Source organism: Natator depressus, chromosome 8 (genome assembly GCF_965152275.1).
Source record: "Natator depressus isolate rNatDep1 chromosome 8, rNatDep2.hap1, whole genome shotgun sequence".
In the NCBI taxonomy this organism is placed as follows: Eukaryota; Metazoa; Chordata; order Testudines; family Cheloniidae; genus Natator; species Natator depressus.
Genome location: NC_134241.1, coordinates 61,774,746 through 61,846,834, shown reverse-complemented (window position 1 = coordinate 61,846,834; position 72,089 = coordinate 61,774,746).

Here is a 72,089-nt window from a genome sequence, read left to right as displayed (position 1 = left end):
GCAAGAACATGGAAGCAACCACACTTTTGCCCTACAAGGTGCATTACACCAGCTTCAAATACTGTACCTACAAGAGCTGCAGATGTGGCAGTGAACTTCTGAATTACCTAATGTGGCCAAAGACACAATGACATTTAAGCATGTAATACACAATGCTTCAACTCCCTCCCTTCCTTCAAATGTCTCTTTAATACTCACTTCCACCACGATGCCTACAGAACATGATAACTTGTGATGAATGCCTATTATGCCAAATATAAATAACAAACATCTTGCTGTTATCCTGTGCTCCGCCCAATCTGTTTATACCCATCTGTCGTCTTTTGTCATATACCTAGTTTGCAAGGTTTCTGGAAGCAGGGACCATCTTTTCATTGTGTGTACACATTGCCTTGCATTTCCCAACTGGGGCCTCTAGGTGCTACTGCAATAATAAATAAATAAATAAATAAATAAATAAATAAATATTACGGCATTGGGCCCAAAATCACCATCTCATAAAAGATTAACAACCTAATCCTACAAAATGCTGAGCACTTCTTGGAGAAAATGCTCAGTGCCCTCACTTCCCATTGTCTTTGGTCAATGAATGTGTCTGAAATTTGCATCTATATAAACAGAAATGTGAAGATGAGAAAAAAAAGACAAAAAACTCCATCCTTTCCAAATATTATTGATTATACATATAAGGATCTCATCACATGCATTTAGGATTTAGGCAAGTGGGAGTTGAAGAGCAATGTTTTACATTCTTCTCAACATTAATAGTCTATGTTCAGCAAAGTTTTGTCAGAAACATCAAAAAATAAACAGATCTTAGAATTGGTGTTAAATACAGGAAAAGAAAATAAGACCATAGGGTTCCCTTTAGTGCTATAGATGCCACTAACAGTCATGAATGAACATTGCTATTGGTTTATACATTTCTTGAGTAGGCTGTATCATGAATTTGCATCTGTGTCAAAAATGTAATGATGAAATGTGATAGAATACGAAAATGACAGTTTACTGGTGTTTGTGAACTTGAAACAAGGTGGGGTTCCTATAACTTGTACTTAATCCATGACATTGAGCCACGGTATATCTTTTGTGAAATGAATTCAAGCCTTTCCATTTAATACAATGGGATTTGTATTAGAGCCACTCTAACCAGTTTGATACATTTTTATGTAATTGTTTCTGTTGTCAAGTATTTATCATCTCTAAAGTTGACCTCTGAGTAGTATTGGGTATTAACAGGAAGTGACTTAACTGAAGCAAACACCTTAGTTTTGTAAGTTATTCTTATACATACCCTATTATATAACACTTTCTTGCTGCACCCCTCCCCCGCCTTTTGTTTTTGTTTTTGTTTTTTATTTTTTGCCATACTGGCCATTCTACTTCTGTCATGATGGAAAACAGAAAATCTCCTTTTATAATGCCGTGCTATCACATCATCTCATTAGCCAAACAAAATTGTCAGGCTGACTTGGCCAGGAATGAGCATAACAGAAATGAGTTTTCCCCACGTCTGTGCAATACTTCCACTGTGTCTGCACAGATCCTGTGGATCACTCCCAGACAGTTAGACGCAGTAAGCATTTGGGCACTACCATTCACAGCAAATCTCTTTTTCAGCATTGATTGCATTCACCAATGGGAAATGAACACAGTGCTTGGATTATTTGTGAAGCCAAATCCTCAGCAATGTTTGTTGGCTAACAGTAGAATGACATCATGGACAGCAGCCAATCCACAGGACAGGTCAAGTGCAATGAACTTTTAGTTATCAGCCTGTCTATGGTCACTACATCAGTCTTCATAATGTATAGATATTGTGGCTGAGATTTTCAAAGGAGGGTATGAAGATTAAGACACCCAAATACACTGAAATTCAATAGATGCTAGACAACTAATTCTCCTGGGGCCTTTTGAAAATCCTAGCCCATGAGTTGAAGAAAGCAGGTAAACGGTCAGGGCTGCAGGAGAGAGACATTTTTTAATCACAGTAGGAATGACCACAGGGAGAGTTACCATCAGAGGGTGCATACACAATAGACATTAGCTAAATAGAATCAGTCCACACAGTTCGTCTGTGCACTGAGTGGTCATTTCCAAGAATTTTTGACATTGGCAACTGACTGATTTTTTGTCCCATAGATTCATAGATATTAAGGTCAGAAGGGACCTTTATGATCATCTAGTCTGACCTCCTGCACAATGCAGGCCACAGAACCTCACCCACCCACTCCTGCAATAAACCTCTCACCTATGTCTGAGCTATTGAGGTCCTCAAACCATGGTTTAAAGACTTCAAGGAGAAGAGAATCCTCCAGCAAGTGCCCCGTGCCCCATGCTACAGAGGAAGGCAAAAAACCTCTTCCAATCCGCCCTGGAGGAAAATTCCTTCCAGACCCCAAATATGGCGATCAGCTGAACCCCGAGCATATGGGCAAGATTCACCAGCCAGATATCCAGGAAAGAATTCTCTGTAGTAACTCAGATCCCACCCCATCTAACATCCCATCACAGGCCATTGGGCCTATTTACCATGAATAGTTAAAGATCAATTAATTGCCAAAATCATATTATCCCATCATACCATCTCCTCCATAAACTTATTGAGTTTAATCTTGAAGCCAGATAGGTCTTTTGCCCCCACTGCTTCCCTGGGAAGGCTTTTCCAGAACTTCACTCCTCTGATGGTTAGAAACCTTCATCTAATTTCAAGTCTAAACTTCCCAATGACCAGTTTATATCCATTAGTTCTTGTGTCCACATTGGTACTGTCCCATGTCTGGTACAGAGAGCTCATTTTCATTCTATAGGAATGACAGAAGATCAATAAAGCCACAAATCTTGGGATTGTATATTATGTTCCTTCAGAACTAGAAATATTGATAACCTGTATGAGAGTTGGCTGCTGTATTGTTAGGTGTAAAATATTACAAATATCACAGAACATACACTAACTTAGTTATTTACATTGAAAATGGAGTGAAGTTAGATTAATTTAATAAGAAATAAGTTGTAGAAACTTTTAGACAGATTTTTAGTCACCTAATGGATTAAAATGAACAGGAAATGGGAATACAAATACTTTAGGCAGTTTAAGAAATAAAGCAGATATGTTTTTACACTAAAATCGATAACATTGCTACAATAAATCATTGATTATTTTACTCCTTTTACTACATCGAGCATGAAAGTTTGCCATGACAAAAACAGTCTTAGTAAGTCATACTGAATTGAAAACTTGAAAGATCAAAGGGGAAAAGTCCCCCTCTCCCCCCCCACGCGCACACACTGAACTCCTGAGAGTAAATTTTCAAAGAATTATAGAGGAGTCAGATTAGCACAGCCAGTTGATAGTGTCCTGTGGATCTAAAAGTGAACTTTCACTGGTGGCGCCAAAGAATGGAACTGTTTGTGGGTATCTAAACACAGAAGGCTAAACCTGGGGTTAGGATATGAGCAATGATCAGATACTAACATTTGTAAGAGATATTCAGTGTCAAAACCTTGATGAATAAACTTCTGAGACCAGTGACCAAGAAGGTAACAAAGTTACCCAGCTATCCCTCCAGCACACAATATTTTTAAAAAAATTAAAGGGACTGGATAATTTTTATAGTCAATAACAGTTGTCGATATATACACATCTATGAACAGCTGTTTAGATGGAGGTTAATGAATCACATGCTTCTGCGATTCAGCTAAATCAAAGGCATCAGGAAGGAAGCATTGCACAACTTCTTTCTTTAGAGCACTAGGCATATCTATTGGAAAAAGAGTAATAGATTTCGTGTACCATTGATCTGCACTATAAATGATAGAACAATTAGAGGGAGCTGGCACCTGTGAGGGAAGGAAGGGATCCAGGACCTCTCAGTGCGTATGTTGGCTAATACTTGAACTGAACCAAACTCCAAATCTCCCATCATGAATCTCTTCAGGCCTGAAGACAAGTTTCTGAAATAGTGCAAGTGGAGTTTCCTTCTGTAGCCTTGCATGATGGAAGTGTCAGAAACCGGTCTATGAACAATCTGTTTTTGCCTGGCACTCTCTCTCTCTCTCTCTCTCTCTCATGTGGATATTTACATGCAGAAACATCAGGTTGCTTCTGTGCCCTGTGTTAAAAATGCCCACATCTACCCATTTCTAGACATTCTACCTTATGAATCACTTATTCCATGTAGTAACTGTGTGATGTTCATCTCTGTACATGCTTGCTTTCACAGATAATTTTCCATTCACACAGTTCTTGGTATAATGCAACAGTGCATCTTTGAACATGCACAGGGCTACATTTAAAACAATTGAAGCCAGTCAATTAATGGAATTAACAAATGCTGTAGCCCTCCTGATTAATAGAAATATGGCTCCAGTCAATGAAAAAATACATTAGAAGTATTGAAGAAAGGGGCTTAATGAAATGGAGTAGCTCTTTTACAAAAGTGATCTGTTCATGAGAGATGTATTGAGGCTTCCGAGTGTTCAGGTTTTAGAAAATGACTGAAGCTGGCCAGTTATGAAAGAATATTTCATTTAATATTATCAATAGGAAAAATATTAGAAATTACATGAAATGGTTGAAGAGAACATCTGGAAAGGCAAAATTTGATAAAGGATAGCACATATGCTTTTAGGAAAGCCAAATCCAGTTTATAATTTGTTTGTTGAAACTAAGGTTTTATTTTCTTCACAAGGTATTCCAAGGCATGAAGTGAAAACAACATTATTTGATTTTTCTGAAAGTACAATAGTGTTGATTAATGACTTCCTTTCAAAGTCCTTGAAAGAAAAGGAAAATTTGCCGACAAAGCAAAACTGACAAATATAGGAGAAACTTGGAAACAATGAAATTGGAATAGAGATGGGTTGTATCACTTTTGACTGTCATAAACTACTATTTTTACAAGTAATCGTATCTAAAAATTCCTTTAATCCATCAACATACTCAACTTCTGGGCTTGATCCTAGTCCCAGTAAGGTCAATGTTTGGGGTTTTTTTGCCAGTGACCTCAAAGGGAGCAGGACAGGCTTCTTTGTTTAACATGGTTACACCATAACAATACTATTTGTTGTTATATTTCCTAAGCACTTTGAGTATAACATGATTTTCTATAAACTTCTGAAGGTTTCATGGCCTATCATTTCTGCTTCATCACTTGCTAACATGCAAAGGAACACCAAAAAGAAGAGTGCTGTGTTGGGTATAGAAGAGTGGAAATGATTAAGAGAGATATCAGATTAGATATGCTCTTATACTGCACTTTATGTAGTCATTTACACCAGTGCAAAGTGAGTGTAAAATGCAACCAAATCAGAAGGGTATAAGTGTAAGGTGAGTACACAAAGTGCAGGGCAATGGAAAATCAGGCCCCAAGTTTCCCAAATCACTAGATGAGCTTTGAATGACCTATGAGAGCAGCATGTGTAAGTATATTAGTTTTGCCAGTTAGTCTGTTGGTATTTCTTACTTTTAGGACCTGATTCAGCAAAGCAGTTAATTCTTAAGAATATATTTTGCTTAAGTGCTGCCCTGTATTGGGGACTAAATTTACATTTATAATTGTGTTTCTTGTCCACAATCCCAAGAAACCACGTTATATTCTGGTGCCCCTATATTTCCTGCAGAATTGACATTTTTGTTGTGTTCCTCCTTAATGCTCTGAATTCTACTCTGAAGGCCAAGTTCTGCCCCACACAGACCACTGAAAATACAGATGTGAATCTACTGGTTTAACTGAGTACAGATTTTGGCCTTGGGGTCTGATTCAGTTCATTTACACAAGTAAAAATGAAGTGTTAAGCATAACTCTATAAAAGTCAATAGTTACATCAGTGTAAAACTGGGTGAGAAATCAGAATAAAGGCCAATAATTAGGACCACATTAGATGTATATCAGTAGTAGGATATGATGAGCCTAACTAACCTCCATATGACAGGTTTCAGAGTAGCAGCCGTGTTAGTCAAGAGTGTCCTTTTTCTTTTGTAGAGAAGCAAAGTGTGTGTTGTAAATGGCTTGTCTAGATTTTGTAAAGTCCAGCCACGAGGAAGTTTGTGTGGAAGGTTGATTAATTTACAACACACATTTTGCTTCTCTACAAAAGAAAAAGGACACTAACCTCCATATAGTATGCTATATCTGACAGTATGATATGCGTCATGGATAGTACAAAACTCCATGCAGCCTGATTTCATTATTCTAACATATGCCGGTGTATATCAGGAGCAACTCAGTTGAAGTCAAGGGAGTTATGCTAGCATAGAACATGTTGGATCAGAACTGGATCCATTTTTGTAAATGACAGTACAAAGTGGGAGGCGGTGGGGGGGGGGAGGGGAGGAGGGGTGAAGAGTCCAAACTATATGACCACTGTACAAACATTTTGTTTCAAGAATTTACTAAAATCCAGACATAACCAGCTCCTAACTTGAGGACAATTACCTCAGTATTCTTGGCTTTTCTTATGTTTTAGTTCCTGAAATGATTTCTCCCCCCTCCCACCTCAGAAAAGTATTTTAACCTTATCCTCATAGCAACAGGTCAGTCAAGTACAATTCTAATTTTTCTATGGAGCCTCAGAATTCCATTTGAATTTAAAATGGGAGTACAGAAAGCTGCTTTAACTTTTAATTACAATATATAATTGTGTAGTAATGGCAAAACAATAATCCATAGCAAAACAGAAAAACATGCAATTAAAAGAAGATAATCTCTGCTTTCCTATGAATTACCACTAAACCTTTCCTAAAAAAGGACCCAGCTTCGAACTGCTGCAATGCTGTAAAATACTGACTTGATAAGGGCACCAGAATTTGATTTATCCCATATCCCAGGACTTACAAGTTTATGGAACACACACACACACACACAGAGTCTTGGACATTTTAGACACTTTATCTAGCTCTCCGATATATGGGAGACAGGCATGTATCTTGGGACATAAACTAGTGCAACTGTGTTTAAAATGTTCTTCATGGAGCTGGGGCTTACTTTTACAAGGTACATCCAGTTGCACATGTGCTTTAGCCATCTGGGAATCATTGGATCACATTTACCAGCTTTCCAGATTCACAGGTACTTTTGGAGAATGCATCAATAAGGCTTCAAAGTTGTTTTACATAACGTAGTAGGTATAGAAAGACTTTAGAAGCTAAAGAATAAAGGAATCTCAGTTACTGCAAACTCATAGGAGAAGATCCTGCCCTTGGTTAGAGCCATTTTACACTGATCCAAGCATAACACTGCTCAAAACCTGGTGGATCCAGGTACTTGGGATTCCCCAACCCAGGGTGAATCCTATGATGGCGTCATGTCAGCATAGTAGCTCATATGACATCTCCAGCCATTATTGCAGTGGGTGTAATCAGGGGTTAGAAGGTATGATTGGAGTGTCCCTATGCTCTTGCAATCCCTGGCTGCTGGAATGGTCTCGTAGGTTATTCCTCAAGACCAGAGGACCATAAAGGTGGCTTAAAATCACCTTCCTCCTAGCAAAAAAAAAAAAATTCAGTGGTGTTGAACCATAGCAGAATGCACAGACATGGGGATCTGACCCTGCAGTTTCTACTCCACAGATTAATCCTATGCACTTGAGCATTAAGTTAAATTCCACTCTCAGCCAAATTCTTCACTCAGATGCACTTATGCAACCCTACTGAAGACAGAGGGCCTGATTATCATCTAATTTACAGTGGAGTAAGTCAAAAGTAATTCCACATAAGGCATGGCTTTACACCAGTGTAAAACTTGTGTAAGAAAGGAGAAATAGGCCCAAAGTGGCTACATAGATAAGAAGCCACATGAGGAACAGTTGTAAATGAGGTTAGAATTTGGCCAATATAGTCATCATTATTGGTGTTGATACTGTGTCCACTATCAACCCTTCTTGAATTTAGGTTTCTGGATGAGTTTGGCAGGCTGGTATTTAGAAAGCCATTTTTGTTTTAGAATTAAACTTGAAAACTGACGAATATTTGCTGTGGAAAGCTGAGAAACTGTGAACCCCACTAAGCCAATTTTACAGACACTTTTCAGAGCAGAATCACACTTTAAACAAGCGGACATTGAAGACGTATATCACCACCACTCAACTCAGTGGAGAATTCTCAGAGCAAATAAGATTTAAGGATTGTTTTCTTTTAAAAAAGAATATCCCTCCCCTCTCTCCTCAAAAAAAGTAAGCAGTCTGTGCCATTGTATTACACTCTCTATCCTCCTAAGGAATGTAATAATCCCATACCTTCCAAAAACCTAATTTGTATAAGTGATTAAGCTATGGTTTGTTTGTCTTTGTTTTCTCTGTGTGCAGCTGCATGCCTTAAAATAGTTTGTGAGCTAATTGCTCTAACAATACTTACAGTCTTTATTTTTAATGCTCTAGTGACAGAGATGGCAGTAGCATATGAGAATGGTACATTTATCATGATTGTCTGATGAAGCATCTAGGGAAATTTGGTTTTGAATGGGTGAAATTGAAGAAGTGACTTAATTAGCTCCATTTAAAACAAACTATTATCTTAACTCCTAAGAACAACTCTGAGCCACTAACATTCTGAAGGGCAGTTACTGGATTTAAAATGGCCCTTTTTATCTAATGTAAATAATTGGAGGTAACTGGACTGTATCACCAGTGTGTTTTCCAGAAATTCACCTATGCTTAAGTATAATATACATTACACCCCTCTGAACACATAGGTCTTTTATTTACATTCATCTTTTAAAAAGAAAATAATATTGTTATTCTATTACTGGTCTCTACAGAAAGCCATTGGTTTGGTAACTTTAACACCAAAGTGTTTCTATAACAATTAAATTTTAACTTAAAAACATTATTTAAATTGCATGATTCAATCCTCAATGTGTAGAGTCTTTACTGAGCAATTTTAGAAAAGTTAATAATACAATGGACGACATCTCCCTCGCCTTCCTCTCCTCCCCCCAAAAAGTCATTCAAAAATCAAAACGTCAGACCACAAATAAACCTAACTTTAACAATTCTGTATGGATAATATAGGAGAGATTCTTAAAGCATGTGCTTTAACAAGAAGGAACTTTTCCTGGTTTAAGTGAAAAGATAATTATGCACTCTCTCTCTCTAATGTTTTCTGGAACCTCTTTAAAGTTTCTGCATACACAGCAGCAAGGTACCAATATGTTCTTTTCCACAGTATTCCACCCCCCACCCCCAAACACACACAGAAATCTAAGTCACCGAACACTATGAACTCCACAACAATTTTGTCTCATTAGGGCTTAAGATAATAGATTCTTTCATCATCTTAAAATGCACTCTAGAATGGTTAAATAAAATTACCAACACATAATAATGGGGGAGTGGGTAAAAACTCACAATAATCATATACATTCTATAGTACTGGTACCTGATGCTAGATACATTAGACTGTTACTGATGAAGTATTCACTCTCTGGGGAGGTCATAGTTGCATCACTCACAGATCTTTCCTAGACATTAAATGCCTTAAGTGGCAATTGCATGGTCCATGGAGGAAGGTAAGCATTGTAATCTTTCAGATGAAGTTACAGTGCAACTATAATAGCTGTAAGAGGTAATTCCAAATGAAAATATAGGAACAAGAGAAGGCAATAATTAGAGATTATCAGAGTTTGGAGAGACTGGCATGCCCAGGGGGAGAGATTTATTATAGTCAATTGAGAATTTCAAGTTAAAAAGGAGGAAAAATTAAAAACTAAAAGCAATACAAAAAGAAAATCTATGAGATGCCAAAGGGCCTGATATCAGCATTCACTGAAGTGAGGAACAGTCAATGTCATGGAGAATGCAATGGGAACTATAACATGATAGCACTTAAACTCTTTGAGAAAGTAGCCTTGTCTTGGTTATGTGCGTGTTAAGTGCCTAGCACAAGTCATGCCTAATCCCCAGAGAGAGAGACAGGATCACCAAATACTATTCTCACCATGGAAAAAATCCTGTTCCCCCCCTTGTAGGCTACAAAGACATGCAATAAATGAAGCTAGTGCTATTCCACTGAGCAAAGCAGCAGGGATTTTGTAAAGAGATCCACATTCCCTGTACACCTCAAAATTGCACTGTCTTGGAGCTTGATTTGCACATCTATCAGAAATGCATGGGGTTTACTGAGGTGCTCCCTTATGGGTCTAGGGCTATGTAGATCCACTGGACAACTTCCCGTACTCCTGGAAAGATATGCAATACTGTAAAGATTACTTGATTCTCAAGGCTGCATTAGCATCAGTGTGTTACCATGAGGTCTGAAAGGGCAGGGAGGAATAGAGTTTTCCTTCCCAGACAATAAGTATGTTACTACTCAGTTGTTTCTTTCAATTTATTCATCTCTGCCTCTATCAATGTAGCCCTAAAAGCCAGGTGATGAAGCCTCAGTATCCCAGGGGTTAGTCTGTATTTTCTGCTAGCCCTCATGTGAGCTAATAAATGGTCACACCTTGCCTTTAGATGTTTCACTTTTCCAAGCAGGAGAATTTTAACAGCTCATGGTTAGTCTTATGCTATCTGTAACCAAAACTCAGACTCTTTGGGGTTCAGATGAACTAGTTCGATCAATGTTCCTCACCACTACAGTGCATCAAGGGGGGGAGGGGGGGAGAGGTGGGAGGGAGTTGGGGAGAGAAACCAAAGAACCAGAGATGGAGGGTAGCACAGTGGGAAGAAAACTTTCCAGGCTTGTGGAGAATGAAGCAAAAGTGCAGACTCTGCGGTAATGTGAAGGAGGAAAAAAAATATTGATGGAAATAGGATCTTTGTGTGTTCTCTGGAAAAATTATGAAATACCAGGTGCAATTAGAGAAGGTGTGGAAAGCTGAATGTGCACACCATAAATAGATAATAATGATCCTTGTCTATTTGACATGGTATCCCAGGATAGACTGTAATGGGGGTATAGATAGCTCAGTGGTTTGGGGATTGGCCTGCTAAACACAGGGTTGTGAGCTCAATCCTTGAGGGGGCCATTTAGGGATCTAGGGCAAAAATTGGGGATTGGTCCTGCTTTGAGCAGGGGGTTGGACTAGATGACCTCCTGAGGTCCCTTCCAGCCCTGGGATTGTCTGAGCATGGTGAGTTAGGCTTTTCTAAAATACAGAGAAGCATGCACCAAAACTCACATTTCCAGAGCCCTAATGCCCTCAACATATTTCCTATCAGACACTACCACAAATGATGCTTCTTTTCTTCTTCTGCTGTTTCCTTTCCAAGCCCTGCTCCTCTTTTCAGCAAGAGACTTGCCACCAGAGAGGAAGGCGCTTGCAGCAGCTGCTGCAGGTTGCAGTGAAAGGATGCCAGTAACAGCAATCCCTGGTGGAAATAGAATGAACAGGATTTGTCTCCCCCCTCCTCCTGAAACAAACACACACACACACAAGCTGGCATCCTCAAGTACAACCCACACAGCAATGGGCAGGATTGAGCCCACAGCAAATGACCTGAATGTTGTTCCCAATAGCAACATGTTTATCTATGATGGTTTTAATTCCTTGATCTGATCTTAACAAATATCTTAATCTGGTTTGGGGAAGTGACACTATGGAAATTAATATGTAGGATCTTGTAGGATGGGTTTGAATGGAAAATCTTTAATGCTGACATGTGAGTTATGTCGAGGCAACATTCAACTGCGTCCCTGTTCCATCTTCTCTTCATAACACTGCTCTAGAAATGATGGATCTACATAAGGGGATGAGCATTTTGTACTCTGAAATCCCTAAGTGCAGAAGTGTTGGACATTTTATTGTCACCAATTAAAGTTATTCATCCAGGGATAAGTAAATCCCTTTTATGGTTATCCTCGTTACAAGGTGAGGACTGATATGTTGCTTCTGGTAGCTGCCAGGTGCAAAATCTAATAACCATGTGTCAAATACATGTACCTCCAGCTGTGTCATTGCTAGTCCAGCTGCAGTGCACATACATCGAACAGTGGGAGTCTTTACTTAATCAAGCACCCTGGTATTACATAAGTTGTCTAGGCATACTGAGTGTAGCTATCAGGTATGTATGTTACAGGCTATGTATGCAGTCATTGTAATGTCACTGAAGTTAGACAGAGGATGAATTTGGTTCATTAAGTTTCAGACTGTGTGAGAGGCACACATCCCTGTGAACGATGGTTAGTAAGGAAATGAGACGACAGAAAACGGATACTTTTTCTTATTTTAGTTAGAAAATTCTATTAACTTTGTGGTGTATATTTTTGATTTTGCAGATGAGAAACTGAGGCAGGATAATGAGGTGATTTTTCCAAATGACTCAGAGAAAAGCAATGCTTAGCATCTCCTCTAGTTATGATACTAGCCCCAATACGCCTTTCAACCTTCTCTTCTGCAACTACCTCAGTAATTACTATCATTCTACCTCCTAGGAATGGAAAGCCCTGGCTGAGGGAATCTGCCATACACTCCTCTTCTAAACAAGTCACTGGAGACCTACTTTTTTTGCAATGCCTACAAACACATTTATTGTTCTATTTTTATTTAGGCACAGTCCTGAGGAAAGAGTGGGGAGTAAGCTGCAGCACCGACAGAGCAGCCCCAGGAGACATAGTGATTAAAGAGAGATACCTCTGAAACAGTTCCCTTGCTGCTTTCTCCTTGCACCCTATGTCTCACTTCATCTTTTTGCCTTATATGCTGTTTGGGGGAAGGAAAGTGCCTACCACACTTTGGGTGCTTCAACAGTATTACAAAAAAGCAACAAGACACCCACTTCTTTTATTCCCATACCTATGTTCATTCCACCAGAGCAAGTTGCATCTCTTACCAATACTAAATCCAATAGAAGGTGCCTGACAGACGCTCAGTACACTGTCGTAGTAGGATTTTGTTTGCATTAATATAATTTAGGATGAAGAATAAAGAATAATAATGTAGCTTGTATTAGTGTATGATTTGATCATATCCTGCCAGCCACCCTTTTTGAATAACAGAAAGGAATGGCCTAATGGGCCATTGGTAGAGATACTTCAGCCAGAATCTATGTCTGGACTGATTTCAAGACAGCGACAGACCTTTGAGGGTCACCAATTTGTTGTAGGTTTAGTATTTTAAAATAAGTAAAAGAATGCAATGATTGTTTTTCTTTTGCACTGCAATTTGATGTTTCTGTTCAAAATGTTCTGTGTAAATTAATTCTGTTTTGTGTGTGAATGAGGAATGTATGTGTTAAGAGATAAGTGTGAAGGCCATCGCTGAACCAGATGATGAGGGAGGAACCAGAGACAGAGGCAAGGGCACCAGGAGGCTGCAACACGCCCCTATTGAAATGTCAGAGGAGGACAGATTGATGACTCTAAAGATGAGACAGGCACCTATCAATGGGGTTGAGATAGCTGTGATAAAGAATGGGAAGAACAATTTAAGAAAACAAGCTCTCAAACAACAATTGATTACAACATGACGGAGCAACACTCATTGGTCCCAGTGAAGGAAAATCATTATTTCAACAGGGTGCCTTGCCATGAAACTTTGGGTTCATCCTTCCAAGACTTCCCCGGAGTATCGTGTTGCTACCGATGGAACCCAGCTCCTCCCTACCTGTAATCAACCTAACTGGCCACTAGGTTGATCCGGACTGGTAACTATAACATCGACTGGTGGGACTCTGTGTGTGTGTGTGTGTGTGTGTGTGTGAAAAGCACCCGCTAATTGTTGTATCTTCAATAAACGTGGTGTGTTGCCTTCTCCCCTATAAAAGATCTCATGTGCTTTGTATAAGCATAACAGTACCCTGACAGAAGCTCAGTATAAAACTATGAATAAAAAAGACTCTCCTACTCCTTATTCAGGCAGAACTCCCCTTTGACCAGGATCAAGCTCAAAGTAAGTGCAACCACCACATTACAGTTTGGTTTGTACTCTAGTGTATTCTCTCGCAAGTTTTCCTAATCAAAAACTAGATTTAGGTAGGCCAGATTCTCATCTGGTGTAAGTCATTACAACACCACTGAAATCCATAGAGTTATGCCCATTTACATCAGCTGTAAATATGGGCCACTACTATAGTACAACACCACAAGACCAAAGTTAAGACGGCATCAGGGTTTGAAGTTTAAGAGTGTAGTTTTTTTAACATGCTCTAAATTGTTTAAAAGTAATAAAGCCTGACAGATTAGTTTTGAAGAAGCTCTAATTTTATGTCTATTTGTTATATAGAATGACTGGGGTGGGGGGCAGTACATCAGTACAATAGCACCCTCTCTGGCCAAACATAGCACAGGCCCTGAGCTCACCTAGCCTAGCACCTGAGAGTCTAATCCTGGTGCCCAGGAGTCTGAAAAGCCATTCTTCAGTTCCAAAGTACACCAGGGGACTGTAGGGGAACCCAAGCCAACACACTCCATTGTGCGCCAGCTCAGGGACATCAAGTTAGATAAGCAAAATCAGGATTCTTCGACTGACCATCAGTTCATCCCCTCATGGCCTGTTTCTGTGCAGTTCTTTAATAGTTGGTGGCAGAAGCTCCTTTCTCTACCCTGTTCACTGCCTCGATAGCCAGCCTGCTCCTCTGCTTCCTAGCCCTTTTATCCTCCCCGCTGCTGTGAGGCTTCCAATCAGCAGCAGCCAGCAGTGCCTGTCTAAACTCTTTGGTTGCTGGGCCAGGGTGGGATACACACACAGCATGACAGTGAAATATTTATGTTAGAGAAAGATCAGAATATAGATTTGGACCCTCAGTGTGACTTTAGCCCTTTTTGTAAGCATGTGATATGGAATTTGAGACAATAATTAGTATATACCTGAAATGATCTACAATACGTATTTTGTGATTGTATGTTTGTTATACAATTCAGGGGACTATGAAGTAAAGGGAGGTGTTGTGCTTATAATATTCATGGACATTCTTTAAAAAGGGAGAAGTTGGCATGAGAGAAAAAATAGATGTCATTTTCATGGGAAATCTATGGACTTCTATTGTATTATTCACGTATTAGGGGATAAAATATAATCTGTTTATTTGGGATTTCTCTTTTGGGATTTTTTTATTTATTATTTTATTTTAAATCTATGATTTATCTTTTATTATGCAGTTGTGGGAATGCAGGGATATATATATCCATTTCATATCATTGTGTTTGTAAGATATGCTGACAATGTTTCTACTACATTAAAATAGCCCAAGTGTGAGGTAAATATGTTATGTCTACATTATGAGCAAAGGCTGTCATTCCCAGGTCACGCACACTACTCATGCTAGCTAGTGTGAATACAAAGAGCAGTGTAGCTGAGGTAGCATGGAGAGTGGGGGAATAGTTTAGCTGTGCCAAGTAGAAACCCACCTGAAACCAGTGGCCTATTCTATGGCACCACTCCCACTGCCCTTGTTACCATTGCTACACTACTCTTTTTATTCGCATTAGCTCCTATCAAGCTACCCCAAGTATTCATAAATGAGCTGGGAAATCAAACTCCTAGCTTGCAGAGAGGCATAGCTTAAGGTTACAGGAGCAACAGTAAAAAAAGCAAATCACATTTTGATATGGTCTCACTATGCTGATTTGGATTTGGACTATGAATAAAATTACATTCTTTCCCAAGGGTAATTTGTTACTATCTTCAAAAAAGGCTATATGAAATTAACACATAAAACAGCTCCTTTTCATATTATACAAAATAGAGGGTATGTACTTCTTACAAACTGGGGGTTACGACTGACTTTATTAAAAAAAAAAGTAGAAAAATATAGATTTGAGTCCTTACTCTTTTTGTTTTGTTTTAGTAACAGGAAACAAAGGGTCAGTTAGGAATTGCAACAAAAAAGTTAAACATTTTCTGATGTCATTATATTCCCCGCCAAAAAATGCAGGTATACAAAAATAAATCAACAGTCACTTATGTCAGTGTTCTATGAACAATTCTGATTTAATTTAATCATATTAAACCATTCTCATTAAAATAATGTAATAAATATAATTCACATATATGAAGGATTAAACGTCAACTACAAGTTTAAAGGTTTCAGAGTAACAGCCGTGTTAGTCTGTATTCGCAAAAAGAAAAGGAGTACTTGTGGCACCTTAGAGACTAAGCTTTCGTTAGCTACAGCTTATGCTCAAATAAATTGGTTAGTCTCTAAGGTGCCACAAGTACTCCTTTTCTTTTTACAAGTTTAAAATAGGTCATGAGAAATCAACCATCTTTACTAAGAAAAAAGTTACATTTCCAACCAAAGAATTCAGTAATATTTTTTGGGGGGATACCTAATTAACATTAGTCGTCCCACACATGCTTAACTGTATGAATTACATTTATAAATGTTTTAACTATAATGTTGCAACTTCTCAGCAAACAGTATCAAAGGGGCACTGGGAAGAACTCTTCTGCAGCCCCGGGACAACGTGAAAGAAATCAAGTGTGGTTCAGGTATAAGAATATTTCTTCGTACTTGAGATCCAGTAGTCTCTGCCACATACGTTTTAGTTGGGAAGCCCAGACACAATTTTATGCTAACTCTTACTTATTAAAATGCTAAAGATTAAAGTTAACAATGTTTTCAATTTGTATTCTGCTTGGAGTTAAGGATGGGGTATAATTTTGTAACAAATATGATTTGATGTGTCTTAGTAGATTTTAGGAAAACTACAAGAATAGACTCAAAATTTAACTTTTGTGGGGTTTTTTAAAGGTTTGATGGACAGCAATCATAGCTCATGTTAAGTGAAGTTTATTTCTTTCTGGCTTTTAAATGTTGAACTCAACAGGGTGTACAAAACAGAGGCCTTTCACCAGTTCTGTTTGTTCTCAGCCTTTGTTCATTACTGTGGGTAATATCCCTTAAAATAAATAGTTTGTGAGCCTTCTAATGTCCCTCCCTGTCTTTTATTGCAGAAGCCAATGGGATACTGCCAGAGCAGCAGTGCACGCAGGTAGCTAGGTCTTGTATTTTCTTACATAGATAGATGAGTCCAATTGGGCCAGTGCTGTTTCCCCATATTCTTAATGTGTAAGAATAAAGACAACATTCACCTCCCACGTCTTCTTCCATTAGATTCTGTAATGCAGTCAAAAAGAAATCTCAGACATATACATTTTTCATGTTGGGGGAGTAATCTATGCAACCTGCACCACCAACAATGTTTCTGTAACTCAAAAACAGTGAGTGAGAGTGTTTTTTCTTAAACACACACACACACGCACACGTCATGTTAAAAGACTAGTGGGCAACAAGTTCAATTGAAGTCACTGAAAATAATTAAATGGAGGTAACTCATTTATCAAAAATGAACAGTTGTGACCGGATATTAACATTGTCATTTCTTTTTAAAATGCTATATAAAACTATAGAAAACAAAATTATGGAACAAGCAGATAATATATAAAGCTAAAGTTGTCTAGAAAAATGTAGACAATTAGGGTTCTCAAATTAAGGATCAAATAGCTAAATATTCCGTTTATTTTCCTTAAAATTTTGGAATTATCCAGTATGCCTCTATTTCCATCCTTTTCCTTGTGGATATACCTGAAAAATTGGATATTCATTCTACTGGGCACTTTGAGTTTCTCAAAGGATTTCAGTTGTTTTAAACCACTTGTGCAACCAAACTTTATTTCTCTATTCAGCAGAAAATATTCCCCACAGCTGTAGAAGGGCCAAAACTCCAAGGGCTCCTTCACCTGAATCAGACATAATGGGCCAATTTGGATTCAGAAAACTATTTGGTCCTCTGTACCAAAATGCTGACTTAAGGCTTCTATGCTATATTCCACACCACTGACTACATACTGGATGCAGTTCTAATATGCTCCCAGACATACTAATGTGAGAATGATCTCTCAAGAAGTGTGTCCTTTCATTAGATGTCAACTGAAAGTGCCTTGCATACATAATTTACTCCTGTTTGTCTCCTTATGAAACTAAATCTCAAAGCAAAAATGTATTTTCTATAGGTTTCAGAAAATGTGTATATTGAACAAATCTTGCTCCTACTTAAGGCCAAATCCTGGAATCCTTATTCAGGGAAAATGTCCATTGATTTGAACGGGAGTGTTACGTGAGTAAAGTATTGCAAGTTTGGCCTAAAATGAATGCTGGTATGGTGGGTGCTATTCCAGTTCTAATGAAGTAAAATAGCGTGTCAATGTATCAGTATACATACACAGCAGTTCTGGTTATAACAAAGGTTTTTAAAAAAAAAAATAGGTCCAGATCCTTTATTCAGTGCATAATGTGAGTAATCAGACTGTGTACCTACTTTCACTAGTATGGCAGGGGTGGATTTCTCCAACACAAACTGGAATAGGAATAGGAGCTATTCCACAGGCTCTACTGCAATATCATGGCACCTTGTGATGGAGCTATAATTACATGGGTCCACCATTGATCCTGCTCTCTCACACAGAGTGATCCCACCTACTGGACCTCTGAGGGAAAGAGCCAGTTGCATCAACTCAGTCTTGCTCCTAGTCATACTAACCTCCCTGGAGACAGCATGGACACCTCTTTCCCAAGTGAGCAGTGGAGCAGAGGCACCCCTCCTGGACTGCTCTGCATATTTCTGCTGCATAGCGTTGGGACAGTGTGACATTCCCCTGGTGTTATCTGGACCGGTGATCTGCTAGGCCACTCCAATCCTTGACTCTGGGAGCCAGCCTTACCCTGCTCTGCTGTGAGAACCCCCACTCCTGGGCTGTTCACGCACAGCCTCTGGCATGTAAGCAGCTCCTTGGACTGTGCAACCGAATGACACTAGCCAATATCTCCAGTCCCAGACACAACCCTAGGAACCTCAGTCTTTCAGTGTCCAGTTATGCCCACTGGACGCTGCAAACTTATGAGTTCATCAGTTTAACAAAGAAATTGATGATATGTACCAGGCTCGTTATCCCAAAGGGAGTCATTGACACGCTTCAAACCAAACACACTGCTTCAGGGAGAACAAAAACAAATTTATTAACTATAAAGATATGTTTTGACTTATAATCACTTAAAATCTAAGTCAGATTTGGTCAAATGAAATCAAAGCAACACACATTCTAAGCTGATCTTAACACTTCCAATGCCCTTACAAACTTAGATGCTTCTCACCACAGGCTGGCTGGTTGCCCTTCAGCAAGGCTCTCCCCATTGTTCAGCACTTCAGTCACTTGGTGGTGATGTCTGTAGATAGAGATGGAAGAGAGACAAAGAGTATGGCAAATGTCTCTCCCTTTTATTATGCTCTTTCTTCCCACTTAGCTTCCCCCCCCCCCACTTCAGAGTCAGGTGAGCATTACCTCATTGCAGTCCCAAACTGACTAAAGGAGGGGGGGGGGGTGACTCACTCCCAAGTCCAACAGATCCTTTATTGTTGCCTAGGTCAGTGTCCTTTGTTCCTGTTTGGCAGGGCTGGGCTTGTCCTATACATGCCCTGATGAGGTGTGAACTGCCCCTCTGCTTCTGGAGAGTTTTTGCCTGGGCTTGCTTTAAGGCATGAGGACACATTTTCATCCTCATAATTATATACATGAAATTACAAACGATGATTACTATAACATTACCATAACAACAATGCTCAGTACATCATGAGCCTTCTGAAGACACCTGACATGACAAACTTTGCATTAGATACCACACAATCTTATTATCAGGATGAACATGCGGGTCTGGGTGTTCGCTTGCGGTACAGAATGTCACAGACAGATCTTCTGTAGTGTAGAGTGTCTTATGGGCCCTCTACCCAAAGATGAATTCCACTCATATTTGCCCAAAATTATTTGCATCTTAAATTGTGAAACACTTTCCACAGTGTTGTGTAATCATAATTATGATTATGATTACACAACAGGCCTTTCTAATAAAATAAATCTTAAAATATGCAATGTATCACAATAGATCAGAAGTACACCATCTATTATAAAAACTCCTAATCACCAAAATACAAAGATAAAGTGAGTAAGGGTATCAGTCTGGCCTTGACACCATGAGTAGTCTCATTGAAACATAAGATCCAGTGGTTGGAAGTTGGACAAATTCAGGTGCACATTTTTAATAAATATAACCTTGAAACAGCTTACCTAACAATGTGGTGGATTTCACTGTTAGGGGGCTTATTCCTTCACCCACTTACTTCCCTGGTTCTTCTCGCATGAACAGAGAGCAACAATACCCGAAGTCCAAAGGTGCAAACAATTCGATGTTTATTGGGGTGAACTTCCAGCAAGCATGATTCCAGTTTCCTTCCTTAGTATCCTCCTTCCCAGCTCTGACACCACAGAGCCTTACACCTGTGTCCCTGTTCCCATTCCTGCCCTTAGCCAAACATGGTTCCAATTTCCTTACTCCCATTCCCTGTTCCCATTTCCCCCTTTAGCAAAACATGGTTCCAATTTCCTTACCCCCATTCCCTGTTCCCATCTCCCCCTTTACACACACCCACCCCCTCCCACCAAGGCCCCCACTTCCTCATTGACTACAGATTATATAGTAAAATTTCAGTTCTGCTTAGCTATACCTTAACCAATCATTTTCCTGAAATTTAACTAACCGATCCTAACATATTGTAACATGATTATGTAACCAATTATATCCCACCACCTTAATTAGTTTACACCCAGCAAAATTAATTATACAGCAGACAGGAACAATCACAGAACCAGACAGAGATTATACAGACAAACAATAGCAAAGTGGGAACTATAATGACAAAACAATACAGAAGTGAGGATTTCACATCCCAGTATTGATAAGTGAGTTCTTGCCAGACAGGATGCTGTTTCCTTTTTACATTTTCTAGGCACTTCCCTTTCTCTGGAGGTGATAGGCATTATCAGGACAGGATTGTATTCCTAACAGCCCAATAGCACCTTCTTTCAATGTGACTAGTTTGGAATGTGAGGATGTGACCTGTCGCTTCCTAGCTTATGGCTGCCTCTGCTGCTTAGCCAAAGGCCTTAGCCTAAGCACAGGGCCTCAGACTGTCACAGTAAGAGAAGGCCCTTACACCAGCAGACAGTGATTTTGATTCTTTCTTTTATACTTCTAGAACTAGCCAAGTGATAAGAATACACCTAAATTCTTAGAGTACAGGCCTTTACAGACAGGCCTGAATATCTATATCCTAACATTCACTTGAACTATTTCATTTTTTTTTTAAATGATATGTTGTACCTCAAACAAATTATGGGCTTGATGCAGGAATTAATGGGGGTTCTCTGCCTGCATTATGTAGGAGGTCAGGCTAGATCATATGGGGGGGGTGTCCCCCTCCTTCTGGCCTTAAAAAAAAAAAATCTATGAAGTCAGTGAGATTATTGTGGAGCAGGATACCATTCAACATGAGTAAAGGCTTCACAATTGACTCAAGTATGTATTTACACTATTTTACTTTATTTTGTAAAAATAATCCTAATTGCTCATTCACACCTTCATAAAAAGTAAATCTGATAAGGAACAGCACAAAGAGTTAAATTTAAGACTATATAAACTTTTTTCAGCCATGCTAAAATGTGGTATGTGGATACTGTTCCAAGATCAAGGAAAGAATAGGTATTCTTGATTTTCCATGTGGCAGATTTCAGTTATGTTCATATAAAGTACACCCTACCATACACGCTGATCTTTTCCCAAGGTTTTACATTATATCCCACATACTGTACTGTACATTTGCACAGCCACTGATTTGTGGTAGAGATAAAGGCATTTTCTAGGTGAAGCAACTCATGACTAAGTACCAAACCAAGATTATATCCCAGTGATAGCTTTAATATGCATTCAGAATTGTGGACTCTGTTCCATTTTAAAAAAAGTTTCCTGGATTTGGCTGGGTGTAGATGAAGGCAGCAGACATGGAAATTGGCACCTTGCATCAGCAAGAAATCAGCCAGAATATATAAATGCAGTTTAAAAATGTATTTACACTGCCCCAGGTCACAAATGAAAACTCGCCTCCTGCTGTGCATCTGAAGACTCCAGTGCTAAATAATTTCAGGATTTTGGTCCCGAAAGATATCATTTACAATAGCACACTGTGTCTTAACATTATCTTGGGGCACAGATTCAATACTGAATCTGAAGGAACCGTACTATTTCCTCAATCATCTGTTTTCTTTCCTTGGAGGGCTCTCATGCAAGCTAGTATTTCTCTCAGAAATGTTCAGGCTAATGCAACCATGTTCTATAATGATTCAAGGTAACTAACTAATGGTGTCATAACATTGTAGTTTATTAAATAGATTGAGAAAAGACATGGGTGAGCTACACAGTATATAAAAGGGGTTATTAGAACAAACAAAAGCAAATAATTTCACATCCACATTATATTGTCAAACTGGATTAATGAACCTGATTAAATGTCTTTTGATAATACAAAACATTTGGTCTACAAAAGGCTAAATGTTTGGCAAAATAATTCCTTCACCGAGGGGAGAGGGAGAGTTTTACCAAGCATATTTTATCAAAAGAATGGATTGAGGTTTATGATAAAATACATTTCAGCCACAGAATTGAGGAGAGTCTGTTGAAATTCAGTTTTTCAGGAAGATAGATAATTTAAACAATTGATCAAATGCTCTTTGATAAAGTATTTCCTTTTATATGTTCACAATACAATTGATTTTTTTCTAAAATTAATTCTATCAGTGCTCTGAAAGGAGACAGAAAACGTAACTGACAGAATTAATAATCAACGAAATGGTCAGAGAGCAGAATGGAATCTATTTTGGTGAGGCAACTGATTGAAAAGATTGACGATAGGCTATTTTAAAAAGTTATTGTGAGAAAAATCTCCTCTGTAAGAAGAAAAATTTAAAAACAAAGCTTAAAATTTGTGGACAAAACCCAATCTATAGCTTTTGTATTAAAGATATCATGGAAGCTAAATTATGGCTAAAAATAGTCTCCTGAACTATGCTGTACAAACATCTTTGGAAAATGTATATTAATTGAGCTTAAATGACACAGAATGTACTTTTATGCCAGATCTGGTCATTTAGGTGATCTTAAATTGCGGTGGAGGAGAAGCACCAAGACTAAATTAAATCAAACACTTGATCCCAGACAGCATGGGGGAGAAATGCCCCGACTCAATCGAAAAAATAAAAACATCATGTCAACTTTTTGAATGCTCATCTCTCTTCTGACCCTGCACATAGATAGGAATAAGCAGCAAAGAGTCCTGTGGCACCTTATAGACTAATGGACGAATTGGCACATAAGCTTTCGTGGGTGAATACATGTCCCATGCATCCGACGATGTGGGTATTCACCTACGAAAGCTTATGCTCCAATTCGTCCATTAGTCTATAAGGTGCCACAGAATTCTTTGCCGCTTTTACAGATACAGACTAACACAGCTACCCCTCTCATAATAGATAGGAATGAGCATGTGTTCCTTTACTCAAGTTGTAAGTCCTGTTGGGTTCAAACAAACATGTGTTTACAGGCTTTGACCCTTTAAAATAAAGATTCTAGGACCAAATCCTGGGCCCTACGTATGTGATAGTAAGGGAGTGTAAACTTCAGATAGCCATTTAAGTCAAATACACACTGGAGGCCTTTACTGGTGACAGCATGGTCCGCTGCACAAGGGGTTTGGATGGAACCACACCTACTCTTCAGTAAGAGGGGGAGCCTCATTTTTTGTCTTCCCCAGTGGGGTCATAGGTCTGCAGTAATTTTATGACTGCTATTGCTGCTGATGAAGAAACTGGGACCAGGTTCCTAATGCTTCGGGGGGTGGGGGGGAGGAATTAACTTGGATTTCAGGAATCCAAGATGGGTGCTGGGGGGCTGTGTCCTCCCTCTTGCTCATTCATGGGAGGTCAGGTAAGTTTGGGCACCTCAATCCCACTCTCCATGCCCTGATGACAGCTCCATTTTGGAAATCCCTGCTGTGTTCATGCAGTCCTTTCAGTTTCCAAAGGTCTCAATCAACTACAGAAGAACCAAGCCCACAACTCCTTATGGAATCTGGTAGGTACACTCCTTAGGAGTGAGCTGCTCAACTTGAGCAGGCTCCACCTTGTGAAGTCAGGTCACCAGGGCCCATGATTGCAATGCAAAAAGCCAGTTACACTGTTTTTTTCCCTATGGCTATGTCATAAATAAAAAGGGAAGGGTAACAACCTTCCTGTGTACAGTACTATAAAATGCCTCCTGGCCAGAGGCACAATATCCTTTTACCTGTAAAGGGTTAGGAAGCTCAGGTAACCTGGCTGGCACCTGACCAAAAGGACCAATAAGGGGACAAAATACTTTCAAATCTGGGGCGGGGGGAGAAGAGGCTTTTCTCTGTCTGTTCTGTGTGCTTGCTGGAGAGAGAGAGAGAGAGAGAGAGAGATCAAGAAAGCAAGCAATCCAACTCCATTAAAATGAGTAAGTACTAGAAAGAAAATGCGTTAGTTTACTTTTATTTTGGCTTGTGATTTTCTCTGTGCTGAGAGGAAGGTGTATTCCTGGTTTTCTTTTTGTAACTTTAAAGTTTTTGCCTGAGAAAAAATCCTTTGTTTTAAATCAGATTGCCCTGTGAGATTAGCTTCCATTCTAATTTTACAGAGGTGCTTCTTTTACCTTTATTCTTTCTAATAAAGTTATGTTTCTTTTAAGAGCCTGACTGATCTCTCTATTGTCCTAAGACCCAGGGGTTAGTGTCTGTGGTCAATTTGTAACCAATTGATTAGAATATTATTCTCAAGCCTCCCCAGGAAAGGGGGTGTAGGGGCTAAGGGGAATATTTTGGGGGAATAGGAACTCCAAGTGGTCCTTTCCCTGATTCTTTGTTAAATCACTTGGTGGTGGCAGCGTACCCTCCAAGTCCAAAGAGTTTGTGCCTTGTGGAAGTTTTACCCTACCCTAAGCTGGTAAAAATAAGCTTAGGGGGTCTTTCATGTGGATCCCCACATCTGTACCCAAGAGTTCAGAGTGGGGAGGGAACCCTGACATGGTGGCAGCATGGTGGGATCATTTTGAACCAGAGATCATTTTGAATCAGAAGCACAAACCTTAGGAATTTTTTTCTTCTTCTTTTAGCTGCTTGGAGAAAGCAGGAGCTGAGAACAGCAATCCCGCCTTTTCTCTCTCTTTGCCTGGAGGCAGAGGTGTTAGGTTTTTTTAAACAAATGTGTTAGCTACAGCCAGGAAATTCACAAGCAGGTTTGTTTTTTTCCCCTTCCTTTCTTTTTAGCTCTCAGGTAGGGTAGGTAAGCAGAAGCTAGTATGGTGAAACGCAATATCCAACAGAAACTAGAATTAGCTACATTTGAAGCTGAAGAGAAACAAAAATGGACATGACAGACGGATAGCCTTAAAACACTTGGAGTTGTAAGCAGACGAGAGGAAAGAGGCGAAACGCTTGAAGGCAGAGGGGGAGAAGCACCACTTGGAGGCAGAATTAGCGCTAGAGCACTTAGATCTGGAAAAGGCTAAGCTGAATCTAACAGCTAACCCTACCAATCCTTCTCTGGGTGCCGCTCCCCACTCAAGGAAATTTCCCACCTACAAGGCAGGCAATGATACCGAGGCCTTCTTAGAAAATTTCGAAAGGGTCTGCCTTGGGTACAGCATTTCTACAGACCAATACATGGTAGAGCTGAGGCCGAGGGCAGTGGACCCTTAGCAGAGGTGGTGGCTAAAATACCTAAGGAACACATGAACAGCTACAAACTTTTTTAAAAAAACAAGGCCAAAATTAGAATGGGGCTAACACCTGAGCATGCCTGTCAGCGGTTCAGAACCCTAAGGTTGAAACCAGACGTGTCATTTACCTGACATGCCTACCACATTGTGAAACATTGGGATGCCTGGATATCAGGAGCAAGTGTTAAATCTCCAGAGGAGTTGCCCTTCCTAATGCAAATGGAGCAGTTCCTAGAGGGTGTTCTGGAGGAAATAGATAAGATACATCCTAAATGGGAAGGACAAAACTGTAATCGAGGTGGGGGAGATTGGAGCCAAATGGGTGGAGGTGGTGGAAAAGAAAAAAAAACAAAACCTGGTAGCAGTTGGAGCAAATATCAGAAGGCGCAACCTGAAACGAAACCCTATCGCTAGGGGCAACCTAAGGCCCCAACTACATTCCAAGAAAAAAACCAAACACCTTATTGTCCCACCACACCCGTCTCCAGCAACCAACCTCACCCCAGTGACCAGCCAGCTGGGCTATGTTTTAAAAGTAATGAGCTGCCAGCTATCCACCAGTCCTTAGTGGACCCCAAGTTCATCAACCCAAAGGCCCAAGTGACAATTCAACCCTTCATGTCAAACTCTTTAAACTTGCCTACAGCCAAGTTGCCTGTCCAGTACAAGGGCCGGTCAGGAATGTGGACTTTTGCAGCCTATGATGATTATCCCATTCCCATGCTGCTGGGGGAAGACTTGGCCAAACATGTGAAGCTAGCCAAGAGGGTGGGAATGATCACCCGCAGCCAGGCTAAGCAAGCTGTCACACCAGCTCTGTTCCTGAGGTCCAGTCTGTGTTACCAGAAGCCCAGACTGAGGGGGTGGAACCAGACCCCATGCCAACGTCTGCAACAGCAGTAGTGGATCCAGTCACGGAGACCCAGCCACAGCCAGTTCCAGAAATGGAACCGGCGGAGCAACCAGTACCAGAACCATTGCCAGCACTGAGTCCAGCGCTTGCAACCCCGTCTACCACTCCAGCACCAGAGGGCACCCCCGAGCCAGCACTGGCAGCAGCAACAGATAACCCTACACAAGAGGTTCAGCCAGAGCCAGAAATACCACATAGTGCACCAGCGGAGACAGATTCACAGTCAACGGAAACAGCCCCATCACCTACATCGCTTCCAGGGGGACCAAGCCAAAGTCCACAATTCAATGAGGAACTGATGTCTCCAGCATCAAGGGAACAGTTCCAAGCCTAGCAGGAAGCAGATGAAAGCCTCCAGAGAGCTTGGACAGCGGCACAGAGCAACTGACCGCCTCTCAGCTATTCTAATCAATCCAGGTTTGTTGTAAAAAGAGGACTTTTATACAAGAAAACTCTTTCTGGTGCACACAAGAAAGACTGGCATCCTCAGAGACAGTTGGTAGTTGCAACTAAGTACCAGGTCAAGCTCTTGAGCTTAGCCCACAATAATCCTAGTGGCCATGCTGGGGTGAACAGAACCAAAGACTGTTTGGGGAAGTCCTTCTACTGGGAGGGAATGGGCAAGGAAGTTTCTACCTATGTCCAGTCTTGTGAGGTATGCTAAACAGTGGGAAAACCTCAGGACCAGGTCAAAGCCCCCCTCCAGCCACTCCCCATAATTCAGGTTGCATTTGAGCAAGTAGCTGTGGATATTCTGGGTCCTTTTCCGAAAAAGGCACCCAGAGGAAAGCAGTACATACTGACTTTCATGGATTTTGCACCCAATGGCCGGAAGCAGTAGCTCTAAGCAACATTAGGGCTAAAAGTGTGTGCCAGGCATTAACAGACATTTTTGCCAGGGTAGATTGGCCCTCCGACATCCTGACAGATTCAGGAACTAATTTCCTGGCAGGAACCATGAAAAGCCTTTGGGAAGCTCATGGGGTAAATCACTTGGTTGCCACCCCTTACCACCATCAAACAAGTGACCTGGTGAAGAAACTTTGGGGGCCATAATACGTAAATGAGCACTCCAAAGATTGGGACCTAGTGTTACAGAAGTTGCTCTTTACCTACATGGCTTTACCACATCCCAATTTAGGGTTTTCACCATTTGAAAATGTTTATGGCCATGAGATTAAGGGGCCATTACAACTGGTGAAGCAGCAATGGGAGGGGTTTACACCTTCTCCAGGAACTAACATTCTGGACTTTGTAATCAACTTACAAAACACCCTCCGAACCTCTTTAGCCCTTGCTAAAGAAAACCTAAACAACGCTCAGGAAGAGCAAAAAGCCTGGTATGATAAACATGCCAGAGAGCGGTCCTTCAGAATAGGGGACCAGGCCCATAAAATGGAAGCACTGTGGGAAGGGCCATTCATGGTCCAAGAGTGCCTGGGAGCTGTTAATTATCTCATAGCATCCCCCACCTCAAACCTAAAGCCCTTTTATTCCAGAGAATTAAGGGTGTGTCAGTTTACAGCCCAGGGAGAAGATGACGCTGAGTGGCCTGAAGGTGTGTACTATGAAGGAAAAAAGTGACAGTGGCGTGGAAGAGGTGAACCTCTCCATGACCTCTGGTCGTATGCAGCGCCAGCAGATCAAGGAGCTGTGCACTAGCTTCACGCCGATGTTCTCAGCCACCCCAGGATGGACCGAACAGGCATACCACTCCACTAACACAGGTAATGCTCACCCAATTAGAGCCCAACCTTACCAGGAGCCTCCTCAAGCTAAAACGGATTTAGAACGGGAGATCCAGAATATGCTACAGATGGGTGTAATCCTCCCCTCTGACAGTGCATGGGCATCTCCAGTGGTTTTAGTTCCCGAACCAGATGGGGAGATACGCTTTTGCATGGACTACCGTAAACTAAAAGAGGTAACTTGCCCAGACAACTATCCAATGCCACACACAGACGAGCTATTGGAGAAACTGGGACATCTCTTCATCACCCATGTAGGACTGTATAAATTTCATGTGCTCCCTTTTCGGCTGCAAAATGCACCTGCCACCTTCCAAAAATTTGTAGATAGGCGACTGCAGATTATTTTAATCCCGCAAGGAGACAATCTGGATCATGTGGCCATCTTTTCTGATACATGGGCAGAACACCTGGAACATCTACAAAAAGCTCTATGTTTTTGGACACCTACATTATTCAGTACAGTATTACCAGCCATGTATTACAGGTACATATATAAAAATTGCTTTATCTGGGAAAAAAAACCTAACCCTGTAATATCTGGGGTCCAATTATCCTGTCATTTACATCACACAATTACTGCTGCAGTCAAAGGGAGCTTTCCAGGCCCAGTCAGTGGGATGTTTTGAGTCCCTGGCCTATTGTACTTTTTGCTGAAAATGTATCAGAATTTTTTTAAAAAGGGCTTCATTGAGCAGGTCATAGAGGTTAATATGAAAGGCCAAAAGAAGGAAGAGAACTCTTAGTACTGCTAGTAATTTTGCATTATTCCTGATTTAAGATTCTGTTTGCATTTTATTTATATACAGAATGCACATGAGGTAGAAAACTATCAGCTCTACGTTTTTTACAGTATATACTCCTGATTCACCACTTCATTATTCCACTTGTATGCCAGTATAACTCCACTGAATTTATTGGCGCGACACTGGAATACAACTGGAACAACAAAGTGATAAATTGGACTCTATCTGGCTAATGATAGAAAGCAGGAGTTCTGTGGTATGTAGCCACCTTTAGACCACAAAGAAAAGGTAAAGGTATTTTTGGTACAGGAAGCTCAAATTTAGGCAATTTTTAGCACTCAACATAAATACAGCCTCAGCTCTAGCACAACCTGGTTTTTAAAAGTGTATTTGGTTTACCTTATTGATCATATACACAAAAAGATTTATGGCAAAATGAATTATTAACTGAAATACAAGGAACAGTACACGTCTTCCCCCCCCCCCCCCCAAAAAAAAAAAAAAAAAGAAATCCTAGAAAGATTTTTTAGCCACAAATATGGAGATTTAAATAGAATATAATTTTAGTTAGAAAGTTTTGCCATGGAAAAGAGGTATTTGCATCAAAAGTTTTTTGTAAAATCCAGTTTTATAAACAGAAATAGTTCATATTGCACACACACATCATAGACAGATCTTGTTTTTATTTTCACAGTTGTAAATCCAGAGTAATTCCTATAAAGTCACTGTTGTTATTCTGGGTTTACATCAGAATGCTAAGATCAGTATCTGAGCCTACGCTTCTAATGAAACAGCCTGTTTGCTCAGCAGGTCATGAATTTCATAGAATCAGAATATCAGGGTTGGAAGGGACCTCAGGAGGTCATCTAGTCCAACCCCCTGCTCAAAGCAGGACCAATCCCCCATTTTTGCCCTAGATCCCTAAATGGCCCCCTCAAGGATTGAACTCACAACCCTGGGTTTAGCAGGCAATGCTCAAACCACTGAGCTATCCCTCCCCCTAAATTTGAAGTAATTTCTAGCACCTTAAAATAATGTCAGATCTATCCATCTTCTTTTCTAGCTTTCAAGAAGAACGGGACAAAGTGAAACAAACAGCATATACCTGAAATAGCAAAAAGTTTGTAACTTACTATTTCCTTGTAGAGATAAATTACCCATACACTAATAGTTGAACATATATTCTACATTCATCTTTAACTAATTGAGATACTTGCAGCAGATATCCTGGGTTAGAATTAGAAAAGAACAATGGCCATAATCTTGTTTAGCCTGCTCTTTTTATGCGATAACAAGATTAGTTGCTATATTACCCCTGGAGAAAAACAGAGCTGCAGAAAGCAATCAAGCAATTACAGTCTGTTTACTTAACCTACTTGCATAAAATATTCCATAAACATTTTACAACCAGAACAAAGATGTGTTGAGGCAGAAATATCCTTTTTCACTCTGCAATTTATGGATGATTATATTACATAAGACAAAAAAATGAAAACTGTAGCTTTCTACTTGCTCTTCAACAAATCAAATCTTTTAAAATTTCTGCACATGAAGCATTAGTACTGCACTAAAATATCACTCATTCTTAAGTATAGACCTGCCTTGCCTATTTAACATGAGCAAAATTCTCACAAAGCTATATTCTTGTCTCATTAACACCCATGTAAATCCAAAAAAGTAGTATTTAACCTACTTAATTCAGTGGGAATTTTGCCTCAGGCCCTATATTTCTGTGCAGTGTTTTCCAATGGAGCACAACATGCCGGGATAAACACCTTTATATAATTCTGTAGTCCTTACTCAAGTAAACCTTCCATTGATCTCACTGAAAATTTTATTTTGCAAAAAGACTTCAGGACTGGGTTCTAGAACAGGGTTTTTGAAATCCATATTTTTTCCAATGTGACTTTGTAAAATGCTCTGTCAATTCACCTTACTCATCACTTGATCTCCAAACACCTTTTACCCATAACTTTCTAATGGGAAGGCTGTATTCTGAATTTTTTTTTCCCACCAAGAAGTTTTTTGTCATCTAAACCAAATGTTTAAAAGGGTAATTTTTCAATGGATTGCATTAAAATATAGGACTTGCTGCCTCAGAATAATAGCTAGGATTCTAAGTCTGGCATAGTCCATGGCTTCAGATCCTCAGCTTGTGTAAATTGTCATAGCTCCACTGACTTCAAGTCAGCTACAACAGTTACGCAAATTGAGGGTCTGGCTACTAGCCCCCAAAGACTATCTACATAGGCCAAAGTAGGATGCCAATTACTTTACTGAGTGTGGAGGGAAAGCTGAAGACACATCTGGTCAATTGCTTATTTCTGCACAAGGGAAGTGAGGGGCATAGTGATCAGTTTATTTCCTGAAGCATAAGGATTAATACTTCTCATATGATTAATACTAATATGTTCATGATGTTCTTATTCACATAAGCCAAGATTTTCAAAAATAGGAGCCTAGATTTAGACAAGTAAGCGACCTGATTGAGCACGTAAATATGCTTACTGAAGTTAACAGGAGCTGTTGCAGTTCAAGCAGTTCTTAAAGTTAAGGATGAACATAAATCTGTCCATTTGAGGGCCTAAGTTATTACAGGGTAGGTTTTTTGTTTGTTTGTTTGTTTTTTGTGCTTGATACCTCTCTTCATATTTCATTATTCTGTCCCGGAACTTTTTATGTCTATATGTTCTACATCCACATGAACACACATTTGAAGTAAGGCCAGAACATGTTATTCTGCATGTCTTTTCTAAATTTAACTTGGAGAATTAGGTCTTGATTTGGGACTCAGTACTTGCATTCCCTCTGTGTCAAAGGGAATTTTTAACATCTCTTTTCAAGTATCATATGGCTTTTCTGTAATTTGTGTAAAGTGTCTAACCTAACTTTTGTTGCACCTTACAGTATTTAGTGACATTACGTGAAGGCCAAACCTGACTCTCTTCACTCACATGAATCATCCCATTATCTAGAACAGGATGCACACATGAGTAAGGAAGTGGGATTTGACCCATAGTGTAATATGGCAACTGATGATTTAGTAACTCAGGTAGAAGACTGATGTTTCAGTATATATTCTATAGATGTGAGATAAGACAGTTTTTAAACATGAAAGTAGGTCACTGAGTGAATTATTTCAGTATAATTTTTAAAAAATCCTTTCCCAATATCATGCTCTTAGCACATGTAGAGTGTTCAAAGAAGACTATACAACAGAAATCATCAATGTCCAAGTGAAGGCATGCATCCTCACCTCTAAGGGTATGTCTACATTGCAATTAAAAACCCATGGCTGGCCCATGCCAGCTGGCTCGGGCTGTTAACTTGCAATGTAGACGTTCGGGCTCAGGCTAGAGCCCCGGCTCTAGGACACTGAGGTGGGAGTGTCCCTGAGCCTCAATGTTTAAACTGAAGTTCAATAGCCCTTTAGCTTGAGCACGAGTCAGCTGGCACAGGCCAGCCACAGGTTTTAACTGCAGTATAGATATACCCTAAGGTGTCTCTCATGCCTGTGCACAGCATTGCTGGGAAGTTTGCCTCTTGCATCCTCCCTGGTGGCCAGTTCTGTGGCCTGCGACAGACTTCGTTAGCCTGAGTCTTCTCCCGACTCCCCATCTAAGTGTTCTGTGACTTGGACCTCCAGTCAAATCATATAAAAGTCTAAACACCTTTTGGGGTAGTATGAAAAAAACTCCAATGAAAGTCCAAATCAATGGTCAGACGAATAACCTTTCCACCCCCTCAGGCTCCACTGTGGTTCCCTTACTAGACCTACTCCGGGGTTTCTCCTGCTGGAGCACTATGTGCTTCTGTTGTGTTCTTTCTCCATTGTAGCCATCTAGCTAAACCCTATCCCGGGGGGGAGGGGGGGGGGCGTCTGCTAGAGAAAGCAGTCTCCACTGACCTTCCTTTGTCTATGTATAAGGCTTAGCTCTGCCTCCTTTGGCCAGGAGATAACTAGTTACTTCCTCAGCCCAGTGCAGAAACCATGACTAACTGGATTATTTCCCTTGCTTAGCAGGTTTAAATACACATACCTTGTCAGCCTTTCCTGCCCACTCATCTCACTTTGTTTTTGTAATGAAATCCTCATCCCATAGTATGCCTGCTTGCAATAGTATCTAGATAGTAATGGTACAGATTTGCAATGATACAAGACACTGTTATACCTACTGGTAACCACTGTGATGGGACCGTGGCAGAAAAATAGAAGTGCAAGAGTGATTTTAGTATATAGCTTCTAAATGTTATTTTAGTTTGTACTATTGTTCATTTATTCCAGGAATGGAAAATTCAGTCTCCTGTTATCCATGATCCATGGGGAAAAAAAATAAAATAAATCTCCTAGCCAAGAAGGCTAGCAAAATTTTGATGGATGCTGAATTGAACAATCAATGACAAGTGTTTAGTTATGTCAGAGCCCTTGCATTGGAGATAGGCTGCTGGCAGCCTGGTCACCATCTTAGGTTTTTTTCTGGGTCTAATAAGCTGATGCAAAGCTTGTTAGACAAAGAAATGAAAAAACAAAACAAAAAACATACGTTGAGACAACACTCTAGCCATTCCTAAAGGTAAAATGAGTGCATGCCTTGGAAAGTATCCAACCTCAAAATGGAGAGAGAGGAAGTATGGAACACCTGATTATTGAATTAAAATAAAAGTTAGACTAGGATTTAAACTAGTTACTGGATTTTTACTCCTTTTAGAAAAGACCGTGAGTAATGTGACTACATTAAAAGCCAAAAACGCAGATAAACTGGGTGAATGGGAGCAAAAAAAAAAAAAAAATACTAGTAATATAGATGAGAAAGGGAGCAAGATGGATGAAGTTCTGGTGATTGAGCCTATGGCTCTAACAAGGCAAGATATGCCTCTCAGTAACAGTGGGGACAGAACTAAATGGCAGCAGGACATTTTGTCCTCTGACTGAGCACCCAACAACAAAATATATGTCATGTAACTGGATCTGCTTTCATTAATTGAAGGATCTAGTTAGAATTATCATATTGAATCAGAGCCAAGATACATCTAGTCCAATATCCTGCCTCCTGCAGGGGGCAGTACCAAATGCTTCAGAAGAAAGTGTAAGAACCCCATAGTAGGCAGATGAGGGATGATCTGCTTCCCACACACATTTGGTCTCATCCTGATCTCTAACAGTTAGAGACTGGCTTAAAGCCTGCAGCTTGAGGTTCAATACCCCTTACAATTTTAATGTTAACTAAACTGGTGATATATCATGGTGACAGACAGTGGTTGCTGAGAACACGTGATACTAAGATTCCTTGGGTGAAATCCTAGCCCTATTGAAGTCAATGGAGATTGTGCAACTGACTTCAATAGAAGCAGGGTCATTCCTTTGTTCTGCAAATTATACATTAAGAATACATGTGCCTCACTGTCTTCTCACCATTCAGCATCCTGGTTCACACTGGTATATATATTTTTAAGCACAAATTTAGAATGATAAGAACTAATTTTGAGCTACTGGCTAAGTCAAGACACGCATTATCCCAGTAACCTATAATCATAGAACCATAGAATATCAGGGTTGGAAGGGACCTCAGGAGGTCATCTAGTCCAACCCCCTGCTCAAAGCAGGACCAATCCCCAACTAAATCATCCCAGCCAGGGCTTTGTCAAGCCTGACCTTAAAAACCTCTAAGGAAGGAGATTCCACCACCTCCCTAGATAACCCATTACAGTGCTTCACCATCCTCCTAGTGAAAAAGTTTTTCCTAATATCCAACCTAAACCTTCCCCACTGCAACTTGAGACCATTACTCCTCATTCTGTCATCTGGTACCACTGAGAACAGCCTAGATCCATTTTCTTTGGAACCCCCTTTCAGGTAGTTGAAAGCAGCTATCAAATCCCCCCTCATTCTTCTCTTCTGCAGGCTAAATAATCCCAGTTCCCTCAGCCTCTCCTCATAAGTCATGTGCTCCAGCCCCCTAATCATTTTTGTTGCCCTCCGCTGGACTCTTTCCAATTTTTCCACATCCTTCTTGTAGTGTGGGGCCCAAAACTGGACACAGTACTCCAGATGTGGCCTCACCAGTGCCGAATAGAGGGGAATGATCACATCCCTTGATCTGCTGCCAATACTCCTACTTATACAGCCCAAAATGCTGTTAGCCTTCTTGACAATTTAAAACTGGCCAACTCTTAACCATTTCACTTTGAGAAGACTTGGTGGGGGGGGGGGAACTCTAAAGACCAGAAAGGATAATCATAAAACAAGCTACAGGATTTCACCCATCAATTCCTGTATGAAGCCCATGAACTGCTGGCTGAACTAGAGATTCTCTTTCAAAAAGACATCCCACCTTGATTTAAAGACTTGAAGTTTTGAAAACAGTTACTTCGAGTAAATTGTTCAAACATTGATTACCATTACTATTAAGTGTGTGCACCATACTTCCCATTTGAATTTGTTGAACTTAAGTTTCCAGCTATTTGATCTTGCCATGTATTTATCTGAAATTTAAAGAGCTCTAAACATAAGACGTCTTCTCCCCATGATCAAGTCACTTCTTAAACTTCTCTTTGGCATCCTAAATAGATTTAATTACTTACGGCTCTCATTGTAGGAAAGTTTTTCTAGACCTCATTCTTTGTGGCTCTTGTCTACACCCTTTAAAAAAATGTTGAAAAATTTGAACGTTTGAACATTAGAACAGAACACAATTCTAGTAAGGATATCACCAGTGCAGTATAGCGGTAATTGCCTCCCCACTCCTCTCCGTAGACCCCGATCACATTAGTCCAATTAGGCCACATTAGTCCTTTTAGCCAATGCATCACAATGGGAGCTCACATTCAGTGGGTTATACACTAGGATTTTCACAGTTCCTACTTTTGCAGGATAGAAGTCCCACATCTTGTAAGTGTAGCCTGCATTCTTTCTTCCTAGATATATGGTCCTGCATTTGGCTGTATTGTCTACTAGTAAATGGGATAGCTCAGCAGACTGGCAATGCCTTTGCCTCCAGGTCACTGTTTTCAAATCCAGACTGAGTCTGATGGTGACCATATGTTACAGTTTGATAGTTATATGCTCTATGAGAAGTGACTTAGTGACATCAGTCCAGATCCTTGTGAATAAAAATTCATTCTTTATGAGGCGGTCATGGGCACAAATGCATGAGCATAGACTGAACTAAACACACACACTTAAGGGTATGTCTAGACTTAGAGCTGCAGGTGTAAATTTCCAGCTGAAGGAGACATAAGTGCATTAGTGCTGATTGAATTAGTGCATTAAAAATAGCAGTGCAGACATGCCATCATGAAGGCCACCCCACATATGTACCTAGTGTCTGGGAGGAGTATGTACTTGGGCCAGTTAGTTCCTCTTGCCACTGTGGCTACATTATTTTAGTGCACTAGTGAAAGTATGTCTCCAAGCTGGAATTTACACTTTCCAGGTCCAGGGTAGACATAACCTTAGGCTTAAACCTGAACCTGTAGGAACCATATCTAAGTGGTAGGGTGGAGAATCTTGTATTTGTACTGTCTGTTTGAACTGGTCATATAGTATTCAGTTAATGTATTTGCTTGTGTGAAGCATTTGTGAATTCCTCCCATTATTTACAAGTCTATTCAGTGACTATGACAAGCAAACAAATGTCTATGCATTATTCATGATGTATCTGAAGTTGGTATGTGGCATTAAATTTCAGAACCTAGTCACTGATGGGTCAAATATATATTCAGCGGTGTGTGTGTGGGTGTGTGTATTCTATTTGAAGTCAGAAATATATTCAGTATCAGAATGGTGTGTTCAACTGAATCACGCAGGCTAGCTTTGGAGCTCTGAAATTGAAGGTAACAGGTTCAAATATGGTCAGATTTAACCACAGCCTGCGTGTGTGTGTGTGTGTGCGCGTGTGCGCGCGCGCATGTAATATTCAAAAATCCATCCCCTAACCCTAGTTTTCTGTCTATGCTGTTCTTATGTAGTAAGTAGACGTTCATCTCCAGGGTCTCAACACAGAATCTCAAACATTAAATTCACTCAAAAGCATACAAAAAGAAAATGGTAATTCTGGGAATAACACTGTATGTGTCACTAAAATCACTGATTTGAAGGTAGACTGAAGTCTTCCTGAAATGTTTGACTGCCTGAGCTCATACTTTCAGGAACAATACATAGCATAGTAGAATAATGTTAGTTTGTCACCTATACACATATATATGAATAGCAAGTATTTTAAAGGCTTACATATATTTAAAAATAATAGCGACATCACATTACAAGAGTTGTCTCTCTCATTGAAGGAAGCAATTCATATTTATCACAGTCAGCAATCGCTGTATATGCTCACTATAATATCATGCAATTCAGCAATATTTATTACTGCTTTGCTTGCTGCTTTTCTGAAGTTTAGGTTCTCAAAAGAAAGAAAGTTACATTTTCTAATGTCAAACTCCCCTACAGTATATCAAGTCATTTTATAGAACACACTAAGAAAAGCAATTTATGGGGTATGACTGACTAATACTACTTTTTCATCATTTCATTTTTCCATTAGGCAGGGAAAAGACATGGGAACTACATATGAGAAGAATTCCTGTATCTTACCCCATGGGATACACTGTTGGCTAGAATTCTTAAAAAGATAATTGTTTCTTGATACAATTTCAATTTACATGAAAAAAAATACATTTTCTCCATGCTGTTTTAAAATTAGCTACAAACACACACAATACTTATTTTCAGTGACAAGCCTTAAACACACCTCACACATTCAATAAAATGTTCCGAAAATATATGATTGTCCTTTCCTAAGGTGACTTCATAAAATGAGCAAAAACACTTGCATACTTCAGTAACTTTTGCAGAACACTCCAATCTCTTGATAGCTCAGGGAATAATGCTGCATTGCTATTTCTTCATTTACATTATCTTTACCTGTCCCTTTAAGTGATGCCAGGTGAATACTAAAACAATGCTATGACAAAAAAATGTTTCTCTTCCTCTATAAAGACCTACTTCAACTGCTATTGAACGCAGTTAAAAAGTTCCCTGTTGTGTTCAATGGGACTTTGATTAGGCCCAAATAGAGGTTAACCATGTTATGTAAAGCCTCCGCTCAATCCAGTAGAATGTGATTGTAAGATTTGCAAAAAGAAAAGGAGTACTTCTGGCACCTTAGAGACTAACCAATTTATCTAAGCATAAGCTTTCGTGAGCTACAGCTCACTTCATCGGATGCATACTGTGGAAAGTACAGAAGATCTTATTATATACACAAACCATGAAAAAATGGGTGATTATCACTACAAAAGGTTTTCTCTCCCCCCACCCCACTCTCCTGCTGGTAATAGCTTATGTAAAGTGATCACTCTCCTTACAATGTGTATGATAATCAAGGTGGGCCATTTCCAGCACAAATCCAGGTTTCCCCCCCCCCCCCCCCACAAAAAAAAACCACTCTCCTGTTGGTAATAGCTTATCTAAAGTGAAAAAAGAAAAGGAGTACTTGTGGCACCTTAGAGACTAACCAATTTATTTGAGCATAAGTTTTCGTGAGCTACAGCATCCGATGAAGTGAGCTGTAGCTCACGAAAGCTTATGCTCAAATAAATTGGTTAGTCTCTAAGGTGCCACAAGTACTCCTTTTCTTTTTGCGAATATAGACTAACACGGCTGTTACTCTGAAACTTATCTAAAGTGATCACTCTCCTTACAATGTGTATGATAATCAAGGTGGGCCATTTCCAGCACAAATCCAGGGTTTAACAAGAACGTCTGGGGGAGGGGGGAGGTAGGCAAAAACAAGGGGAAATAGGTTACCTTGCATAATGACTTAGCCACTCCCAGTCTCTATTCAAGCTTAAGTTAATTGTATCCAATTTGCAAATGAATTCCAATTCAGCAGTCTCTCGCTGGAGTCTGGATTTGAAGTTTTTCTGTTGTAATATCGCAACTTTCATGTCTGTAATCGCGTGACCAGAGAGATTGAAGTGTTCTCTGACTGGTTTATGAATGTTATAATTCTTGACATCTGATTTGTTTCCATTTATTCTTTTACGTAGAGACTGTCCAGTTTGACCAATGTACATGGCAGAGGGGCATTGCTGGCACATGATGGCATATATCACATTGGTAGATGTGCAGGTGAACGAGCCTCTGATAGTGTGGCTGATGTTATTAGGCCCTGTGATGGTGTCCCCTGAATAGATATGTGGGCACAGTTGGCAACGGGCTTTGTTGCAAGGATAGGTTCCTGGGTTAGTGGTTCTGTTGTGTGGTATGTGGTTGCTGGTGAGTATTTGTTTCAGGTTGGGGGGCTGTCTGTAGGCAATGACTGGCCTGTCTCCCAAGATTTGTGAAAGTGTTGGGTCATCCTTCAGGATAGGTTGTAGATCCTTGATAATGCATTGGAGGGGTTTAAGTTGGAGGCTGAAGGTGACGGCTAGTGGCGTTCTGTTATTTTCTTTGTTAGGCCTGTCCCGTAGTAGGTGACTTCTGGGAACTCTTGTGGCTCTATCAATCTGTTTCTTCACTTCTGCAGGTGGGTACTGTAGTTGTAAGAATGCTTGATAGAGATCTTGTAGGTGTTTGTCTCTGTCTGAGGGGTTGGAGCAAATGCGGTTGTATCGCAGAGCTTGGCTGTAGACAATGGATCGTGTGGTGTGGTCAGGGTGAAAGCTGGAGGCATATAGGTAGGAATAGCGGTCAGTAGGTTTCCGGTATAAGGTGGTGTTTATGTGACCATCGTTTATTAGCACTGTAGTGTCCAGGAAGTGGATCTCTTGTGTGGACTGAACCAGGCTGAGGTTGATGGTGGGATGGAAATTGTTGAAATCATGGTGGAATTCCTCAAGGGCTTCTTTTCCATGGGTCCAGATGATGAAGATGTCATCAATATAGCGCAAGTAGAGTAGGGGCGTTAGGGGACGAGAGCTGAGAAAGCGTTGTTCTAAGTCAGCCATAAAAATGTTGGCATACTGTGGGGCCATGCGGGTACCCATAGCAGTGCCACTGATTTGAAGGTATACATTGTCCCCAAATGTAAAATAGTTATGGATAAGGACAAAGTCACAAAGTTCAGCCACCAGGTTAGCTGTGACATTATCGGGGATAGTGTTCTTGATGGCTTGTAGTCCATCTTTGTGTGGAATGTTGGTGTAGAGGGCTTCTACATCCATAGTGGCCAGGATGGTGTTATCAGGAAGATCACTGATGGACTGTAGTTTCCTCAGGAAGTCAGTGGTGTCTCGAAGGTAGCTGGGAGTGCTGGTAGCATAGGGCCTGAGGAGGGAGTCTACATAGCCAGACAATCCTGCTGTCAGGGTGCCAATGCCTGAGATGATGGGGCACCCAGGATTTCCAGGTTTATGGATCTTGGGTAGCAGATAGAATATCCCAGGTCGGGGTTCCAGGGGTGTGTCTGTGCGGATTTGATCTTGTGCTTTTTCAGGGAGTTTCTTGAGCAAATGCTGTAGTTTCTTTTGGTAACTCTCAGTGGGATCAGAGGGTAATGGCTTGTAGAAAGTGGTGTTGGAGAGCTGCCGAGCAGCCTCTTGTTCATATTCCAACCTATTCATGATGACAACAGCACCTCCTTTGTCAGCCTTTTTGATTATGATGTCAGAGTTGTTTCTCAGGCTGTGGGTGGCATTGTGTTCTGCACGGCTGAGGTTGTGGGGCAAGTGATGCTGCTGGAAATGGCCCACCTTGATTATCATACACATTGTAAGGAGAGTGATCACTTTAGATAAGCTATTACCAACAGGAAAGTGGGGTGGGGGGAGAGAAAACCTTTTGTAGTGATAATCACCCATTTTTTCATGGTTCGTGTGTATAAAAACGTCTTCTGTACTTTCCACAGTATGCATCCGATGAAGTGAGCTATAGCTCACGAAAGCTTATGCTCAAATAAATTGGTTAGTCTCTAAGGTGCCACAAGTACTCCTTTTCTTTTTGCAAATACAGACTAACATGGCTGTTACTCTGAACATTGTAAGATTTGTAATTTATCAGTCATTGCTAGTATGACCATTAAGTTCTGTAACCTTTTGCAAACTTTGTAACTTTAGTTATTGTTAGCATAGCTGTCATTAATATAAAGGGAAGGCTAACCTCCTTTAAATCACTCCTGGCCAGAGGAAAAACCCTTTCACCTGTAAAGGGTTAAGAAGCTAAAGATAACCTAGCTGGCACCTGACCAAAATCACTAATGAGGAGACAAGATACTTTCAAATCTGGGTGGGGGGGGAAACGAAGGGTTCTCTCTGTCTCTGTGTTGCTTTTGCTGGGACCAGAGCAGGAATGCAGGTCAGAACTCCTGTAAAAAGTCAGTCAGCAATCTAGTTAGATATGCCTTAGATTCTGTTTTGTTTAAATGGATGATAAAATAAGTTGTGCTGAATGGAATGTATATTCCTGTTTTTGTGTCTTTTTGTAACTTAAGGTTTTGCCTAGAGAGATTCTCTATGTTTTGAATCTGATTACCCTGTAAGGTATTTACTATCCTGATTTTACAGAGGTGATTCTTTTACTTTTTCTTCAATTAAAATTCTTCTTTTAAGAACCTGATCGCTTTTTCCTTGTTCTTAAGATCCATGGGTTTGGGTCTGTGTTCGCCTATGCAAATTCCTGAGGATTTTTTATCAAACCTTCCCCAGGAAAGGGGGTGTAGGGCTTGGTGGGATTTTTTGGGGGGAAGATGTTTCCAAGTGGGCTCTTTCCCTGTTATATTTGTTAGACGCTTGGTGATGGTGTCAGCAATAAAGTCCAGGGACAAAAGGTAAAATAGTTTGTACCTTGGGGAAGTTTTAACCTAAGCTGGTAAAAATAAGCTTAGGGGGTTTTTCATGCAGGTCCCCACATCTGTACCCTAGAGTTCAGAGTGGGGAAGGAACCTTGACAATCGCCTTTTAAGTTTTGTAACTTTTGCAAGCTTTGTAACCTTTTCAGTTACCACTTGTATGAACCTCCAACCTTTGCAATATTCCATCACGCGATCAGAGTGTGTGTGAACAAGGGAGTGAATGTCGGACTGGGCGGAGAGGAACTGCAAGGAGAAAAGAGCCCAGAGGCAGGAGCCAGGTGTGTTTGATGTAATCTGCCCCGAGACGGTTATCACAGAGTGCTGTAAAGAAAAGAAGAACCTGGTATGCATGAAAGAAACAAGGCCTGTGAATGCTTCTCAGTGACGGACACTGAAGGAAAACTCGGTGTATGTGACAGGAGCCGCCCAGTTCCAATAAAAGGAAGCAGGCACACACACAAAAGGCTGCTTCTTCTTGACCTGCTTGCCGGCCTGGATCCTTGACTGCAGGCGGACACACCAGATCTACTATGCTTCAGCTTCCCAGCTTCCTATGCTGTCTCTTGTAACTCTCCACCTGCGAAAGTGTGGGTGCATGAGGGTATGAATGTGTGCGTGCATGAATAAGTGCCAACCTTTTCTGTTTAATCCAATAGTGGCATTTAATAAAACCAATATAAAGTGTAACCCTGGGTTGGTTTCTAGGGAAACTGAGGTAACAAACCAGATTTTTTTTTCCTACTAGACACTGGGTACATTGAGGAACCTTTCACCAGCCTTGGCTTCCCAAATAGTGAACTTTAGTCACCTTTCCAATCTCTTAGACCTTCTAGAAGTGACAGGGGGAAGATTGATTCTTAGCAGAATACTTGCACTTTGATTTAGAATCCATCTTAACCTACTGCTGAAAAGAGGGCTGAACAGTGGGACCCATGGGAAGTACTAGAAGCGGACCACAATATCCTAGTTTCTTACTCTATATACCCTGGTTTCTCTCTTGGTACTTATTCTCTTTGCCTATCTAAACAAGAGGTGGTCTTGAGTGAAAGAACGTGGAAGACGAGCACATTGGCAGTGGAGGATGGGTGTGGACAAAACACCTCAAAACGCTCTGAACTGATGAAGCAGTTGGAGGTCTCCTATTTAGAAGGAATAGCAGAGAAGGTCACTGTACTATTTCCAGCATAATTAAAAAGCTGAAGTTTGATATCACATTTGCAGCTAGAGACTTTATTGGTATTTTTCTGCAAGTGATATTGAAGGGGCTGAAGGAGCAGGGCAGGGGTGTAAGGAGAGTACTTCTCACTCCGTGCACAGCCCATGTAAGGACTTGGGGCACAATTTCACTTTGGAGGACTGCAGGGAGGGACTGTTTGCTCCCTGTGCCTCGGGAGCACATAGTGAGAAGATGGGGCTGTGGCTCTTTGGTCCTATGTACCAGCCAGCCAAGTTGTCTGGCAATGCAGCCCAAAGTAACCTGCCACAGATGGGTGTAGTGGAGGGTGTCAGTCTGTGTGTATTTTGGGAGGCTTTATGCCTCCCACTGCTCTCCTAGGGTGTACATGGTTCATCTCCATACCACCCTATGACTTCATTTAAAAAGAAATGTGAGCAAGATGTCAATTTTAGGCTTATACAAAGATTAAGTTTTGGAGTAGCAGCCGTGTTAGTCTGTATTTGCAAAAAGAAAAGGAGTACTTGTGGCACCTTTGAGACTAACATTTATTTGAGCGTAAGCTTCCGTGAGCTACAGCTTACTTATTTTCCACTGAATGCATCCGATGAAGTGAGTTGTAGCTCACGAAAGCTTCTGCTCAAATAAATTTGTTAGTCTCTAAGGTGCCACAAGTACTCCTTTTCTTTTTGAAGTAAAATAGTTAATTTGCCCCTGCAGGGGGTTCTGAAAAGCCCACGTAACACAAAGCCCACATAACACCAGCCCCAATCTGAGAACCCATCTTCTGTGAAGTTTAAGAAAACAAACTTTAAATGCAGCAAACAAAAGTTCAGGCTTGTAGTCCATGGTTAACATTATTAAAATCCATATTTGATGGGCATCACCATCACAGCCCTCTCTGATCCAGAAATTCATCTACCTTGTCTGATTATGAATACCTCAAATACTTTTCTTCCCTAAAATTACACCTAAAAGTGTTATAATATTAGTAGGGCCCTACCACATTCATGGATGTGAAAAATGTGTCACATACTGTGAAATCTGGTCTTGTGTGTACTTTTACCCTGTACTGTACAGATTTCATGGGGGGAGACCAGCATTTCTCAAACTCTGGGTCCTGACCCAAATGTGGGTCATGAGCGGTTACAAAGTTGTTGTAGAAGGGTCATGGTATTGCTACTCTTACTTTTGTGCTGTCTTCAGAGCTGGGTAGCGAGAGAACGGTGGCTGCTATTGGATGCCCAGCTCTGAAGGCAGTGCCCTGCCAGCAGCAGTGCAGAAGTAAGGGTGGCAATACCATACCATGCCACCCTTACTTCTCCATTGCTGGCAGTAGGGGTACCTTTGGAGCTGGGCTCCCAGCCAGCAGCTGCTCTTTGGCTGCCCAGCTCTGAAGGCAGCACTACTGCCAGCAGCAGCACATACATTTTAAAAAAAAATCTTATGCCTGATACTAACCAAAATGGATTGTGAATTTGGAAAAAAGAAAAGGAGTACTTAGAGACGAACACATTTATTTGAGCATAAGCTTTCATGAGCTACAGCTCACTTAGGCCCTAAACATTAGGATCCAGCAGCACCTTTACAACGTCTTCCAGTAGAAAAGCTAAATTGTCTGTTGATTCAGTGGCACCAATTTCAATTCATTCCTGTTTTCATCAGACTACTAGCTTGCTGGCTACAGCTCAAGTCTCTGAAAAAAGAAATGGCCCACTATAGCTCTACCAGAAGTTTTACCAAATTCACCATAAGATTTAGGAACAAAAAAGTCATTTTGACCACTCGTCTAACAAGGCGGGGGGAGAACAGCCCACAAATAAAACAATGAACAAAGCCTTTTTTCGGTGTGTAAAATATTATGGGTTTCCCGCGAAATTGACTGCCATCAGATCTCAGAGCTTCGATCCCGGCTGTACTGTAGGCATAGCCTAAGACATAGGAGACTTTAACAGCTGGTGGTGTTGCAGGTATGTGTGGTGGGAAGGGTTTGGTGAGTTTTATTTTCCTTAAAGGGAGTCTGAGCTTTCAGAACTTAAATAGTACTTAGGTCAGTGTTTCCATAACATTCTGAGGCAGATTATCAGCTGGTGCAAGTTGTCATAACTCCATTGAAGATAAAGCCCTAGCTCATTAATGTTTGAGAGAAAGGATACTATGTTGAGGGGGTTTAAGAGACACCAAGATAGCTAGAAGTTCTGCTTATAGTTACATGTGTGCAATCCCATTAACTTCAATGCAGTTTCTAGGAACATAAGTGATGGCAGAATTTGTTCCTTGGTGTAGAGCTTAAAATAAATTACTTTAGCACAGATAGTTCCATAAACCAATATAATTAGCTTGTAGCATGTTTTAAAGAGTTTTAGCAATAAAATCAGCTTTCTAATGTCACTAACTTTCTTAGCGTGCAGCATTATAAGGATGCTAAAGACATTCTGTGTTCCTACTCAGTCATTGGTGAGAATCTAATGGGATTGTCTAATAAAGAGAGTTGACATAAAAATAACCTATCTGGGAGCCTAGTTTGTGCTTCACTGAGTTTGTCAATTTCTCAGAAGTGTTGCAAGGACAGACTAAGCAGTGGGAGGGTTAGAATAAATTAAGTAGTGCAAATATGAATTTCTGCATTTTTCAGATTTTATATGAAAGATAACATGCATTGATTTACAAAGTTATTTCCAAAAAGTGATTCAAAGATGTATATGGATGAACTCAGATTCCTGGCATCCTGTTTTACTAAATTTGGAGGTTTTATATTTCCACATAATTTTTATCATGAAATTTCACATTGTTTGCCAGAAGTTAGGAATGGGCAACTGGGGATGGATCACTTGATGAATACCTGTTTTGTTCATTTCTTCTGAAGCACCTGGCATTGGCCACAGTTGGAAGACAAAAAGAAAAGGAGTACTTGTGGCACCTTAGAGACTAACAAATTTATTTGAGCATAAGCTTTCGTGAGCTACAGCTCACTTCATCGGATGCATGCAGTGGAAAATACAGTGGGGAGATTTTATATATACAGAGAACATGAAACAATGGGTGTTATCATACACACTGTAACGAGAGTGATCACTTAAGGTGAGCTATTACCAGCAGGAGAATGGGGGGGGGACCTTTTGTAGTGATAATCAAAGTGGGCCATTTCCAGCAGTTGACAACAGTGGGGGGGGGGTGGAATAAACATGGGGAAATAGGTCACTGAAGCAAATACTCACCAGCAACCACACAACAACACTAACCCAGGAACCTATCCTTGCAACAAAGCCTGTTACCAACTGTGCCCACATATCTATTCACGGGACATCATCATAGGGCCTAATCACATCAGCCACACTATCAGAGGCTCGTTCACCTGCACATGTACCAATGTGATATATGCCATCATGTGCCAGCAATGCCCCTCTGCCATGTTCATTGGCCAAACTGAACAGTCACTACGTAAAAGAATAAATGGACACAAATCAGACGTCAAGAATTATAACATTCAAAAACCAGTTGGAGAACACTTCAATCTCTCTGGTCACTCAATTACAGACCTAAAAGTGGCAATTCTTCAACAAAAAAACTTCAAAGACAGACTCCAATGAGAGACTGCTGAATTGGAATTAATTTGCAAACTGGACACCATTAACTTAGACTTGAATAAAGACTGGGAGCGGATGGGTCATTACACAAAGTAAAACTAGTTCCCCTTGTTTATTCCCTCCAAACCCCACCTTATTGTTCCTCAGATGTTCTTGTAAACTGCTGGAAATGGCCCACCTTGATTATCAATATAAAAGGTTTTTCCTCCTCTCCTGCTGGTAATAGCTCACCTTATCTGATCAATTTCGTTACAGTGTGTATGGCAACACCCATTGTTTCATGTTCTCTGTGTATATAAAATCTCCCCACGGTATTTTCCACTGTATGCATCCGATGAAGTGAGCTGTAGCTTACAAAAGCTTATGCTCAAATAAATTGGTTAGTCTCTAAGGTGCACAAGTACTCCTTTTCTTTTTGCGGATACATACTAACACGGCTGTTACTCTGAAACCTGTTGGAAGACAGTATCTGACTGCCTAGGAAGGAGCGTTGCAGAAAGGGATCTGGGGGTCATAGTGGACCACAAGCTAAATACAAGTCAACAGGGTAGCACTGTTGCAAAATAAGCGAACATCATTATGGGATGTATTAGCAAAAATGTAAGCAAGAAATGAGAAGTAATTCCTCTGCTCTACTTCGCGCTGATAGGGTTGCCAGGTGTCTGGTTTTCGACTGGAATGCCCAGTCAAAAAGTGAGCCTGATGGCTCCAGTCAGCACTGCTTACTAGGCCATTAAAAGTCTGGCTGGTGGCACAGTGGGGCTAAGGCAGGCTTCCTGCCTGCCGTGGCTCTGTGTGGCTCCTGGAAGCAGCAGCATGTTCCCTCTCTGGTTCCTAGGCATAGGGGCAGCCAAGGGGCTCTGTGCACTGACCCTGCCTCAAGTGTCAGCTCTGCAGCTCCCATTGCTGAGAACCAGGGCAAATAGGAGCGGCGCCTGCAGATGGGGCAGTGCGCAGAGATGCCTGGCTGCATCTGGGTGTAGAGCTGGAGTGGGGACATACCTCTGCTTCCGGGAGCTGCCTGAGATAAGCACCACCCAGAGCCTGCATCCTGACCCCCTCCCATGCCCCAACCCCCTGCCCTGATCCCATTCCTACTCTGAATCCCTCAGTATCAGCCCAGAGCATCCTCCTGCACCCCAAACCCTTCACCCCCAGCCCCATGCACCAGCCTGGAGCCCCCTCCCACACCCAGAACCCCTCATTACTGGCCCCACCCCAGAACCCACAACCCCAACCCAGAGCCTGTGCCCCCTCTGACAGCCCAGCACCCCCTCCCATACTCCAAACCCCTCAGCTCCATTCCCCAGACTGGAGCCCCCTTCTGCACCCCAAGCTGCTCATCTTCCTCCACCACCCCAATGCCCTGAGCCAGTCTGCTGAAAATGAATGAGTTAGGGAGGGTGGGGAGAGTGAGCGACAGAGGGAAGGGGATGGAATGAGTGGGGAACTGGGTGTGGCCTTGGAGAAGGGGCAGGGCAAGGGTGTTCAGCTTTGTGAGAGTAGAAAGTTGGCAACCCTATGTGCTGATTAGGCCTCACCTGCAGTATTGTGTCCAGTTGTAGGTGCCACATTTCAGGAAAGATGGGGACAAATTGGAAAAAGTCCAAAGAAGAGCAACAAAAATGAGTAAAGGTCTAGGAAAAAAAAAAAAAGACCTAGGAGGGAAGATGGGGTCGGAGGGAGAAGAAGGGGAGTTGTTTAGTCTGGAAAAGAGAAGAGAGGGGACATAACAGTTTTCAAGTACATAAAATGTTGTTACAAGGAGGAGGATAGAGAAAAATTCCTCTGAGGATTGGAGAAGCAGTAATGGGCTTAACTTGCAGCAAGGGAAGTTTAGGTTGGACATTAGGAAAAACTTCCTAACTGTCAGGGTGGTTAAGCACTGGAATAAATTGCTTAGGGAGATGGTGGTGGAATCTCTATCACTCTATCATTTGCCAAGTATGATTGATTATCCTGTTTAAATGCATGTATCATTTTTGTATTTGAAGTTAAGAATATTCACTTTGTACTGGCATCATACATGTGTTGCATTCCTAGGTAAAACCGACCACGTAATATTTAAATTAAGGCCAGAGAGCTACATATTGATGGCCCATTAAGGACACTTAGGGTATGTCTACACTACGAAATTAGGTCGAATTTATAGAAGTCGTTTTTTTAGAAATCGGTTTTATATATTTGAGTGTGTGTGTCCCCACAGAAAATGCTCTAAGTGCATTAAGTGCATTAACTCGGCGGAGTGCTTCCACAGTATCGAGGCAAGCGTCAACTTCCGGAGTGTTGCACTGTGGGTAGCTATCCCACAGTTCCCGCAGTCTCCGCTGCCCATTGGAATTCTGGGTTGAGATCCCAATGCCTGATGGGGCTAAAACATTGTCGCAGGTGGTTCTGGGGACATATCGTCAGGCCCCCGTTCCCTCCCTCCCTCCGTGAAAGCAGCAGCAGACAATCATTTCACGCCTTTTTTCTTGAGTTACCTGTGCAGCCGCCATACCACGGCAAGCATGGAGCCCGCTCAGGTAACCATCACCGTACGTCTTCTGGGTGCTGGCAGACGTGGTACTGCATTGCTACACAGCAGCATCAACCCATTGTCTTGTGGCAGCAGACGGTACAGTAGGACTGGTAGCCGTCATCGTCACGTCTGAGGTGCTCCTGGCCTTGTCGGCCAGGAGCGCCTGGGCAGACATGGGCGCAGGGACTAAATTTGGAGTGACTTGACCAGGTCATTCTCTTTAGTCCTGCAGTCAGTCCTATTGAACCATCTTATAGTGAGCAGGCAGGCGATACGGATTGCTAGCAGTCCTACTGTACCATCTTCTGCTGAGCAGCCATGAGATGTGAATGGCTTGCAGTCCTTCTGCACCATCTGCTGCCAGCCAAAGATGTAAAAGATAGATGGAGTGTATCAAAACAAGAAATAGACCAGATTTGTTTTGTACTCATTTGCTTCCCCGCCTTCCCCGTCTAGGGGACTCATTCCTCTAGGTCACACTGCAGTCACTCACAGAGAAGGTGCAGCGAGGTAAATCTAGCCATGTATCAATCAGAGGCCAGACCAATCTGCTTGTTCCAATAAGAACAATTACTTAGGTGCACCTTTTCTTATTGGAACCCTCTGTGAAGTCCTGCCTGAAATACTCCTTGATGTAAAGCCACCTCCTTTGTTGATTTTAATTCCCTGTAAGCCAACCCTGTAAACCATGTCGTCAGTCGCCCCTCCCTCTGTCAGAGCAATGGCAGACAATCGTTCCGTGCCTTTTTTCTGTGCGGATGCCATGCCAAGGCAAGCATGGAGGCCGCTCAGCTCACTTTGGCAATTAGGAGCACATTAAACACCACACGCATTATCCAGCAGTATATGCAGCACCAGAACCTGGCAGAGCGATACCGGGCGAGGAGGCGACGTCAGTGCCGTCACGTGAGCGATCAGGACATGGACAGAGATTTCTCTGAAAGTATGGGCCCTGGCAATGCATGAATCATGGTGCTAATGGGGCAGGTTCATGCTGTGGAACGCCAATTCTGGGCTAGGGAAACAAGCACAGACTGCTGGGACTGCATAGTGTTGCGGGTCTGGGACGATTCCCAGTGGCTGTGAAACTTTCGCATGCGTAAGGGCACTTTCATGGAACTTTGTGACTTGCTTTCCCCTGCCCTGAAGCGCATGAATACCAAGATGAGAGCAGCCCTCACAGTTGAGAAGCGAGTGGCAATAGCCCTGTGGAAGCTTGCAACGCCAGACAGCTACCGGTCAGTTGGGAATCAATTTGGAGTGGGCAAATCTACTGTGGGGACTGCTGTGATGCAAGTAGCCCATGCAATCAAAGATCTGCTGATATCAAGGGTAGTGACCCTGGGAAATGTGCAGGTCATAGTGGATGGCTTTGCTGCAATGGGATTCCCTAACTGTGGTGGGGCCACAGACGGAACCCATATCCCTATCTTGGCACCGGAGCACCAAGCTGGCGAGTACATAAACCGCAAGGGGTACTTTTCAATAGTGCTACAAGCTCTGGTGGATCACAAGGGACGTTTCACCAAAATCAACGTGGGATGGCCGGGAAAGGTACATGACGCTCGCATCTTCAGGAACTGTGGTCTGTTTCAAAAGCTGCAGGAAGGGACTTTATTCCCAGACCAGAAAATAACTGTTGGTGATGTTGAAATGCCTATAGTTATCCTTGGGGACCCAGCCTACCCCTTAATGCCGTGGCTCATGAAGCCGTACACAGGCAGCCTGGACAGTAGTCAGGAGCTGTTCAACTACAGGCTGAGCAAGTGCAGAATGGTGGTAGAATGTGCATTTGGACGTTTAAAGGCACGCTGGCGCAGTTTACTGACTCGCTTAGACCTCAGCGAAACCAATATTCCCACTGTTATTACTGCTTGCTGTGCGCTCCACAATATCTGTGAGAGTAAGGGGGAGACGTTTATGGGAGGGTGGGAGGTTGAGGCAAATCGCCTGGCTGCTGGTAATGCGCAGCCAGACACCAGGGCGGTTAGAAGAGCACAGGAGGGCGCGGTATGCATCAGAGAAGCTTTGAAAACCAGTTTCATGACTGGCCAGGCTACGGTGTGAAAGTTCCGTTTGTTTCTCCTTGATGAAACCCCCCGCCCCTTGGTTCACTCTACTTCCCTGTAAGCTAACCACCCTTCCCTCCTCCCTTCGATCACCGCTTGCAGAGGCAATAAAGTCATTGTTGCTTCACATTCATGCATTCTTTATTCATTCATCACACAAATAGGGGGATTACTACCAAGGTAGCCCAGGAGGGATGGTGGAGGAGGGAAGGAAAATGCCACACAACTCTTTAAAAGTTTACAACTTTAAAATTTATTGAATGCCAGCCTTCTGTTTTTTGGGCAATCCTCTGTGGTGGAGTGGCTGGTTGGCCGGAGGCCACCCAACCGCGTTCTTGGGCGTCTGGGTGTGGAGGCTATGGAACTTGGGGAGGAGAGCGGTTGGTTACACAGGGGCTGTAGTGGCAGTCTGTGCTCCAGCTGCCTTTGCTGCAGCTCAACCATACACTGAAGCATACTGGTTTGATCCTCCAGCAGCCTCAGCATTGAATCCTGCCTCCTCTCATCACGCTGCCGCCACATTTGAGCTTCAGCCCTGTCTTCAGCCCTCCACTTACTCTCTTCAGCCCGCCACCTCTCCTCCCGGTCATTTTGTGCTTTCCTGTACTCTGACATTATTTGCCTCCACTCGTTCGTCTGTGCTCTGTCAGTGTGGGAGGACAGCATGAGCTCAGAGAACATTTCATGACGAGTGCATTTTTTTTTCTTTCTAATCTTCACTAGCCTCTGGGAAGGAGAAGATCCTGTGATCATTGAAACACATGCAGCTCATGGAGAAAAAAAAAAAAAGGGACAGCGGTATTTAAAAAGACACATTTTATAAAATAGTGGCTACACTCTTTAAGGGTAAGCCTTGCTCTTAACATTACATACATAGCACATGTGCTTTCTTTACAAGGTCACATTTTGCCTCCCCCCACCGTGTGGCTACCCCCTCAACCCTCCCCACTCCCCGTCGCTAACAGCGGGGAACATTTCTGTTCAGCCACAGGCAAACAGCCCAGCAGGAACGGGCACCTCTGAGTGTCCCCTGAAGAAAAGCACCCTATTTCAACCAGGTGACCATGAATGATATCTCACTCTCCTGAGGATAACACAGAGAGATAAAGAACGGATGTTGTTTGAACGCCAGCAAACATACACTGCAATGCTTTGTTGTACAATGATTCCCGAGTATGTGTTACTGGCCTGGAGTGGTAAAGTGTCCTACCATGGAGGATGCAATAAGGCTGCCCTCCCCAGAAACCTTTTGCAAAGGCTTTGGGAGTACATCCAGGAGAGCCGCGAATGCTAGGGCAAATTAATCCTTTCACATGCTTGCTTTTAAACCATGTATAGTATTTTAAAAGGTACACTCACCAGAGGTCCCTTCTCTGCCTGCGGGGTCCAGGAGAGCAGCCTTGGTTGTGTTCAGGGGGTACTGGCTCCAGGTCCAGGGTGAGAAACAGTTCCTGGCTGTTGGGAAAACCGGTTTCTCCGCTTGCTTGCTGTGAGCTATCTTCTTCGTCCCCAAAACCTGCTTCCGTGTTGCCTTCATCTCCATTGAAGGAGTCAAACAACACGGCTGGGGTAGTGGTGGCTGAACCCCCTAAAATGGCATGCAGCTCATCATAGAAGCGGCATGTTTGGGGCTCTGACCCGGAGCGGCCATTCGCCTCTCTGGTTTTCTGGTAGGCTTGCCCCAGCTCCTTAAGTTTCACGCGGCACTGCTTCGGGTCCCTGTTATGGCCTCTGTCCTTCATGCCCTGGGAGATTTTGACAAAGGTTTTGGCATTTCGAAAACTGGAACAGAGTTCTGATAGCACGGATTCCTCTCCCCATACAGTGATCAGATCCTGTACCTCCCGTTCAGTCCATGCTGGAGCTCTTTTGCGATTCTGGGACTCCATCATGGTCACCTCTGCTGATGAGCTCTGCATGGTGACCTGCAGCTTGCCACGCTGGCCAAACAGGAAATGAGATTCAAAAGTTCGCGGTTCTTTTCTTGTCTACCTGGCCAGTGCATCTGAGTTGAGAGTGCTGTCCAGAGCGGTCACAATGGAGCACTCTGGGATAGCTCCCGGAGGCCAATACCGTCGAATTGTGTCCACAGTACCCCAAATTCGACCCGGCAAGGCCGATTTAAGCACTAATCCACTTGTCAGGGGTGGAGTAAGGAAATCGATTTTAAGAGCCCTTTAAGTCAAAATAAAGGGCTTCATCGTGTGGACAGGTGCAGGTTTACATCGATTTAACGCTGCTAAATTTGACCTAAAGTCCTAGTGTAGACCAGGGCTGAGCTCTCACAATGGGCCATAGGAGAAACTCATTGTACACAGATAGTCTTCCTGCAGATGTCTCAGACTCCAAGGGGCCAATGGCCACCCCAATGGACATGTGATATGCTCATGTGACCCTGGACTCCATCTTAGGCCAGTGACTTTCCACAGAGACAGTAAATTTCCAGGCATATGGCAAAGAATATAAAAAGACCCCTGAGAGATCTCCATTTTGCCTTTTTCCTGACCTGATTCTCTAGATTGTGAATTTACAATTAAAAGGAACATTTTGCCCTATGAACTGAGGATCTTTCAGTCTTTTGGAAGTTACCAGAGAGACCTTACAAGCCAGCAGTCTATTCCACCGCTGCTACAAACCTGATAGAAGGACTTTGCAATTATTTGTATGTATATGAAATATTAACCATTAACTCTTCTTTCCTTTTATTATTAAACCTTTAGTTTTTAGTTACTAAAGGATTGGCAGTAGAGTGATTATTGGGTAAGATCTGAGTTATATATTGACCTGACTCAGTAGCTGATATTTTGGGATTAGAAGGACCCTGTATTTGATTAAATTTGTTTTTAGTAACTAATCGTAGAGTGCAGTGTCTGAGTGATGAGGCAAGGGCTGGAATGCCTAAGAAACCTGCATTTTTAGCTTCTTGTTAACCAGTGTGGTGAGGCAGAAATTTACTTTTGTTATTGGCTCAATATTACCTTATGATAGAATAACCACTAGTTTGGGGTGAGTCTGTTCTATTTCTCAGTCGTGTGTCCTCAATTTAGCACTCAGCTGTGATCCACTGAGGCACAGTAACAAGCATGTGCTTAGTTCTTGTCACCATAGCTACTGAGCATCTCATAATATTAACAACATACTTCTCTTTTTAATTGGGTTTTTATTTATTTAGGCTGACATTTTCAAAGCTGCTTAGAGTATTTGGATAACCGGTTCCCATTAATTTAAATGGGAGTTGGCCAGCCAAACCTCCTAAACAGCTTTAAAACTTTTAGTCCCTTTTATTTTGACTTTTAAGATTTGATTCTCTAAGTATGTGTAAAAATATTGCATAATAATAATTATTTAAAAATATCCTGTACATGATCAGCTGTTCCCAAATCCCACCAAATAACCCACACACTGCTACAGCTGGGGATAGTAGGCCACTTTCACAGACTGCAGTGTGGTTTTATTGGGGATTGGTATTTTGGCTTGTGTACCTGACTGAGAAAATATTCAGAACAGCACTAAACATACACTATTAACAAACCTACAGATGTACATCAGCTATAGTGAGCTGTGTTTTGGTGCTACAACAAAGGTCAAACGCAATGAGGGGAAGTTCAATCTCAAGGACAAGCTCAACACTATGCAAAATGTTATTACCTGATGCCTTAGGAAATTTGAGGCAGTACATTAGTATGGGAAACAAAATGCAAATCTCAAGACAGTGCATCTCGTGACTTTGCAGAGAAAGCACAGCATTACAAGAGTATGCCAAACCAACCAATATACTAAAAGCAAAATAATGAGGTTAGAAACCCAATGTTGAAGATACTGAACAAACGTCAAAGCCCTTTGTCTGGTTATCAATGCTGGAGAAATATGAAAACATGAGAAATCAGAAAAATAAGGACAAAATTCCAAATACATAAAGCTAGGGAAGTTAAGCTTACATCATGCTTAAAAATCCTACAAGACAGAAAGAAGCAGGTACTTAGGAACGCCTTGGGGAAACAAAGTCAAAGGAGAAACTGTGAAGATGAGAAAATATCTCTGTGTAAGCAACTTGGTCTTGACACCAGTTTAGGGGAAGTCATAAGTGTCTCATGCCAGTCATGGGGGGGAGGCATAGCTCAGTGGTTTGAGCATTGGCCTGCTAAACACAGGGTTGTGAGCTCAATCCCTGAGGGGGCCATTTAGGGATTGGGGGCAAAAACTGGGGATTGGTCCTGCTTTGAGCAGGGGGTTGGACTAGATGACCTCCTGAGGTCCCTTCCAACCCTGATATTCTATGATTAATCTGCATAATACAAGGACATCTGTAGGACTGGGAATGGCATTGTCCACAAGGAGGTAAGTGATAGTTATTATATGATCAATATTTCATCAATTTCTTACAGCACAGATTTAGGAAGGACATTCATTACAAAAAGGGCAGAGATAATGACAAGAATTTTAAAAAGTTTCAATTTCAGTAATATAGAGCAGAACTGTATTTTTTCCTAACCTGTTCATCACTCCCTCTACCAAATCAGGCATGCTCTGATAAAATCAAAGGGGAAAAAAAATGACTAGCTTATTTTTGCTAGCATTTTAATAATGAATACAATTCCCAACTTCTAATCAGGTATCAGGCAAGTCATGGTTTTAGATACTGTGGGGATTAATAGTTCAGGGATCTACATTACAACATGATTCCTTTTGATTGCTCTGCAGGCTGTTCTCTCTATCTATACATAAACAAATTACATTTTTATACAAAACCTTTCAACCCCCAAGATCGTAAAGTGCTTCTGAACTATGACACACAAGAGTATCTTCACCTGTCACTAAAGATGGTTCCATACTAATGGTGACTAAATTTGTGTGTGAACAGAAAAAAGTGAATGTTCAAGCCTTAATTTTAAACCCACACAGGTTCTACCACATCCTCCTGCTTGTACTTGATCTCCTTTCCCATCCCATTAACTTTCATTCACGCCAGGGACTCATTTTCCTCCTTCATACCACACATTCATTACCACCTCCTCTCCATTACTCCCTTTCATTTTCCTCTCCCTCCCAATCCTGCTCACCATCGTTATCACTTTCTCATTTCTGCCACTGCATGTGTGAAGAAATAAAGAGGAGAGGTGTGGAGAGGTGAGGGAGAGACAAGGGGAAAGGGAAGTAGAAGTCCTCACTGCTACCTGCTCCCCCACACCACCCCAGATAACAGGCACAGAGATGCAGTTAGACAAGGGGAAGCCATAGAGGACTTCTCCTTGATTTGCAACACAGGAATTAGACTGGAAAAGGGGAGGCCTATGGCTTCTCCACACCACACTGTCTGCTATACCAGGTTTCTGCCAGAAGGGGGTATAATCATGCAACTTAGTGGAAGCTTTCAGAGTAACAGCCATGTTAGTCTGTATTCGCAAAAAGAAAAGGAGTACTTGTGGCACCTTAGAGACTAACCAATTTATTTGAGCATAAGCTTTCGTGAGCTACAGTAGCTCACGAAAGCTTATGCTCAAATAAATTGGTTAGTCTCTAAGGTGCCACAAGTACTCCTTTTCTTTTAGTGGAAGCTGTTTCCCAGCTGAAGGTCCAGATTCAAAACAACTAAGCCACAAAGTTTCAGATCCAGATCTAGAGAAGACCTTTGTGACTCACGCACATCTAGAACAGCTGCCATGTTTCAACCCAGAGTGTGCACTTCAGTAACTGGTCAACAGCACACAGCAGTTTTGGACTGAAGAAGGAATGCATTCCTCATTATTCTCACTGGCCGTAGCTAGGTCAACAATGGATTCTGTAAGGGAAGAACAACCTTAAAAGGAGATAACAAAAATCTTATTTAATGTGTCTTCTCCTAACTCACCCTAACCAGGAGAGATTGATCAGAATATTCCAGTATAAACTCTTTAGGTAAAAAATAATATAAATTGCAGTTCAAGCAGGTTTCCCTCTGCTAAAACATGCTTATATATAGACTCCTCCCACACACACAAAAGTTCAGTCTGTAGGCCAGAGATCAAATTCTGCTTCGAATTACACTGATTTAAATCTCATTAAAATGATTAATTATTCAGATATACACTAATAGAATTGATAGCAAACTCAGGCTCAAACTTTATGCCATGAGAGAAGGCAGCAGGAAGAGAACATGAATTGATGAACTATTTAACATTAATTACACTTGCTACAGTTCAAAATCTGTATATATTTGGGCCAGATCCTCAGCTATTGTACATCTCTATTTCTCCATTAACATTAATGGAACTACACCAATTTACAGCAGGAGTGAAACTGGCACCCATGACTTTATATCTCCCATAAGTTGTGAAGTTTCTTTTAAAATATCCATGAATTTTGTTCTGTAAAGTGCTTCTGCATAGCACATTTGGAAACAGCAAACTTCCTTCCACACCAGCAAGGAGACCCTGCTGCAATGAGTCCCACTGCAACAGAGGGGTTGCCAATGAACTGAAATAAAATCCTCCTTTTAACCATTTGTATTGGATAAGTACTGTAAATGCTTCCATTGGACTACTATGAATATGCTTCAGCTTCATTTGGCTTGCAAAGAACTGCTAAATTGCTACATTACTAATCCAGAGAAATCAATAATACTGTTGTTGCTTACTTAATTCAAAGTAGCAGTGCAAAGGGACCACTCAGACATCTAGTGAAGCGAAACGGCACTGCTCAGACTTAACATTCCACTTAGCAGTAAGTGAGAAGGTACTTATCAAATCAAAGAGACTGGCTGATGGAGTTTTTGGATCTATGGCCCAAAACAATAAATCTGGACCTCTAGGTTATGGCTGTTTGCCACACAGCTGAACGGTCAGCTGAAGCTTTGAGCAGTTACAAAATACAAGGTCAATGGGTACAACACTCAAAAATTGGGGGGACAGGAGGAATGAGCGAGGGAGATGTGCTATATCCACAAACCTTCTACAGTCACAAGACTAAGTATCAGTTCTCTTCCTAGCTCTGCCCTGGACTTGTTTTGACCTTGGCCTAGTCTTTTCCACCTCTATATTCCCGATTAAAAATGGATGTAATTACACATGTGTAAAGGGTGTGGGAGGGGCTATTTTATAGTGCTCACCTCCTACCAGACCAGGTTTTGTTCTTGCTGAGCCAGCTCATTCCCTAGGTAATTCTGTTTGAAGCGCTCTCATATAATCTATGGAAGCAGTTTTCCCAACAGAGTTAGGGTTTGTTGTTGTTTTTCCAAAGCCTTCTTAACAAGACAAATAAAAGCTGACAAAAATTGTTTTGGCAATATTTGGCCTATGCTGGAAAATCTGGCATTAATTCAGGTATCCATTTTGCTCTTCAAAATACATGAAATTTACATATCAAAATTAAAAACAGACTACACAAGCATCTACACTTGCAGCATTAATTAGCATCATTAAGTCAGGAGAGTCTGCAGAGGATTAGGAATGAGGAATTAAAATACCTAAGAAGTAAGTTTTTCATGTATTTCCTTTTGGTGTGAAATAATCTGAAATAGATTAGCATTTGCTTAGCTCAATGTGAGTGAAGAGTGTGGTGCTACCTCTTACACCTCCCAGGAATAATTTCTATGGGAGTTCTAAGTCAATCAAAAGCCTCATCTTGAGAGGTCTATTAACAAGAATTGCCAGTGATCAGCCTCTCTCAGGATTTTGGCCATAAAGGACCAGCTGAAGATTAAGATAATGATCCTATGAAGAGAAATGACAGTTGCTAATTATTGGTGTCCTTTCATCGCCAACCCTACTCTAAATCTAAGGGGAAATAATAAGGGTGCGATGAGGGGTATTCCAGGAAGGAGGCACCTTGACCATCATTGTGATGCCTTGTTTCAAGATTTGAAGTCAGAGTCCACTCAACCTATTTGATGATAATGTCACAAGTAATAAACAGGTTGAGGAAAAACCAAGTGTTCTACCTGGTTGAGAGCTTAAGTTTCTCTAATGCCTCCAGTTGTGGCTGCCAACAATACTAGTGTAAAATCACAAGGTAATAATGATATGGGGGGAACAGGGGGAGGAGAGAGAGAGAGAGAGAATTCTCCTGTCCACTAATAATTTAAACTTGGATCAATCTGTTCTGTCCAGGAGAGGCAGTCTGACAAAATAGACCCCTCATAGCTCTGGCAGGGTTAGCTTGCTTATGAAAGAGCAGAAGTGTGTTAATGTAAGCCATAACGGTTTTTCACACAGCTGAAATAATAACTGGCCTACACAGACTCCAGTGCAGCCGGTCTAAATTATTGCCTCAATAGCAGTAATTATTAAAAGATCAAAATGATTAGATGAGATTTCCCATTGTAAACAAGACAAAAAAAAAAAAAGAGTCCCTGGGATCAAAAGCCTACCCAGTCAAGAGTAGTTATGAAGATGATTACCTGAAACTTCTTTATAAACGAGTCTCCCAACACTGTGACTCCCCTAAGATTCACGCCACACAATAAACCTCAACTGTGCCTTTGAGCTTTTCCCAGGGATTCTGTCCTGTAAGCAAAAAACAAACATCCAGTTCACTTTAGGTCAACTTGAATCCCTGAAGTCCCGTGAGCTGTTCTCTGTATCAACATAAATGTACTAAACATATTTGATGGTTTTAAATAGGGTTTTTTTCTAAACAATTCATATTAACATAGGCTTTCAAATCTGGAATATCTCTTGTTTCTATTCATTTACAAAAAAGGAAATTGCACATGGGAGAAGCAGCAAAATGCATCTCTTAACTTGAGAAAGGTTTTTGATACCTTCTCATGGGCAAACTAGAGAAATATAGCCGAGACAACACACTGTAAGGTGAGGTCACAACCGGTTGGAAAATCATCTTCAGAGATTAGTTGTCAATGGCTCACTGCCAAGGGTATATCGAGTGGGATCCCACAGGGATCTGTTCTGGGTCTGGTTCGTTTCAGTATCTTCACAAATGATTTGGATAATGGCATAGAGAGAGTATAAAGATGGGGGGAAGCTGCAAGAACTTTGGAGGACAGGATTAGCATTCAAAAGGATTTTGACAAACTGGATAAATGGACTGAAATACATAGGATGAAAATCAATAAGGAAAAATGCAAAAAACTACATTCAGGAGGGAATAACCAATTATACAAATACAAAATGGGAAATGACTTCCAGGAAGTAGTATTGAAGAAAAGTATCTGGGAGGACTATAGTCGATCACAAACTAAATATGAGTCAATGTAATACTGTTGCAAAAAAAAAAAAAAAAAAGTGAACATCATTCTGGGATGTATCAGAGGTATTGTAAGCAACACTAGTAATTCCTACAATCTATTCAGCACTGGGTATTGTGTCTAATTCTGAGTACTACACTTGGAAAAAGACGTGTAGAAATTGGACAAAGTCCAGAGGAGAGCAACATATAGTGATTACAGTCTAGAAAACATGACCTAAGAGGAAAGATTGAAAAAGTTGGGTTTATTTAGTCCTCAGAAGACAAGACTCGGGGGGTTGGGGGGAACAAACTTTGAGTATGCAAGAGGTGTTATAAAGAGAAGGGTGATAAATGGTTCTCCTTAACCACTGAAGACAGGACAAGTAGTAACGGGCTTCAACTGCAGCAAGGGAAATTTAGGTTAGCCATTAGGAAATGTTTCTTAACTGTAAGGGTAATTAAGCACTAGAACAAATTATCTAAGGAGGCTGTGCAATCTCTGTCACTAGAGGTTTTTAAGAACAGTTTAGACAACCACCTAGGGATGATCTAGATAATACTTAGCCCTGCATCAGTGCAGGGGACAGGACTAGATGCTCAAATTCCCTAGGTTGGTGTATGTTACATTATCCAACTCTTACTGAAACAATGACCTAGATAACCTATTGAGGTCCCTTCCAGTCCTACATTTCTATGATTCTATCACAAATATAAAGAATTTCAGAAAAAACACATATTTCAGACACATAACGCACTGAATATACCTGTGAGATCAGTTATGTAAAAAAATAAATACAACCAAAATAGCCTTGAGTACTATATTGGGGTATCTCTATAGTCAAATCTTTTGACGTTAGCTATACTCAGTGATAAAAGTTCACCTTCACTCTTTCTTCTCTCATCCACAATTTTACAGTTTCAAGACAGACATCACAATGTACAAATGTTTTGTTTAAATTTGATCCTGTGCTCCCTTTGAACACTCATACTAGTCACAGGTACGTGAAAAGTAAAAATCTGTACACAGAAGCATTAAGTGTTCTTGTGGAACCTAGTACAGTATGTAATGACCCCTTCCTGAACATTCTTACATAAACTAAGCAATTCAATTACCCTTTCTGGAGCATTTGGGATTTTCTTTGTAGTGGCTCAGATGGGCGATTTCAAGATCGTTCTTCACAGTACTAATGGAGAATATCAGGCTCTTACTACAAAGAGAACCTAAGGGATGAATGGCAACAAACACAAAGGCTGGACTTGCTCAGCAGAATTTGAAACCCTGTCACATACAGTGGGTTGCTTTAACTGAGCCTGAAGTGTGAGTTCTGAAAACATTTAATCTAGGGATGCACAACTACTCCTAGAAATAACTATCAGTATGGCAAGGACTAGAGTCTCCTTTATGAGAAGAGGGACAGAAGGAAGTTTGAAGCCATCCATCTTACAATAAATATGTGCTCATCCCCTACAAAGCGGTCTTGGCAGTTAAAATAATGCACAGCCAGTTGTACAGTGCACAACCGTGAAAACAATAGAAAAAAGTTACAATAAATCATCACATAAAAAACAACTGCTCTTCCATGTCTTTCAGCAGTCTGTCCTCAATATCGATGATTTCTTTTTCCCTGCTTGAAGCAGCAGTCTCCCCTTTCCCTTGACCATCACTACACATTTGTATCACAGCATGTTCCTAGAGACATAAAATTCTACCTCTCCTGTAAAGCACTTCTAGCTTTGCAAGATACATTCCATTGAACAACTCTGAGTTTCTCCTCAAGAAAGGAAAACAAAGACAACAAAAAGGTCCTCCAGACTTGAGTCTGGTCTCACAGAAGATAGTTTAATTCCACTGATAGCCTTAGGAATAACTAAGATGAGAATGAGGTTTTCCCTTTCTAGGAGAAGGGGGATTTTGAGGCTCTCAAACTGTATTCGGACTGATTTCATACCACCCTATAATGCAGTCATGCTGTTTGCGTGCCATACCTTATATAACTGAGGTTATTAGAAGCATATGAGAGTACTCTGTCACAGGGTTCACTCACCAATAGAGCACCTTCTCCAAGCTCCTCAGGAATTAGCTCCTGCCAACTCCAATGCCCCCTTCTGTCACTTGTTCACATACCCTGCCACTTCTTTCTCTGCAACTCAGGGGGCTGGCTCATCACGGCTTGCACTCTGGCCAGGTCAAAATGGGTTTTCCCTTTCCAGGGGGTTATCAATGTGTCTTCATTTAAAATAGATTCTCTCTCACTGCCCAGACTGTGCTACTTCTCCAATGGTTGGTAGGGGAACCCAGATCCACTTTCTACTCCGAGTTCCAACTCAGGGACTCTCTACTCAGCAGGCAACGTCTGCAGTTTCCCTGAGCTGTTTCCTACTCTGCCTCTCTCAGGCTTTGGCTCCATCCCCCTTTAAATAAACCCTTCCTTCAGGGCCTAGATCCCCTGGGGTTTCTAATCTCTTCCTACTTGATTGGTTTCCTTTCCTCCTTCTCTAACATCCAAAAAATAGCTGTAGGTTTCTTCCTGCTTCCAACTTCCTATCTTTATTTTAGCCCAGCCTGTTCCTTTTCAGATGGACTCCATCATCAATCCATCTTTCAATCCCTGGCTCTCCCCCCAGGTGCAGCCTATCAGATTAATTAACCTAATTTTAAAAAAAGTGTTTCCAATGCTACTCAAATTTGAAATACTTTAGTTTAGTTTGAAAGAGCACTATCTTCAGGTGAGATTTGAAGTTGGCCATAAGGTCTTCCTTCTAATCCCAGCCCAGAAAAGTATTTCTGGAAAAGTTCATAACAGTATTGAAGCAGGATGCAGTTTATGTAATCTTTGAGATTGGTAGACTGTCACAAGGTACAATCGTAGGTACAAGTTCTTTAGCAAAGCAGCCACACCTGTTTATTGCTGGAAGAGGGTCCACAGACTGCTCATCTCCTGGTGTTGCTATTGCTAATACTAATTGCTAATATTCCCCTCTCTAGGGGAATCCTCTCCTCCTTCCCCAATGTCTTCTCAAAATACTTGACTTGTTGAACTATGGTAAGCTCCCTCCCTTATAATAGGAGGACCCCCCGCCCCGAGGATGTCTGGGTGCGTGATCAAAAAAAACCCAGCCATTTCGGCCTTTGCTTGGGAAAGAACAGGATTAATTTTAAACATGTGCTCAAGTCCCAGAGGAACTTAAATAAAGAGTTTCAGTGCTTTGCTGCACAGGTATGTGTTCCTAGATGGGGGTCCTTTCCCTCACAATAACTTTTTATTAATACACAACCTAAATACAGGCTGTTTGGAATATTCCAACTGGAGAAAAATATGATAAAAAGGTAGAGACAGAAAAGTTCAAGAGAGACCAAAGCCTTATTTTAAATACTACAAGGCAGGGAAAAAAGTCTGACTGGATGGTCAGATTATTAAAAAAAAGAAAAAGTACAGTAGAGAAAAAAGTGTGCTGTATAGTATCCCAATAACTGAGCTTCCAATGATCAGATAGACATCCCTGTTTTCAAATTTTGGCCCAGATCTGTGCAACTGGTAGCCAGTTGGTTGAGATCAATGGGGCTCTGCATGTTCGCAACAGCCTGGTCACAAGCTATCAGTTGCAGGAATGGGGCCTTTACTAGTATAGTATGAGTATATTGCCATACTCTCTAGCAAACAAAATACATGGGGAGGAAAAAACGGAAGCCAGTTCTCAAACAAAATGTATCCAAATACTTAAACGCTACATGTATATTTTAAGAATCTCTTTAATTGGACAGATTTATTTATTAAAGTATCTGCAGAAAGCTCTTGGGAAATCAAGTTCTAATCTGCAATATATATCTTCCCCAAAAGCTTACTAACATTTCTCCCCCTTCTAACTGGAATTTGCATTTTAGCTGTGGGTAAGCATTTCCACATGTTGTTGTTTTTTTTCAATTACAATGTTCCCTCCCTCTTTCCAACTTGCCTCAGTGATCTCACACATACCCATCCATCCAGGGTGCGTACAAAGAACACTCCTGTGTCCATTCTTCACAGAAACCTCAAGAACAATTTTGAGAAGATAACAGCTTGTTCTTTATTAACTTGAGGTAGTGTTTATTGTATCCACCATTGTTTCAATGTACTATAGCTATTGAGAAATGCACATTAGGATTTGACCTTATTATTGTGGATATTCTTTATTCAACTGAATAGCAGGGTACCAAAGCACAACTCAAGGGATGCAAATCCCAGCAAAGTCAAAACAGAAATGAGGCTCACAGGACTGTTGCAAACTAGGTTTCAGACATCTCTGAGAAGTCCAGTTGCACTGGTGACACATGTAAAATGACTGCCCTGAAGTACAAATTCCATTAGCTGTGCCCACATAGAGCAAAGCACTTTAGCATGTGCTTACATGTAAGTGCTCTGCTGAATTGTGATACACTTAAGTATGTGTTCAAAGCTGGGATTTTCAAAGGTACCTACGGGAGCTAGATACTCAATTCCCATTGAAAGTCAATGGGAGTCAAGTGCCTAATTCCCGTAGGCCCCTTTGAAAAATCTCACATCAAGTACTTTGCTGAACTAGGGCCTTAATGTCTTATCAGCCACAAGGATATGCCCATATACATTTATGAGCAAAAACCAAACGAAACCAAAAAACTCATTTTAAAGAGACACACTGGATCCATGACTATTTGCTTTAAAAATGCTAAATGAACCACACCTTTTTCCACTTGTGACTATGCCTTATTCTGCCTGCATGGCATAGGTACCCCAAATTTCTTCCAAATATCACATCTCTTGTTTAAATGTGTAATATATGTTACTTATTTCCTTGTCATTCACCTACACGTTTGCAGCAGCCTCTTAAATTATACAGGAAGAGAAACTTGAACCATGATATCAACCACATTTTATTTTATATTTGGGGAAGTGACTAAAGCCATGGAAAATGATTGTGTGCACTGAGATTAATTTAATATAAATAAAACAGCATGCAAGATGCAATTCCGTAACATCTAGATTAATACAGTATGATGCACGGCACACTTCAAAAGCACAGATGCTAATATAATATCAAATCTATTATATTTCCTTTTTTAAAAAGTCTCATATGGTTATACAGTAATCTAGCACATAGATATATAATGTATATATCATTGAAATGTGCACTGCAGCACTCATCTCTCATTTGAGAGCCAACAAAAGAATAACCCTCTCCAGCTATCTTTCTCTCTGGGTTTTAATAACAGTGCCTATTATCATAATATGAGAGCTTTTGTTACAAACCTTCCAAACCGGACAGCTGAGACCATGAATCAGCAAGGCACTCAAACATGTGATTAAAGTTAAGCAAGTGCTCTGTGCTTTGCTGAATCAGTACCTGGAAGCTGAGGAAGAAACTGGTGGCAGCAGCCCCTCATCTAGAGCCATAGCCTTAACTTCTTATCCTTTCCCCCCTCAGTCTCCATGAAGAACACAGTTTAGGAACAAGCAATAGAATTAGCCAGAAAGTGTCCTACTTCTTTCTAACATAGTTCTTTATAAGTCCTGTTTAGAGCTCTATGAAATATTCATAACGAAACTTGGCATGAACGTTGTCTGGATACATACATGAACATTGTCTGGATTTCAGTTTTTGTTAATACTATAACATCAGGTCGCATCCCACCGATGGTTACCATTCAAGTGAACGTGGGGCCATGGGTAAATGAATATTAGCTTTATTATGATCTAACTGGACCCAATTTTTAATAAACCTGGGCAAAGTTTATATTCTGCTTAGAAAAATACAGAATCTACAGTTTCCTATGGTTTAATGTTCAACATGAAATCAGGTGAAACCCTGCCAGTTTATCCCCACTTTGCAGTTTCCATAACAAGCTCTCATGACTGATTTTGCAGTATGCAGATGCAGAACTTTACACAACTTTATTCTGCAAACACATTTTACCCAGTTGCAATTGGCAAAGGTCCACATGGATCTTATTTCACTTTTGACTTCGCCTAGATTTGCACCCTTTGATCGTTGTTTTTAAAGATGATTTAAAATAGAGTCAGAGCCTGTCTATACTGGAAATATTGCTGTATCAAGAGTCACACTTAAGGGCTTCAGTAGTAGCATTGACAGGCTCTGATAAATGGAGGAATTCTATTTATTGAGAAAAGTGCCCTTAAAGATAATTTAAGTAGTGTTTCACATTTATTTTGAAGAAGAATCATAGATAGCCAAAGGATGAATACCAATCAGTTGTTCACAAAGAGCCTGATCCTACAAGAAGCTGTGTGCAGAACTGCACAGAATTCCTTGCAGGATTGTGAACAAAGGCAGATCATTATTAATGATCTGGATGATGGGATGAATTGCACCTCAGTAAGTTTGCAGATGACACTCAGCTTGGGGGAGAGGTAAATACGCTGGAGGGTAGGGATAGGGTCCAGAGTGACCAAGACAAATCAGAGGATTGGGCCAAAAGAAATCTGATGAGGTTCAACAAGGACAAGTGCAGAGTCCTGCACTTAGGAAGGAAGAATCCCATGTACCGCTACAGGCTGAGGACTGACTGGCTAAGCAGCAGTTCTTCAGAAAAAGAACCTGGGGATTACAGTGGACAAGAATCTGGATATGAGTCGGCAGTGTGCCCTTGTTGCCAAGAAGGCCAATGGCATATTGGGCTGTATTAGTAGGAGCATTGCCAGCAGATCAAGGGAAGTGATTATTCCCCTCTATTTGGTTCTGGTGAGGCGACACCTGGAGTACTGTGTCCAGGTTTGGTCCTTCCACTACAGAAAGGATGTGGAGAAATTGGAGAGAGTCCGGCAGCAGGCAACAAAAATGATTAGGGGGGCAGGGCACATGATTAACGAGGAGAAGCTGAGGGAACTGGGGTTATTTAGTCCGCAGAAGAGAAGAATGAGGAGGGATTTGATAGCAGCCTTCAAAATACCTGAAGCGGGGTTCCAAAGAGGATGGAGCTCAGCTGTTCTCAATGGTGACAGATGACAGAACAAGAAGTAGTGGTCTCAAGTTGTAGTTGGGGAGGTCTAGGTTGGATATTAGGAAACAATATTTCACTAGGAGGGTGGTGAAGCACTGGAATGGGTTACCTAGGGAGCTGGTGGAATCTCCATCCTTAGGGGTTTTTAACGCCTGGCTTGACAAAGCCCTGGTTGGGATGATTTAGTTGGTGTTGGTTCCGCTTTGAGCAGGGGGTTGGACTAGATGGCCCCCGAGGTCTCTTCCAACCCTAATATTCTATGAGTTTGATTGGAATTCTCCATCTCCAGAAATGTATCGTCTGAATATTTCCAAATTGTTAATATACAGACTGAGATGGTCTTATTTAGAATGTAAACTTTTCAGAGCAGAGAGTATTTATTCTGGGTATATCTACAATGCCTAACACAAAGGGACTCTTATCTTGGCTGAGGCCTCTAGCTGATACTGCAATACAAATAAATAATAACAATCATCCTTATATATAACATTTAGAGATTGAAACTGGTTTCTCTCCCCCCACACCCCAGAGCATTCAATTTCTTTAAATTTACAGCCTAAATTACCATCTCTCACTGGTGTTGAGTCTTAGAAGTTGTTCCCTGGGTTTAAATTGGCTAATTACAAATCACATTAAAAGTTGTACACGTGGAGAAATATTAACATTAATATTTATTAATGAAGCACATAAAAGTCAATACAAAGGTGATTTATTCTTGGAAGCTTCAAGAGATATATAGATAAATGGACATGTATATTGAAACATTTATGCTTCCTTAAAATCTTTTTGTTGATCCTTTATTAGAAAGAGAGAGTGCCTCACCAGAATCCCTTTTCTGTTTAATCCTCTGTAGAGCTTGCACAGTCTTCCACTAATAATTCTGGATGTATATCATTGTGACAAGTAAGATGAATTATATTCAGTAGCATACCTCTGACTTAATAAATCTTGCAAATAGTTGTGAACAGCCTTAAGAAGTATTTTGTACCAGTTTATGTGGCTGCAGTTTGATGTTCACTTTCAGTCTAAGATTTTTTTAAAACACATTTCTTCTCCATGCATTCATATTTATATGAAAAAAAGCTAAGTGCAAAGCGATAGGATTTCGTCCAGAGGTTTCATCTCTGGGGCTTGAGTTTCACTCTGCCCTTCACAGAGAATAAAAGTGTGCGTACATGTGTAAGAAATGAGAAATCAAAACTCCAGGATTCTATTTGGATTCTGATTCTTACTGTGTGACTATGTATATTGGCATGTACATAGTGACCATGTACATTGGCCAAACTGAACAATCTCTACGCAAAAGAATAAATGGACACAAATCAGACATCAAGAATTGTAACATTCAAAAATCAGTAGGAGAGCACTTCAGTCTCCCTGGACACTCAATAACAAACTTAAGTCACTATTGTTCAATAAAAAAAACCTTCAAAAAAGTCTTCAAAGAGAAACTGCAGAACTGGAATTAATTTGCAAACTTGACACCATCAAATTAGGCCTGAATAAAGACACTGAGTTGCTGGGTAACTACAAAAAATAATTTTCCCTCTGTTGATACTCAGACCTTCTTGTCAGCTGCTGGGAATGGACCACATCCACCTTGATTGAATTAGCCTTGTTAGCACTACAAAAAGTAATTTTTCCTCTGTTGATATTCACTCCTTCTTGTCAACTGTTGGGAATGGGCCACATTCACCCTAATTGAATTGACCTTGTTAGCACTGACCCCCCCCACATTGGTAAGGCAACTCCCATCTTTACATGTGCTGTATATTTATAACTGCCTACTGTATTTTCCACTCTATGTATCTGATGAAGTGGGTTATAGTCCACGAAAGCTTATGCCCAAATAAATGTGTTCGTCTCTAAGGTGCCACAAGGACTTCTCAGTTTTTTTGTGTGACTACGGGCAAGCCTCTAAGTCTAATTTATAAAATGAGCACACAAGATACTTACCTGCGACGGTGCTGTGAAGTTTAATTAACTAATGCTCATAAAGTGTTAGGAATCTTCAATGGGAAGGTGGGAATTAAGTTCAAAATATTATTTTTATAAATGCTATTTATCAGGTGATTTCACCTAAGCCCCAATGAAAAATTGTCATCCGCAAAACAAAACAATTTTATAATCTGCAAAATATGGATAGTCAGAGTGCTGAAATAGCAGGGATTTTATAGATCAGAAGTAAGGTGGATTGGCAGAGATATATGAAAAAAGATTGGACAGATTATATACTGCCTAGCCTCCAGCCAAAGTTATCAGCTTCCATTCTCATAAACACTATAATTCATTCACACACACAATCCACACAATTGAAAGAAAGAAAGAAAGAAAGAAAGAAAGAAAGAAAGAAAGAAAGAAAGAAAGAAAGAAAGAAAGAAAGAAAGAAAGAAAGAAAGAAAGAAAGAAAGAAAGAAAGAAAGAAAGAAAGAAAGAAAGAAAGAAAGAAAGAAAGAAAGAAAGAAAGACTTAGGATAATCCACCTGGAGAAGAATATCATAAAAGGATGCCAAGCCTTTAAGTTCGGGGAAAGATTAATAATGGAAATATGTCAGCAGAGCAACTTACCACTGAAAGGAAGGGAGGAAAAGGGAAAAATGAAGAGAACAGTGAGACATTTTCTCTTGCCTGTAAGTATGTTGTTGTGTTGAGGCATCTCCCTGTAATTGGCAATTCCCTACCATGCTCAATCAGTATGAATATTTGGGATACAGAGTGAAACCTGTGCACTGAAAACTAGGCTTTTAAAATCTGATTGTTTTTTTTCCGGGGGGAGGGAGAGGAGCGGGGTTGTCTCATTTTAAAAAAATTATTTTAGTGCTCATGAAAGGTTTTAACAGGTCTGGAGAATGAAATCCTCCCTTTATCCACTAAATGGGTAAAGCACAGACAAGAGCAATATACGCTTTCTCATGCTGCCCTAACAAATGTGCTTCAAAGCTGACCAGGAGGAATTAACCTGTAGGGACCAGGGGGCAATTCACTCTCCATGTCTGTTCTGTTTCTAGCCTCCCTGCTGAGACGGCCATCAAGGACAACAGTTAGTGCAAAATGTGTGGGCAGCTCTCCACTACTAGGAACTGGATGAAGACCAACAACTCATTTGATCTAGACCACCCTACAGCCATTCCCATATAGGAGCAAATCCTGGGGGTCTTAATTCAGGGCAAAACTCCCATTGGTCCAGATCCCCGCTGACTTCAATGAATTTCCACAGAGCCATGTTTATTTACACCAGCTGAACTGTCCCATTCATTAAACGAGTTCAGCCTCAAAAAGCACTAAAATGCCCTCCAGATACGACTGCTGTGAATTGACTCACGCTCAGTTTAAATAAGTGAGCCACTCTCCCTAACTCTGGCAATAACCCAAACAATTCTGTCTTCTACATTTTCATCTTTTTAATAGTTAAGCTTTGGTTGGCAAAATAACTAGAAATTTCAATGTAAGGGGAAAGGAGCTTTTAAAATTGAAACTATAATTCCTCTCTCTAAATATTCTTTCCCTACCTTTTCGAACAATTAGGTAAGGTTTTGTAAGCTTGTATACTTTGAGGGGTGAAATGGCTCTAGAATCATTGTATCATTTCCTTTGGCTCCATTTCCTTTTCCCGTTTAAGTTAACACAAAATTCCTCTTGACTTCAGTGAAAGCAGGCTTATGTACAATATCAACAGATGGAGAGAACAACTACATGGTAGGATAGAAAGGAAGAAGTCCATCCCTCACACATACTGGGGGAGGCCTAGAAGGCCCTGATATCAAGCAATTTTTTTCTTCCAGTTGGGCAGAATGTTATGCAAAGTTCCCTCCAAAAATATTTGGCTAAATCTTGGAGCTCTGCTTGCTACTTCCCAGCATTTACCTACTGCATTGTTGCAAAGTATCAGCAAGCAAAAATATAATTTCTGCAACTCACAATGCAGTAGATAAAGGAAATAGCTCACACTGCAGCCTGTATCTAGACCAGAAATGGCATGCAGACAGCTGTGAATATCTAGTACAGGATTTTTATCTTTTGCAGTTTTGATAGTATCAAATGTCAAAAATGTTTTTGACCATTTATTTATCTATTTATTTGCACAACAGAACCTCAGCTGTTGTAGATCAGCACAGCCCCACTGAAGTCAATAGAGCTATACTGATCAACACTATCTAAAGATCTGGTAGAAAATCTCAATTCTTCAGCGTAAATTATTTCCCTTAATCCCCTCCCCAACTTGATATCAATATGAATACCATGAGACATTCTCTATTACACAGGTAAATACCTGAGGGATTGTTTTACCTGGGACCAAACTGACCTAGATGTTAACATGTCATTCAGTAGCTCCACACTAACATCTTCTGTACACTTTAGTTCTGGAATACAAAGAATGAATGCAACTTAGAAATATATGTGTGTGACCAAGGAGACACTTCATTAAAATCAATGGACTCACACCAGTGTAAAACCAGAATCTAGTTCGATATTTTTAGCATGAGATTCTGTCCCTCCATAGGTATTATTTTAAGGAACAAGTAAGAGAGAATCCTCCAGAAAGGCCATTTTACCTATTGTTGGTATTTGTGAAGTACCTATCACCTTGGCATCCTGGATTTAATCTCTTGGTTTTCCTGAAGTTTAAGCTTTACCTTGAAACTACTGTTATGCCACCAACTCCACCCTCATACTCACAAACAAGTGAGCAAGCATTAGTTTATTCACTTTCCTAAAGATTTGTTCCCAAGTATTTGAACCTTAAACAGAGGCTAAATCTTGTTGCTAATATATGGCGGATGAGCCCAATCCTACGTTGATTTGTGTGGGAGGACTGACACTACCATCTTCTTTTCATAGAAACAGTTTTAT